This window comes from Temnothorax curvispinosus, unplaced genomic scaffold, assembly GCF_003070985.1.
Source record: "Temnothorax curvispinosus isolate PA1 unplaced genomic scaffold, ASM307098v1 QBEX01013120.1, whole genome shotgun sequence".
NCBI lineage: Eukaryota > Metazoa > Arthropoda > Insecta > Hymenoptera > Formicidae > Temnothorax > Temnothorax curvispinosus.
In genome coordinates this window covers 139561-211649 of record NW_020222900.1, presented here as the reverse complement: position 1 = coordinate 211649, position 72089 = coordinate 139561, and the positions used below count along the sequence as shown (strand labels likewise).

Genomic DNA, 72089 nt, shown 5'->3' with positions numbered 1-72089 from the left:
CACGGCATTGAGCATCTCTGAGTGGAGGAAGTGCCAAGTAAATGCGAACACGACTGTGCAATTGACTAGGTAATTAGTTACCATTATCATGCGCATTAGATTGCGACAACACGTATTCATTTAAGAAAATTATTAAAATAAATACTATTCGCGTTACTATAAGTGACAGAGATTATAATTCTTCTAATTGTATTTTTTTATACAAATAAAAATAATTCTTTTTATATTACTGGATAGTTAATAATTTTCCAACAACTTCTTATTTAGGACATAATTATCACGTAAAAATTTATACTTATTTCTAATAGAACGTATCGTTTTAAGTTACTTTCATTTCTTACTTTAATTATTACATCATTATATTGACATTGTACACTGATCTGTGTTATGATTGCAGGTTTATAATTGCCTAACAATAAGATGATGTTTACTCCTTGGTAAATGGCAAAGAATTAGTTATGAAACCGATGTATATCTTACGTATATAAGTGCTGCGTTTGTCGAGAACAAGTAACGAGCGATCGAGGAAACGATCACCAAGGGTGCTCCAAACTCGGGAGTGGCTCGTCTTTCTGCGATGCGTCTACGTTTTCCCCGACTTCTCTCGCAGCTGCAGGCTATTGTTCTTTCAATAATGGACGAGCCACTTCGAGATGAGGCGAAGATCCAACAATAATGGCTCCGAGGAAAATGCTATCGATGTACGTGTCGCAGAATGGTACACGTGAGACCACGTAGAGATAATGTTTACGCTGCAGGATGCACGCTATATAAATCGACACGCATTCCGGACACATTTTCATTTCCCGCCATATCGCATATCTCGCCTGTATCTTATATATGTCCCATATCTTTAGATTCTATAAATGTGCATTAAACTATTTCTCGTTTTATTTTTGCGGATCAATATGACGTACGATCGATCAAGCATTAAACCGTTAGAAAATACTATAAAGTTTTGTAGAAAATGCGGCATGTGTTGCACTTGGTTAATAATAAAATATTTAAAAAATAACATTTTCTGCATGAAGAAAACACAAAATTGTTCTATTTTTAATATAATTCTTAATATGTAACATAATTTTTTATTCTGTAATATAATTATTTATTTTAATTTATACAGACTAATAATAATTTGTAAAAATCAAATGCGAAATATGATCTCTAAAGAAGACATTTATCAGTATCATGCTCGTCTTTGTGCTACGTCTATACGATCTAATTATTAGCTTTTAAAGTTAAGAAAAAGATAAAAAACGAAAATTATGTGAACAATACAAACGAGACATATTGTTGGAAATATCGCGCCCTTATAGGAAAATGCATATCGTTTACAGCGGCTCATATTACACAATCTGTGCGCGAGTCCGCCTCTATACAGACTATAAACTGTGTGTTTAGCGGACATATCAATATTGGCGCAAAAATCGTTGATGTAGCGCGCGGGACGGCTTCCATTAGAGCCGATCGTGCCCTCGTATCCCGTCAGGCATGCCGTTTTTCGAGCGATCTACTGCGCGAGAGCACAAAGCAGAGAGGGTCGTCTCGTCACTGTTGTTTCGGTCGGCCGGAATTGCGTGTTGGCAGCACAAATGCGTTACGCTCTATCAACTTTTATCCGACGTGCCACCCGCCACCGCCCGTACCCGTAGCCGTGGGGACCGTTGCGCCGAACCGGAGGTGTTTTGGGCTCGTGCCCGGATTTGCATGATATGGTAATTTTTCTCGATACGAGACAGCAGTGTCACACGAGCGTCCACATGACTCCTCTCTCCATTTCTCTCTCTCTTTCTCTCTTTTCCCCGGTCCATGCAACGTATGGCACATACGCGGTACTGTATCACCCTGGACCCCGGAGGCGCATCTAGACGCGACGAATTTTAGATCGAGAGATAGATCTTCGTGTGCGAGCCGCGAATAATCCCGCACGAGGCGAAATTCAGATGAAGGAAAAGTACGCTGCGATTTGTATCGCTGATGTGTTTTGCATCGCAATTTGCAACGTATAGTTTCTCTTTTGACACGTTAACATGCAATCGTCAATCGTTCTGAAATTCCACTTGTACAAGGAAGCAAGAAATGATCTGTAAATGTTGGCAATTGCGTGAATATCGCTCATATATTGGTTTCTCTCGCGATGTTATTGCGAATTGAAATAAAATGTAAACTGTTATTTATACGCGAATTTCGAACGGTTATATTCACTATATTAATGAGATACAGTGTAATATAGTTTAATATTAGATTTATCAATTCGATAAGAAATATAATTGTAACGTAAATAATTTTAATTAAACCACCAATTGTTCTTAATTGTTTTGAAGATATTAGATTAGTACAAAATAATTTTTATTGATTTCATATCTAAAGTCATATTTTATTTTTCAGATATTAGCATTTTAAAAGTTATTAATGATAAGAAAGATAGAATATATAAGATTCGTTTATTTTTTCTAATTCTTTGATGTAACATTTATTGAACAATAATCTTGCTTGATTACTTATACATATATTAACTTGGCAATATAGTAACATAATTTATTGAAAACGCCATACAGAAAATTTTAAAGTAAATTTATTTATTATTAAATTTAATTTAATTCATAACAAAACTTGTCACAAATTTAAAATGTTTGTTAATGATTTAATTATGATTCTATTTGTTTTCACAAAATATTTTTCTGAAGTAGATTGCAAAATATGTTGTTGTGCACAAAACATCTGTAATGTACGTCCTACATTTATGATTTTATACAACAAATATCTGCTTTTTCGCAACATCGTAATTGACGTTACATATAAAAGTCTCCAACTTTTATTGATCTAGAGTGTCGATGTTACATTAACATAATATCCGTGCTAGTCAGAGAGAACATATATCACGGTTGAGAGAAATAGCACACTGCCGCATTGTAAAGTGGAAAGTTTAGCACGCACAGTATTTCATAATACACAGCGACAATTTGGATATTTCCGAAATGTACTAAATGTACGACACAACGCGTGTAATCATGCTTCGAGTCACTTGGTTATTGTACTACTTGTATCAGTCTTGTAACATTCTTTTCCACATGTCGCTGTGTCTTACATTTTGCGTGTAAGATTAATCTGCCTCGATTTATATATGGAGACAGTTGCGAAACGAGGAGTGATTATTCATAGCGTGCATAGAAGCACATCCGAAAGTAAGTGTCGTCGTGCACTCGCGATGTTAAAAATGAATGAAGAGACGCTAAGCTACCGCGACTTCTTTAACTCTCGCACGGACTGACCCGACACGCGCCTCATCCGCGCTTACCACGCGACTACTTTCCCGTCTCGCCTTGGAAGGCTCAATCTTATGTGCACGGTGGTGAACACGTCTCGTTACACTACCATCAGCTCCGTGTACAGCGAACAAACAGACTTCCCTTGCGTGAGACCTCGTTAATCTTGCGACGGGGTAACAAAGCCGTGCAGGCATCCCGATGTCGTGAGGGGAATGAAAGACTTCTCACCGCGAAAGAGGAGAGAAACGCACGACCCGTATTACGACGTAGGCGTGTGTATAATAAAGTGAAGCAGCCACTTTACGCCGAGTGCACGTAAACCTTTGTACTCTAAATGTCTGTCACGTCATTTCGCTTTGCTATTTTACGTTGCCGCCGCGATTTCGATGGGATTTTGCTGGACTCGGTCATTCTTCAATTTACCGAGTACGCGAAAACACTTTTATCTTGCTTGTCAATAGCGTGATAATATACATGCGAACAAACGTTATACGCAATGGCCGAGTTTTTTTGTGTTTTCCTGATATTGTGATGCGTTTTAAATAAATGGAATGCATATTTTATAAAATTGTAGATTAGCAAATTTTTACACGTTAATTACGCTTGAAATATTAATTATGTAGTTAATTTTGTATCAATACGCGTTTATTTATAATGCAGACTTCATTTTTATTATTTAATGTATATAACCGGCATTCTGACGGCCTAATATATTTTAATTTTCACGTCGTTATAAAATTGATCACTAACCAAAAGCTTATGATTGATTTTGCTGTCAGCTCTACGTAATTTAATTTATTAAATGAATGGCTTGGTAGGGATCAATCATCAACCAGGTGCGAGCATCCCATCGAATTGGAGAATATTCCTCCCACTGTAATTTGAAGGCTTGCGAGCCTGTCAGGCGTCTGTATTTGCGGATCAAGTCTACTCGAAGGGAAACAGTTCAACATTGGGGTCCAAATCACATTTAAATCCCACAGATATAGCGAATTTTCCTTGAATAACGGAAATAATCTCTCGACATGAGATGAAATATACAAAAATATATATCCGTTGAAAAAAAATGTGAAGAAGAAAAGCGCCTAATATATTGATTTTATCTTTTTAATATTTGAATTATAATTTCTCTACCCAGTGCTTCCGATAGTATTTTCCTACCCGCACAACTTTTAATAGTATTCTGCCTACCCATTTTTATCTTTAAATCGATTATCCGTAGATCGCTCGAGTACAATCCACATATTATAAACTTTATACTAATGGGAATCTTAAACCACGTAGATTGAAACGGATTTATTTATAGAGGTATTGTTTTTCTATTTTAGTTTGTAATCATGTGCGATCGTATGTATTTATATGAAAGAATATTTGATATCCATATACTATCTTACATATCTTTTATCAATCTTGGTCAACATATTATTGACCTACCTTACATAACCATTGACGTTTTAGGCCAAATTGGACCCATTTTTCGTCAATCTTGGCAATTTATATTCTGACCATATTCAGCAGATTGTAAGAAAGAAATAAACTTCAATTGCCGGCTGATTGTCAATGCCCGATTGTTATATGTATACGCGTGCAAATTATACATATATTACGAAATATGCATGACTAATTGTAAGAAGTTAAACGAAAATGTTAACTCGAACAAATTAATTTAATTGTTCGAAATTAAATCAAATTAATCAATTAATGAAACAATTATTTCTTTGCGATATATTCAATAATAATTCAATATATTTAATAATAGTACTTTCTCAAATGTTAAATTGTATAAAATTTAATATACAAAAATCTAATTCTGATATGATTTAAACTACGATATTATAAATCTTAATCATATTGCGACAGCAGAAACATTGCGAGCGTACAAAATTATGACACATTTCATATATGCGATATATTACAAATAAATCAAGAAATGCAATGAAATGCATCTAATTGCAAGATGGTAAAATGACTTTTCGTGAATAAAACAAAAAAAATTATATAAAATATATACTTTTATATTTTTATATCTTTTATTCTTTATTTAAAGATTAAACCATTTTTAATATGTTTGATACAAATAATAGTTTTATATTACCAAAACGTATTCACGTCATTTAAATTTTATTAGTATTTTTAAAGTTAAATGACCATTGAGCTTTGTTTTCTCTTTCTGTATATGTACCTGTGCGAGTGTAACCTCAAGCACATTAGCACACTAATTTAAGTTAACAAATAATGAAAGATGAGTCCAAGATTAAATATCTAATACAATTGTTCATATAGGTCATCTATTTTAAGGCAAGGTATTTATAAAAAGAGATTTATATTCATTTTTAAGACAATTACAATAATACCAATACATGAGTATATATTTTATATAATTTTCATAGATTTTTTACGTTATTAATAAAGTTTTTTGTTACTCACCAACTGATGCACAACAGTGGAGTCACCAACCACACAGCTATGACGATTCTATAACATATAAAAACATAATATCCTAATTAAATTAGCGTTCAAAATAATCAATGATACAAAAGATAATGTTTACATATATAGAATTCGTTAATCTTCTTTCAATTAAATATATTATTTATTAAAATAATTATGTTTGTTTAAAATTCTTTATAACAATAACTTTTATAAAATTTTGTAATAGTTTCATGTTTTAAATTATTATTTTTAGATCAAAATAAAATGATCCAAATAAACGTGAAGAAATAATTAATTTTACAAATTAGCAATAATGCTTACGTAAAGTTGCTTCACCGACGCCCGATGCCTCTCCTAGGCCTTCTCCTTCGAGAATTGTCAAACCTCCTCCTTCATCTCCTCACAAGTTTTGTTACAATTCTTCAAATTGCATTATAATGCACAGTAGTGAAATTGTAACGGAGTATGATGTTCATACAACACTGATCTGTAACACATACAAATATATCCAAATAAAAATAATATCTGAAATAAATACATTAAAGAATAATTTTTGCATGCAAGTATCATCTTATTTGTAAACTCGACAAATATTTAATAAAAGAATAATGTTATAATAATATTACTTTCTCAAATATTAAATTGTATAGAATGTAATATAAAAAAAATCTAATTCTGATATGATTTAAACTACAATATTATAAATCTTAATCATATTGCGACAGCAGAAACATTGCGAGCGTACGAAATTATGACACATTTCATATACGCGATATATTACAAATAAATCAAGAAATGCAATGAAATGCATCTAATTGCAAGATGGTGAAATGACTTTTCGATCATTCGCGGTAGATCTTCCGGCCGAACAAATCTTCTGAAATACGTTTGAATGAATAATTATCTGTGTACACGCACCGGCAGGAATGGTATCCCGCGGCACATATGTATGTCGACACACGCACACACACGAAGCGCGTATCGTACGTGTGACTTGAAGCGCGGAGTCGAGGGAGCAACGAGAAAAAAAGTAATAGGAGACACTCCGATTTTGCATCTTTAGCGCAAATCGGACGATTATGTATGCGTGTGTCGACATACACACGTATATGCCGCGAGACACTATCCCTGCCGGAGCGTGTACGAGTGCCGAATCTACATTACGCGATAATTAAATATTGTAGCAACTGATATACGCAAGCTTAATATAGGTTTTGCTTACCGAATAAAGGAATCGACACTCGTTCAAAAACTGACCCGTTCCGTGTTCGCTACTGTGCGTTCTGCAATTGAACGCGAACGTCGCGAACGTAATTAAGATGGCGGAAGGGACTTCGTCTCCCGCGCGATCAACTTTTCGGCAGTCTTCGCCGATCGCCGAAAGCCGAAGGCGACGCGGCGACGGCGACGGTGGCGGTGCTGCTGATGCGGCGCTGCGCGCCTTGCCCCTAGTTTCGCGTTCATGCATTTTCTGCCTTTTGAACGATAAACAGTACATATAGATTTGCCTTTCATGACGATCTTTATTTTCCATTACAGTACAAATTAAATATGCTCAACGAAATTATAAACGAATATATCCGAAATCGTTCAGACGATTATTCGCGCGATAGATTTTCGGCCGAATAAGACTTGTGAAATACGCGTTCAAATAGATTTTCAATGCTCGAATGTCATACTGCACGATAGTTAAATACTGCGATAAATGATAACATACTGCAGGTGTAATATAGGTTTCGATTACCATACGATGGAATCGCGACGCCAATCGTTCGGCGGAGCCGATCCGTCATCCGTCCCATATTGTCCGTCGCGTTCTAGAAATAAAAGGGGAATGATAATTAAGATGGCGATGCGGCTTCGTCTCCAGTGCGATCAACTTTACCCGCCGAGAGCGACGCGGCGCGGCTTGGCGGGGCGGCGGCGATGCTGCGGCATTGCACGTCTTGCGCCTTAGATTCGCGTTCATGCATTTATGGGCCTGTTTCTTTTAACTGCATCGATTGGCTGAACTTGGTGCACACTAGTGCAGTAAGGTCCGTATTCATAGGCCTAGTTTACACCGATCTCTTGATACGTATCGAATAATAGTATATTTGAGCTGATCAACCAATAATCAAACTACTCTATTTAATACGCGTATCAAGTAATCGGTGTAAACTAGGTCTATCGGCGGTATTCATAGTCGGATCTTATATCTAAGATCGTCTTAAGTCTGGTCTAAAGCAGTCTTAAGACTCCGTCTAGCCAATCAAATAACCGTATTAGCAACTTAAGACATTACTTAAGACGGTCTTAAAATAAGATCCGACTATGAATACCGCCCTATGACACTTGTCGGATCTTATTTCAAGACTGTCTTAAGTAATGCCTTAAGATGCTAATACAGGGCTCTGTGATTGGTTCATAACATCTTAAGATCGTACTTAAGATGGTCTTAAATATATAAAATTCAACTATGAATACCGGCCTAAGTTAGAGTAAAACATAATATACGTGTCTCACTCTAACTTATTGTAATATTGAGTTATTTGAGAAAAATAATGATTTATTTGTAGAGAAATATTACTTTTTATCAATTTATCATAATATAAACTGCAAGTATTCTTTGAAAATTGTAGAAACTATCAACATTTTGAAAGCGTTTAAAGCCATTGCATATGCACGCAACAAAGTTTTAGTCATAATCGATATAAGGTCGTAAGAAAATAGACCAATCACAATCGATTATTCTCCTTGAGCTTGAAGAATAATCGAATGTGATTGATCTATTTTCTTACGGCCTTACGATTATGACTAAAACTTTGTTACGTGCAATAGCTTTAAGAAACAAAAAAATTAAATTATTTTGTACTATATGTTATTTAAAGTTCTATAAGAAAGAAAAGAAAATTACGAATAAAATAAAAATTCAGGAACTGATCTTATTGAAAATATAAATCTATTATATCTCTTTCTTCTAAACTCTACCATTGTCATTTGCCATTTTTATCTATCAGCGGCGATTCGACTTCACATCGCACTCGCGAAATCGTCGAGGAGAGGAAAGAAGAATAAATTGAAAGTAATAATACGGTGTGGGCCACCTTAATGCGCTGAAACGCCTTCTATATAGCTTTGATAAAGAGACTTTTCCCGTACGATTTCGCCTTTGCATTGTGATCGCGGCAATTCTGCTGCCAAGGCTCGTTACGAACCTCAAATGGTGCCAGTTCCCTCTAAAGAACACGAAAAGTTTCCGTACGTTTAAGCGGGATTTCCATTATTGAAGCATAACACTTATTTAAATTCGCGAATATAATATGCTTTATCCTTTTTCCTGTAATAGAAAGTCCTTCTTTAGGACATGAGCGAGCCAAGAAGTAATAATCAAGGAGTATACCCAGCGAATCTGCTGATTTCTTCCATCGATAAATTATTAATTTATAGCAAATTGTCTAATTTAACAAAATATTTAAGTTAAAAATTTTCTTAATTTTTGATATTTAACATTTTTAATGTAATATGATAAAATAAATAACGTTAATACGCGAAATTGACAAGCTCAATCCATCTTTTAGGCTGGGTCTACAATAAGATCGTAAGTCGTGAGTCGTAAGAAATTGACCAATCACAGATTGATTATTCTCCTCAACTTCGAATGTGATTGGTCAATTTCTTACAATTCACGACATACGACCCCATTGTAGACCCAGCCTTAGGACGGTTCTACAATTAGTCGTATGTTGTCGGATGTCGGAACGCAACCAATGAGAGAATTTCTTTTTCGAAAACGAATTTTCCTCATTGGATCATCGGCTGGCGTTCCGACATCCGACTGATTGTAGAATCGGCCTTAGAACGCGTATTTCGCAAGATTTATTCGGTTAAAATATCGCGCGAACAATCGATAAAACAACAACTATATTTTGGAATATTAAAAGTATTACGAATATCTGTTTACAATTTTTACTTGTATATTTAATTTGCATTATTAAAGTATTGCGAAACGACAACGGCTATGTAAAGCAAGCGTATAACATTTATTGGAAAAATGGAAGAAATATATGTATAATCGTGGAATTAATTAAGGGTCGCGTTTCACATATATTTTACGCGTAACGCGTAACCGCATAATTAATTAGAAGAGAGCGTTGCGCATTTTTGGTTACGCATATTCGCGCTTCTGATTGGTTACGCGGTACGCGAAAAATACGTTTCATGGAACGCCACCCTAAAGGTGCCTTAGGAGTCGTAGCGCTGCTCGTGATGCACGAAGTTTGCCGCGCTCGAACGCGTTCACGTTCATTTGCTGAACGCGACGGACACGGGACAGATCGACTCCAGAGCGAGTGGCGTCGCAATTCGATCAAATGGTAACCGAAAACCTATAATAAACCTATATTTATCGCTTATTTTGTAACATTTAACCATCGCGTAAAATAGATTTGGCGTTCGCATACTATGACGATCTGTTGAAACGCACATTACTTTTCGCAATACTTTTCAACCAAAGATCTATCGCGCGAATAATCGATCATTATATTTTCGGATATTTCATCTCAAAAGGCGATCGTATGTTATATATATGTTTCTCGGAATGAGGTAAATCTAACAATAAGTGCGTGAACGCGATAACGCGAACCGGCGAAACCAAGAACGGCCGGGGTGCGCGCACAACGGCCGCTAGTTCAAGACGCATGTATAAGTGGAGGGGGTAACCGCCGTAGTCCCGCGCACAGTGTACGCGTTTGAATCTGGCGACGCCGCGACGTGGCGTGTGGCGACACTCGCCGCGGTACTCTTGGCGCGTGAAGTTGCCCGCGCGAGAGACAAAGCCCCGCAATAGCCCCATCGCCATCTTAATTACCTGTCCCTTTCATTTCTAGAACGCGGCGGACATCGGCAGCATCAGCTCCGGATCGAGTGGCGTCGCGATTCAATCATATGGTAATCGAAACCTATATTACATCTGTACTTTATCATTTGTCGCAGTATTTAACTATCGTGCAGTATAGATTCGACATTCAAGCATTAAAAATCTATTCGGACGCGAGTCTTATTCGCAAGTCGTATTCGGCCGAAAATCTATCACGCGAATAATCAGAGCGATTTCGGATATTCAATCGTTTATAATTTCGTCTAGCATATTTAATTTGTACTGCAATACAAAATAAAGATTGTTATGAAAGGCAAACCTATACTATTTATTGTTCGAAAGGTAGAAAATGCATGAACGCGAAACTAAGGGGCAAGACGCGCAGTGCCGCAGCACCGCCGCCGCCGTCGCCGACGTCGCGTCGCTTTCGCTTTCGGCTTTCGGCGATCGGCGAAGATTGCCGAAGTTAATTGCACGGAAGACGAAGCCCCTTCCGCCATCTTAATTACGTTCGCGTTCAATTGCAGAACGCACGGTAGCGGACACGGAACGGGTCAGTTTTTGAACGAGTGTCGATTCCTTTATTCGGTAAGCAAAACCTATATTAAGCTTGCGTATATCAGTTGCTACAATATTTAATTATCGCGTACGTAATATAGATTCGGCACTCGTACACGCTCCGACAGGGGTAGTGTCCCGCGACATATATACGTGTATATGTCGACACACGCATACATAATCGTCCGATTTGCGCTAAAGATGCAAAATCGAAGTGTTCCCTATTACTTTCCCTCTCGTTGCTCCCTCGACTCCGCGCTTCAAGTCACACGTACGATACGCGCTTCGTGCGTGTGCGTGTGTCGACATACATATGTGCCGCGGAATACCATTCCTGCCGGTGCGCGGTGCGTGTACACAGATAATTCATTCAAACGTATTTCAGAAGATTTGTTCGGCCGGAAGATCTATCGCGCGATGATATGATCGAAAAATCATTTCACCATCTTGCAATTAGATGCATTTCATTGCATTTCTTGATTTATTTGTAATATATCGCGTATATGAAATGTGTCATAATTTTGTACGCTCGCAATGTTTCTGCTGTCGCAATATGATTAAGATTTATAATATCGTAGTTTAAATCATATCAGAATTAGATTTTTTTTATATTACATTTTATACAATTTAATATTTGAGAAAGTAATATTATTAAAACATTATTCTTTTATTAAATAAGTATTTGTCGAGTTTACAAATAAGATGATACTTGTATGCAAAAATTATTCTTTAATGTATTTATTTCAGGTGTTATTTTTATTTGGATATATTTGTATGTGTTACAGATCAGTGTTGTATGAACATCATACTCCGTTACAATTTCACTACTGTGCATTATAATGCAACCTGAAGAATTGTAACAAAACTTGTGAGGAGATGAAGGAGGAGGTTTGACAATCCTCGAAGGAGAAGGCCTAGGAGAGGCATCGGGCGTCGGTGAAGCAACTTTGCGTAAGCATTATTGCTAATTTGTTAAATTAATTATTTCTTCACGTTTATTTGGATCATTTTATTTTGATCTAAAAATAATAATTTAAAACATGAAACTATTACAAAATTTTATAAAAGTTATTGTTATAAAGAATTTTAAACAAACATAATTATTTTAATAAATAATATATATTCAATTGAAAGAAGATTAACGAATTCTATATATGTAAACATTATCTTTTGTATCATTGATTATTTTGAACGCTAATTTAATTAGGATATTATGTTTTTATATGTTATAGAATCATCATAGCTATACGTGGTTGGTGGTGACTCCACTGTTGTGCATCAGTTGGTGAGTAACAAAAAACTTTATTAATAACGTAACAAATCTATGAAAATTATATAAAATATATACTCATGTATTGGTATTATTGTAATTGTCTTAAAAATGAATATAAATCTCTTTTTATAAATACCTTGCCTTAAAATAGATGACCTATATGAACAATTGTATTAGATATTTAATCTTGGACTCATCTTTCATTATTTGTTAACTTAAATTAGTGTGCTAATGTGCTTAAGGCTACACTAGCACAGATACATATACAGAAAGAGAAAACTAAGCTCAATGGTTATTTAACTTTAAAAATACTAATAAAATTTAAATGACCTGAATACGTTTTGGTAATATAAAACTATTATTTGTATTAAACATATTAAAAATGGTTTAATCTTTAAATAAAGAATAAAAGAATATAAAAATATAAAAGTATATATTTTATATAATTTTTTTTCTTTTTATTTACGCAATAGAAATTGAAAGAAAATATTTATATCTGAAGTTAGATCGTGATAAAAATAAATAGTTTTATACATATTAGTAAAGATTTTTGAAGTAGATTTTTATTAGATTAAAATTTACTAAAATAAATAAAAAAAATAAGAAACAAATAAAGTTGTTTTGCAAATATAACACTGACATTTTAAAAATATGAAGCATTTTTGCAGATTTATTCTTCAAAAAAAGTTAGTACAATAAATTCATATATTGCATATATGAGAAAAAGAATAAAAAGATTATCTTTTGATAGGGAAAAAAGTTATTAAATGAGATACATATTTTTCTTAATTCCTGCCCCAATCATTTGTCCAAGATAAAATATTTTGGAAAATGTATAATTATTTTAATAAGTATCTGATTGAGAAATTTCATACATATAGGAATTATCTTCAGAGAGACATAATTTATATCATATATTTTCTATTAAATTATAAACAGAATATTTCTTTTGTATGCAATAATTATTGTCTGACATAGTTATTTCAAACGTTGTTATTTGGATAATAAATTGTACATGTTACAGATCACGTTTTCTATAAACCTACGCATCGTCACGCACATCAGTCGTCTCCTCAGGTTGTACCCGCGTGACGATGCGTAGGGTTATAGAACGTTGATCTATAATTGACTTGTGATTGACTTTTTTATATTATATCATGTATGAAAGTATTTCTCTTATTTAATTTAATCATTTATTCAAATGTTTCAGAAAGTAACGACTTGGAGAGGGTCGCATCGAGGGAATAATCCTACGCAGCTGACTATCTGGATGGCCAGAGAGGAGGAGGAGACCTTGGATAGGCATCGGGCGCCAGCGGACCAACCTTGCGGTAAATATTTTTTACTCTTGTGTAAAATTAATCATTTCTTTGTGTTTATTTGGATAGTTTGATTTTATTCATTTAAAAATAATAATTAGAGATAAAGAAATAATTTAAAATTTTATAAAATTTTATTCTTGTGAAGATCTCTTTCAGAAAGTATATCATTATTTCAAAAATATTTAATTGAAAGATGAATAAAAAAATTCACTTTTTATAAAAATTATTTTTTAAAAAATTAATTACTTTTAACGTTTTTTAACTTTATTTTAAATCTTATATGTTACAGAATCGACGTAGCTACGTGGCTGACAATTCCGCTGTTGCGCATCGGTCGGTGAGTGACAAAACTTATTTCAATAAAGCGCCAATTTTAATTTAAATATTTTTTTTGCTTATTCATCCATATCTTGTATGACAAATTAATTTTATCTCTTCAGTGAGTTGTAACAGATAGATAGCATTGCTTTTTCGAGAAGACACAAAAAGGCGAATGTTGTTACATTGTCAGTTACATAGATCTGTAAGCTGATATCAAACGGTGAATCCGAATAGTATTACAATAGACACGAAATGAATGTCACGTGATCCTTTTATCAGCATTCCAATTGTTATGAGTTTTGCTCGTTGGACTTAAAAATAGTAATAGAATTCTTATCACATCTCTGGTTGACATATCTTTCCTTCTTCTTGAATTTCTTTTAAACGTTATTTTTGCAAACTCTTATATTATAAAGGGCTATACAAATTACTACAAGAATGCTAAACATTTTAAAATATTTAAAAAGTAATTGTATATTATGTTAAAACGTGCTATATAAAAGATCCTTAAAATCTTAAAATATGACAAAAAATATATAAAGCAGAAATTAATAAAAATTAGATTAGTAGAGCATACAAGTTAAGCATTAAATTATATATTTCTTCATTATACTATAGTGAAGGAGACATTGCGTACAATTATTTTTATATTACTTTTGTAAATATGTATAACAGCATGATAAATATGGTCATGGTGTGAGATCCCATAAATGCTTTTTCGCGGAAAAGTTGATTTTTTTAAATGCTCTTAGGTCTCACCAATTTTTATATCATCAACGTTAAAATAATATACATTTTAAAAAGACAGATAAAGAGACTTTTCTGTTATATAAATTGAATTTTTAATAGTACAAAAATTGATGAAGTGAAGAAACATGTGTATAATTTCACAATATTATAATGCCAACATGTTAAAATTTTTAAAGACATCGTACAAAAAAAATTATATTGATAGTAATATATGGTTGATAATAATTTACTGTGAGGGAAATTTATTATCATTTTTTGTGGATCTCACATCATTTATTCTGAATTTGTCATATATGTTTTTGAAAAAAATTCGTGTAATAACGATATGCGGGCGTTGTGTACGAACTCGTATTCGAGTAATCATGTCAAAGACGGGTTATAGATTTTTTTCGGTTGGCGTGTCGCAATTTTTATTGAGTTCTATACGTTTGTAGTTTTATTTGCACGTTTATATCGAAAATACATCTGGATATTTGAGAGAAATAGTCGAGTTTATTTTTGCTTGAAACTTTTGGTACATAGGTAAACTTTCCTCTCAAGTTTAGATATAATTCGAACATATCGCAAACAAATATGAAATAATTGTTTGACTAATTTGATTTAATTTCGTACAATTAAATTAATTTTTTCGAATTAATATTTTGTTTAATTTCTTAGTCATATTCCGTGGTATAATCTACACGCGTGTATAACAATCGGGTATTGATAATTAGCCGGCAATTAAAGTTCTTTTTTCTTTCTAACAATCTACTGGCCTGAATACGGATAAAATATAAACGGCCAAGATCGACGAAAGGTAGATCCAATTTGATCTGAAAAGTTAATGGTATTATGTAAGGTAGGTTGAACAAGCTTGACAAAAGGTATGACCATATTTATTATGCTGTTACATATTTACAAAAGTAATATAAAAATAATTGTACGCAATATCTCCTTCACTATAGTATAAGGAAGAAATATATAATTTAATGCTTAACTTGTATGCTCTACTAATCTAATTTTTATTAATTTCTGCTGTATATATTTTCTGTCATATTTTAAGATTTTAAGGATCTTTTACATAGCACGTTTTAACATAATATACAATTACTTTTTAAATATTTTAAAATGTTTATCATTCTTGTAGTAATATGTATACTGTATAGCTCTTTATAATATAAGGAGTTTGCAAAAATAACGTTTAAAAGAAATTCAAGAAGAAGAAAAGATATATCAACCAGAGATGTAATAAGAATTATATTACTATTTTTAAGTCCAACGAGCAAAACTCATAACAATTGGAATGCTGATAAAAGGATCACGTGACATTCATTTCGTGTCTATTGCAATATACTATTCGGATTCACCGTTTGATATCAGCTTACAGATCTATGTAACTGACGATGTAACAACATTCGCCTTTTTGTGTCTTCTCGAAAAAGCAATGCTATCTATCTGTTAAAACTCACTGAAGTGATTCACAATACAACACGATGCAATATATGTATTTACGTGCTCATACAATAATATAAGTAAGATATTATAAAAGCTCACGTTTAAGAAGTATAAAAGAAATTTAAAACAGAAAAAAACATTAACTGGAGATTCAAGAAAAAACTGTTAACATTTTCAAATGCAATATAGATAATAGCTCGTAATTGAAATAGCAATTATGTATATTTATATGAGTGATTTAATTGAGTTACTCAATTCTTAAGTCGTTTAATTGTATGAAATTTTTAACTGCTTTGAGAGATGATTTATTTTATTTTATTGTATTTTCTTTTGGATGCTTGATATGTAATCAAGTATATCTTTTAATAACTAAATTCTTCTCTGACATTATTTCAGATACATTATATTTTTTGGAAAACTTTCCAAAAACAGAGTCACATAAAAAATATTAAAATAATTGTTAAAAAGTATTCAAAAATTGGGATAATAGTCTCTGCACAACTGCACAATTATTTGCAATATATTCGGACAATCATTTCCCAGAAACCGTCTAAATATTTCACTTAGATCATAACATTCGTCAGTAGTTCAGGTTTAGTTTAGTTGTTGCCTGTGTCAGTAGTTACCGTTCAACGCAGTTATAGTATTCATGAATAGTTAGCCTTCTATGTTACCTTCACTCTGTCAGACCTTTGCCCTCCATTACCTGCATTTACCTGCATTTAACTACTTCGTGTTCAATTTTGCATTGACATATATAGAGAATACATATACAATTCAAAGGAACCGTAGTTGTATATTACAGGCATATTAATGAATGATAATGCAAAGAAGAGTATTGTCCACCGATTTTATATATCTTCTATATAAAATAAGAAATAAAGCAAATATTTTAGATATTTTACTTTTATGTCAGAGTACATAAAAAGTGTATATGTATATATTTATATATACAAATATAATAGCATTTCTAGAAACGTGTTTTTATTAAAATTTTTAATATATTATTATCTATGAAGTTTTCCAATTTTTAATTGTTTTAAATTAAAACTTTATTAACTTAATATATAACTTAACCAAACAAGCTAAGAAGAGATATTCGATATTTTCGAGACGTGTAAATATAGACTATCAATCTATATAGATCTAATTTTTTATATCATTTTTATACAATTTGCGATTATCTACTGAATCATCATATTACAACATTTCGAGGGTGCTTATCATCATCTTTGATATCAGCAAAGTCAATCGTTCGTTTACACACCCCGCATTCACGTCGCCCTTATTTACGTTTCTTCGTGTGCGAATTTCATCATCATCGTTAATCATAGTCTTGTGGACAACCGGTAGATATATTCGACAGATATCGATTGAATGTACAAAAAACTCTGCTCACGTCATCGTCTCATTAATAGAAGAAGCAATACGAATTCTGCTCATGAAAAAAAGATTTGCTTCAATGTGACAACTTAATTATTTGTTTTAATCTCTATGTGATATAAGAACCAGATAAAACATTTACAGGATATGTTAGCAAATGTTAATAATTTAAGTATTCAAAGAAAAATAATTATTGGAGGAATATTAGTGATAAAACTTACACAAGTGCATAATCGCTGAATAAAATTGTACAAAAGGTGATATATTTAAAGATTTTTGCAGATGGATGAAATAATTGTTTTATATACCATTTTAAAGTGAATTATACCTATTATATGAACCTTAATATATATACGTTTCGGAAGTACCTCAATATATTATTTCACGAGAAAGTTTTAATTTAAGTTTCTTCACGGGGTTCTGATTTCACTGAACAGTACTTTCAACGCGCACGAATTATACTGATGTACGTTCGAGGAAGAGAGAAAATGCTCTCGGCGGAGTTCTACGGGCGATATTACCGCAAGATTAATAACTCCCTTCCTTTCGATTTCGTTTCTTAGGACCGCCAGAAGAAACATATAGCCGGTTGATTGCGATAAGGAAATTTGGGCTTGTAAATCTACGGAAATCCCCGATGCGGCCCTAGCAGGCGCGAGCCGGGGAGAAGTCGACGGGAGGTAGGGGATTGGTGTGGGACTGGCTTCCCCCGGGTATGTTTATCTACCGAGTGTGCCGTCTGAATTTAACCGCGAGCAGGAGGTGAGGGCTTATCTTTTATCGGAGATTCCCGGAGTTCGGAGACTGGGTTTGGCCAACGGCCAAAATGGTAATGCAACCCTCGCGCCAGCAGCCACCGCTGCCGCCGCCACGCTTGAGCTTCATCGAATCACATATTCCGATATTCACTCTTCGCTTCTCTATATGACTCTTTCCTCCTGCCGCAACCGAGGTGACGAAAAGGGTGGACGTGAATTAGATAGAGAAGAGGTGAAATCCGACGCAACATCTGCAAACGGAAGAACTTTCCGCTACGCTTTTTATGACGACGATTTCGGCACGCGTTAATTATGGACTAAAAGAGCTATTTATCAAAACAAATATTAAATGCATTTATGCATCGTGAATACGTATTAAAGGAGTGATAGAACAATTTCACATTTAATGATAAATTTCGAATATTGCGGTGGATCCTTTTAGAACATTAAAATTTCATTAACGCCGTTACATTTTGAAACTCTGTAATGCGATATTATATATCATTTATATATTAAAGGTAGTACAAATTATATTGCATAAAATTACAGATAATAACAAAAGATGTAACATATTAAAACATCGAGCACACATACATACATGGTAAAAAGCAGTTAACAATAAAAATTATTTAGCAGTTTATTAAAGCAAATGTTCAAAGCAATTATTAAAATGTTGTTTTCACAAAAATTTTGGATAATTTTAGATTATACGCGTATTATATGCGTATTATCATCAATTGTGAATTGAAAATAAAGAATGAATTCAAAAAGATATATCAAAATCTAATTGTAAGATGTGAGCCGATTAAAATAATATAATGTCCAAGAAGGAATATCACTTGGCCAGTAACCGAGGGTACATATTTTTTGATGTGCAAAAGAAAGACAAATTCAAAGGCGGATAAAATTTCCATTCACATATGTAAGTATACCGCATACTCGCTGCGTGAATGACGGTTCAATTTAATAGAATGCAGCGTGCCGGCATAAACAGAGATGAAATTTTATGGAAGCACGACTTTACCCGAGTGCAGCTTTACACAATAATGAAATTCTATTTTTCTCTCTCCGCTCTCGCTTTCCCCATACCGCAAACGGCAGGCTGCTTGGCATTCTGATCTTGTGCTTTTTCCCCGATACGAAATAAAAATGCCCGCGGTGCGTTTTGATTGCACCGTCACGACGTTTTTCGATCCAAATACCAATAAAGAAACTTTTCATTAAAATCGCTAGGCTCCCTCGCTTCAAGCGACGCTGCTGTCAACGCCAGCCGAACCGGTACAACGTAATCGATAATCTATTTTTCCAAAAGGCAAGGATGTACAAACCCGTTTATGGTCCGCAGTCTTTTCACGTCTATGACAACAGCTGGTGATTCCCTATCATCTTCGGAGATCATTGAACAGTAATATCGGAAAACAATTCCGTAGGATGTAGATTTACCATCTTGTAGGACGTGTGATAAATGTGAATCTACGAAATCACGAGTTGCCCAACGGCCGTTCCTTCGCGTTCGGGAAAATAAGTGACTGCGCACAATAACGGGAAACTGTGGAATAGCTATACCAAGGCAAAATGGTGGTAAGAAGAATCTCGTGTTCGTGACTTTAACGTACTTGCGTTGACGTCGAAATGTATGTGTAGCAGTTAAGTTGAAATACGATAAAAACGTACTATAAATCTACGTGCCCTCGTCTTCGGTACAAGAAAATCCATCTGATATACGGATAACAGTATTGATTACGCACCAACCGTATCGGAATTGAATGAATTGTTCTTAAAGAATTTCCAGATGCTTTCAATATGTTGAAAAGTTATTTTCTTAATAAAAATTCAGCATTACGGAAATACGATAAACAAATATACAGGATGCAATGTAACGTACGAATATATATGTATATGTATTTTTTTTATTTTAGAAATGCTAAAAGACTTTATATAAGCTGCTAAGAAATACAAAAAGTATAAGAAACTTCATAAATTGCCAAGAAATGCAAAAGGAATAATGGACTAATTTTGCGCGAGACAATATCTTCTTTATTAAGAAGTTAAACTTTTCTCTGAAAATTGAGTATAATCGTTCATCGTGTTCTATAGTGGTAGAACAAGGGAGTATTATGAGAATTTAAATTTTATTCTCGAACAATATCAGAGAAAACGCTCCATACCACAAGTATTATGGTCTCATTGGATAATTGCTTTTTGTACCGAGAGGAATAAGGTATAAGGAAAAGAGGAAAAGAGGGAAACAAAGTGGAAGAAAGACGAAAGGAAAAAGAACGGAAATTAAACGGATGACTCGCTGCGTGTTCATAGTTGTTCTCCACATCGCGATCAAGAAACGACGCGACGCCTAGGTAGATACCTAAGCCATCCTTTGAAAAATCCGAGGGAATCGGTATCACAAGGGCCGCAAAGCGTCAGCATGAAGGAAGGAGGAGGGGAAATTTAATTTCGACGATGTGTATTCGCAAAACGAACGCAACGGTGGTCCCCGTGAATAAAATCGCGTCGTCTTTCACGATATACGTGGCTGTAAAGGAGAAGCGCGCAACACGGCGGAAACGGAACCCGAATAGACCGACAATCGATTCTCTGCCGTGCAAAGTCGCACATTGCATACAAAGAAAAAGAAAAGAAACGGGTATGGAAGAAAGAAACAGTGTACGAGGAAAAGAGAGAGAGAGAGGGGGAGGGGGTAATAGAATAACAACGAGAGGGAGAGGGAAGTGATTGAAGGAAGAAGAGAGACAAAAGGAGATAGAAATAATAAATGCAAGAGACTAAGCGAGAGAAAGAAAGTGAGAGAAATGAAAAAAAGAAGACGTTGAGAAAACAAGTAAGGTAAAAAAACAATGAAGACGAAGAGTGAGTGAAAGAAAGAAAAAGAGTAACAAAGGAAAAGGGAAGGAAGAAAAGAAGGAAGGAAAATGAGAGAATGAGAGAGAGAGAGAGAGAGAGAGAGAGAGAGAGAAAGAGAGAGAGAGAGAGAGCGAGAGAGAGAAAGGAAATTATGAAAGTTTTCTCTATATAGTTATTTTTTAAAATATATACGTGTCCGATAACTATTTTTATTATCTTGTAATCTTTATCTATAAAAAGTCATTCACATTTTTAAGAATAATTTATAAAAATTTTTAATAAAAAGTAATTATTAATTATTAAGCGTGCGTCGAGACAAAATTGATTAAAATTTATTATAGATTTCATTACTATTGTACACTTTCACGTTTTCTGGATCATCCTGTATATGTATGAACATATCTATGAAATGGTGAGTGCTGGCAGATGTATTTTGGCAAAGAACCAAGACTCTAATGTTATCCGGCAACAACGAGAAGCGGTGGATAAGGCATCGCAAAATTATCGTCACTCAAGAATTTACTGTTTGCTACGAAAGCGCCAAACACCTCGGTGATATCGCGCGAGAGAGAACTCTTCCTCACTTTACTTCTTTTCGCTTGTTCCTTTAGCGTTGTCCGCCCCATCCCTTTATACGGTAGCCCGTTTTTCCGTTTCCATTGCGTACTCCGCTTTGCCTCGAATCGCGACTGGCGCACGCGAAAATCCAAGAAATAAAGTCGCTTTTTTCCAGAGACTGGCTTCCGCAAATATATCTATAGTAGAGTCTCAATGCAGTTTCAAAGACAGCTTGCAACTTGTCAAGTCGAAAGGTCATCTTTAATTTGGAACGAAAAAGCTTTGCCCCCCCAGAGTCAGCGTAATCAATTCATGTCGACATAAAGGGTAATAATATGCCTTTGATATATTCTGACCGTTCTTATTTATTTATGTAAGAATCTTAATTGTTCTTAATCCTATTTATAATCTCATTCTTATAATACAATAGTTTAGTAAGATAATGCAATATAAGAGCGAGACACTTAATATATTGCTTTCGGATTTTTAAGAATAAACGCAAAAGCGTGCCTTTCAAAAGATATAAAGTGATTAAAATGTTTCTACAGACAGAAGCTATTTTTACGTTATTATATTAATTGTTTAGAGGTATTTCGGAGAGCTAATAAATTCTTTTTTGAGATTAAAATGAATTATTAACAGAAAGCTCATTAAACACGACGTATTTCATGTTTGCGAGGAACAAATATCATTTTTGCTCAAACTAGGTAACTGGCTGTTTTACGTTTAACGTTTCCGCAATAATTCATCCTCGATTCTTTGTCTGTTACAATCCTTCCGCTGGTTTTTTGTATCGAGTCTCCAAAAGTTTCACTATAATACGGCCGACCGCACGTAATCGAGAGGACCGGCCATTCTTTTCTCAGGAGGAGAGAAAGGGGTTCGTAAAGTAACGTGAGCGATCCTCCGCTTTCGGATAAACGAACCGTGTCGCATCGAAAGGCAAAGGAAGCAGCAGCTTCTTTGTCGCAAAAAACAAAATCCGTCAGAAACTCCGCGAGTCGGCCATGCGTGATGCAGCCCCGAGATGTTACCGCGGAATATTTTCATGGCGCATTTCCGCCCCGGGTACGATGCTTTATCACGGACGCGCCGGAGAACTGCGCAAATTTATGGAAATCTTGGATACGTATTGGATAAAAGTGTTTTATGAGATGAGCGGGGACGGGTTGCGTTGCCAAACATTCGGCGGATTTAATCCGCTCCTCTCGCGCTGGAAGTTGCGAGAACGGTGGAAATGTACTCGCGAGAGTGAATGTACGCCTCGCAATGAGATGGCATCGCCGGGATTTATAAACCTGCTCCCGTTCCCGCGATTTTACTTTTCATTGAAAACGTCGACAGATCCGCGACTGCGATAATTGAAACGTCATTCGAATCCAGGAGTAGTTCCAGTTAAACAAAGAACTGACGTAAATGAGAACAAGTAATTATGATAAGAATCGAATCTTTGGCTGAAATCAGAAAAGCATATAACGTATCATACAATCTGCAAATCGCAAAGAACAAGAAAATCAAAAATATATAAAGATAAGCTCAACATTGCTAGTTTCCTAATTACGTGTGACAATTTAATTTAATTAGCATATTGATATTTAACTATTATTAATAACAAATACACATTTTTAATGTTGCACATTTGGGCAATTTACGCATAAAAATCAGTAAATTACAAGTTATTATAAAAATTGTAATATAATGATATATAATGACATTATCTTTCAAAAGAATTAGTTAATTGGATGTTAATTAAAGAATAGAACTTTCGAAATTTTTTACGTTGATAATTGGATTAGAATTTATGAATCGTGTAGATCGCTTGGAAAACTGGACGACTGATGTTACAAAAGTTAAATGGAAACGAGTTAAGCTGATAATAGGCGATAAGCCAAAGTCTCAATTGGCCTTTGAAGCATGTTGATAATGGCATGCCATTGTGATCGAACCTCCCAAAGAACTAGTCTCATAAAACGTTCTTTCAAGAGAACTTCGTGCTCTCTTGTTCTGAACACACTAAAACTCAAGTGTTTTGCACGTTCATCTTTGGTCATGTATCGTTGCATTATGTAACAAATTCTCAAGTTTCAGTTCCTAAGTGATACTTATTTTACATTAAATAAAATTTTTTTTATTTATTTAAGATCTTTCTTAAATAATGAAAAATTCCTTAATTTTGATTATTTATGACAAGATTATTTATTGGCTTGAAGTGATCTCTCATATGCTTAACGCAAATTGCATGAAAGAAGAATTAACTCCAATCTTTAATTAAAATAATTAAATTTTTCGCTCTATTTGAGAGAGCGCTGGATTTATATTTTGCGATAAAGTTTTTCGAAAAATATCTATTTTATTAAAATAAGATCACGTTTAAACAAAAATGCGCAAAATATAGTTCGATAGAAAATGCATCACGAAGTGATTTTCTTGTCTTTGCATTTTCGCTGACACAGCATCTTACTTTATAAATCCTATAATAAAAGAGAGTCCTGGCGTTACTAACTGATCGTTATCCTTGTCGGGAACTTTACAATGAAGTAGTTCGTAACTTCTGTTCTGATCAGGCTGCATCCTAAGAAAACAAAGTATATCCACGACGGAAGAAAATCGTTACTTCGCCAGCCGCTACTACATGCCGTAAAGCAAAAAGAGTCCTCACTTTATAAACATATTTGCGAAGCTCTCTCTTTTTCTCTCTCTCTCTCTTTCTCTCTTTCAGATTTTGTGTACCGTTTGAAAAGTAGACTCTTTAGATTAATAAATAGGAAGTGCTTTTAAGAACTTCCAACGAGAGTCGAGGATTTCCTCACAATTGATTATTTATATCACGTTGTTGGTTCGTCCATCTACTAGCATACTTGATAATTATTATTGCAATAAATATGTGACATGTAATATTTTAAATTATATTATTATTTTAAATCTAAAAATTATCATCTGCTTATTAACGAACATATTAACATAAAAACCACGAAAAGATATGAAAGTTGAAAAACGTGAAAAAAAAGAAAGAAAAATATAAAAATTGGTTATTCATTGAAACGTGGTATGTTAAATATTATTTGACAGTTAACTGTTAATTTAATTGATCGGTACCATTAAGCGTCGGTTCTAACACTACCAAGATTAAATGCTGACAATCGTAAATCTTCACCGTAAAAGCTAAAGAACTGTGTCTGATTTATAACCCACAGTTAAGTTAACGTATGGCGGTGTCAAAAAAGCCGCGGTAATATATGTCGTAAATTGAAAAGTAACCTCTACCGAGAGAATGCGAGCTGACCTGTTAATTCTTGACGATCGTTTTATCGAGTCTTACTTAATTCAGCGTATCGTCCCCCTTTACTTAGCGCCGCGCGGACGGAGGAGGCTGCCCACGAGATAATTAAACTCCCGGCTCGGCCCGAATGCCCGGCAAGTATTAATGGAATTTATAATGGTCTTTTTGTGAAGGCACTTTAAGCCGACGAACTGTGAAACTCTCCTCCCGAGCGGCAGACTTATAGGGATCGTTTCTGAATGACGATGATTTTGAAACGCGATAACGCCTATTTCCTACATAAATAATAAGTTCAGACCCAGACAGATTGGAACTTGTTAAAGGGGAGATCTGTGCATACAAACGAATAATATGCGATTCTTTATAACTTTGTGATATACAATTTTTAAAAATACTATCTACTATATATATATTTTTCTATTACACAAAATTCTTTCACAAACAAAAATATTTAATAGACGTTATAATTTTCACGTTCACGATTATCATTTTTCTCCAAAATATTTTCTACAAATTTTCTCTATTCTGGTCAATAAAGAAAATTTATCTTGTGATTTTAAGCTTTCCCGAGAAAGCGCTTCCTCGCCGATTGTGCCACGATTTACCGTACACCCTGTATAGATTTATAGCCGTGTGGTGAACTCGCCGGATACCTTTTAACGTCAACGATTTTCGATCGCTGAATTTCTTCGGGGGGTAATTCGATTCGACGCGCGGCGCGGCGGTTTGTTATGCCGTACGAACGTGATGACAACGTCGACGACGTTCTCGGAATACTCTTATTCCTGTCCAGCGTCTCGGGATGAATTGGATTTTTACGGCCACGAAGTTGGCTAAGGAAATAAGGAGCGAAAGGGGGATGGCTGCGGCGGCTGCGAATTCGAGGGAATGAGCGACGCCGGCCGGAATCGAATAACAACGCTTCCTTGAGAGTGCCTCGGCCTCAGTCGGAATAATAAGAAGTCCGTTCCCTCGAGATCGAGAAAATCGATCGCACCCTATCACGTCCATCTCGCATTATTGCCACCGGCTGTTTCCGACAACCCGTCTCCATCCCCCTTACGTGACGACTGAATGTGGCTACGCTTGACGAGGGATGCTATGGTCCTGTGCTCAGGGCCGAATTAAAGATTTTATAAACAAAAGCCACTTTTTTAACGCATTAAACTCCAAAATTCTGAGATTTTCTAAACGTATTTTACGTGTAATGCGATAATTTTAAGTAATTAATATAATACTTTATACTTTCCATATTAAGCTTTGCATCATTGTCTTTGTTTTGCGTGTATTATGTTATAAATGAATTAATTTAATTGCTTCAAACTGAACGATATTATATTTATAGCAGTATTTCAAATAAAATTTAACGAGAAATGGTGATTAAAAATGTTAGATCGCTATCTTAAGAATTCTTGCGCGCGGAGAAATGTAAATTATTTTTTTCCGCGCGTTTTAATTCAGATTATTTATCTTCTTCAAAGATCTTCTTTCAGATCTTCTTCAAAGAACTTTTTCCATCTTTTCCAATCTATTTTTTTATTTTTACAACAACACTTACCATAAAATAAAAGAGATAGATAATATAAACCACAAAACAATATATGTATATAGTCAAAAGAGATTTTAAGTGCTGTGTTTCTAAAATCGTTAGATTTAAACGGTTCTTCGTCCTGAATAATACCTTCGTTTCGCTAATACCCTATTCCTGTCGAATTTGTAGAACTCTATCTAGATAATGCAATCCAGCCCTGTAGATTGCCTAGTGTTCGCAAGACGGCGTCAAGGCGTTCCGAGCAAATCGGAAGGGAAGGAAGAACGGCAGTGACCGAAATAACACACGTCGATGAAATTATCCTTCTCATGGAGTTGGAGAAGTAATTTTGAGATTGTCTTTTTTTTCTGCGACAAAAATGGAGACGCGCAAAATTTCATTTGTCACTTCCAGGAGCAAGGGAAAACCAGAAAACACGCAGCCTTTTCGTAACTGCGGTCCTAAGAGCATGGCAATGAATTGTGTAAAAAAAGAAGGGAAGGGGAGGAAGGAAGAAATAAAAGAGAAAGAAGGAAAAGCAAGAGAGTTTCGATACGGGGAAAGACTGGGCGTATTATCGTTCACGTAAATGGAATCATTGAAACCACGTGCGCGCTGTACGTTTCGCCGTTCATATATCATCTCCCGCAGTTTTCTTCCGCCCCGCGATGATCAATCGTGATTATTCGCGTAATATACGGGGCCCGAGCACGCCGTGCATTCGCGTCCGTGATTTATTCTTTCGAGCTCTGCTTCGCGCAGAATAATCAGTCTAACCGCGTTTTCAAAAGAATTTGTAAACAGGCGTTAACTCAGCCCCGCATTTCAAAGTTATCTTACGCATTTATGCGCTCGATACGAAATACTTGCCTTTGAGAGTCGATGGTGCATGCGGCAGGTTAATTTTCACTCGCATCTCTGATGCGCCCTGAAAAATTAATACGTTGTCTGACGCCAAACAGCTACGCTCCCCCCCGAGCTAGCTCTTTCTCGACATTTAAGTTTCGCTCGTTCTTCGAGAAACAGCGCTCTCTTTCTCGGCACAGTATCTCTTCTGACTCAAAGAGCAGCATCTTAATTTCATCCTTTTAAGCGAAGCTCTAGTGACTAAAATTTCATCTCAGATATGCTTACACCGTGCATAAATATTTATTCCATTAATTACTTAAGGACTCATTATAAGACCGATCTTCAAATTATTTTTGAAAAATTACGTCAATACTTATACAATTAGCTTTTCTTCTTCCGTAAATATTAATGCACTGATCCCATCAACTAAATCTATTAATTAGCTGAGCAAAAGATGTTAAAGATAATTACAGATCACAAAGGAATTCGCTAACCAAGGATTAGCAAATAATCTTTTATCAAAGATTTATCAAACGTATAGATTAAAATGTAATTTTAATTGTTCCTACTCACAAAGTTCTTTCCTTAAATACTCATTAACTTAAAACAATGAGACGTCTCCTCAGACATAAAATCACAGCTAACAGTTACAGAGCTTCTGAATTACTTAAATTGTTCCTTTAACATATACCTTCTAATGCGATAATGGTGATACACACTATTCAATAGCACATATAGCCTCCGCAAGTGCAATTCAATTTCTGCTAGTCTATTCGCGTGATAGCGATCGCGCTGGTCCCAATACGTGACCCAATATGTTCGCCGAAGCTTAGAACACCTCACTCGCTCATTGAGCTAGACCTATATACACGCAATCTGTCCATTTATTTGTTCTACCTACACTTCTGAATCGCCGTTGCTATTTCGTAAGTAATAACGCTTTCGATTACATAAGCGAAGCCGCAATGGCGGTGAAAATCTGATATATATCTAAAATATGATATATACATAATAAAGCCCACTTTGGACGATGTATAATTTGTATTATTTCAGAAAGATTCTATTTGTAACTTTATATGCTATGTATCTTAATATAGGAGCGCATATCTCTCTAAAATGCAACAAGAAAACAAATATAAATTTTTTCTTGGGAAAAAAAAGGCTTTTCATTACATTCATTTAATATTTCAAGAGTTAAAACATAACAGACTTGTTTCTAATTAGGGTCACAGAGTAAAAAAATTAAAGAAAGTTTTAATTACGGTTTATAATTAAAGAATTTTGCGCGACAAGCAGTTTTCTATGTGTCTCGTATTTCTACAATTTTTTTATGTCAAAGTAGACGATGAAAATGAAAACAGAAAATTTGAAAATAGCAAATATTTATTTAACAATTATAACGCAAGGCCAGAAGTGACTTGGGTTAAGCGTTTTACCGTCGTATATCACACTTGGGTTTCTTGATGCCTTCAGTGGTGCCCACCATATGTACCACCATGATGGTTATTACCTCCGGAGTTGTGGACGTGAGCAAAAAATCCTCCGTGCGGATCAGAGTGGTAGGTCACGGTCCTGATATTACCACCCGGTTCCTTGACGGTGTATTCACCGACGATTTTTTTTCCTGCGAACGAAAAACTACTTTTGCAATATACGATGGATGTAGTGACCGCTTGTAAACGTGCATTAATTGCAAAGAATTAAACACATGGATGTGTCATCGATATTACCGTAATGCGCATGCCGCATATTATATATATATTTTACGTCAATATGACTACCGCGATGTTTAATTAAAATGAAGCGCACCGAAGCATACCGCCGTGTAATCTGACCCCGTCATGTATAATCTTTAACCACCGACATAATTTTATACAAAAATAAAAAAAACGTGATTGACGAGAAAAAATAACTGTGTCGATAAGTTAAAATGCGCGGCTCTATGCCCGGCTTATTGCGATTCAGAGTTGCACTTTCGAATTATCTCCCCGTCCCGACGAAGATCCGCCAGACAAACTTTTATCGAAATTTTTCATACACTTTCGGTAACATTTAGACCGCGGCATTTTCCACGCTGTTGCGCGAGTATCGTAAAAAATTCAACAACTCTTTGCATGATTACATAAATTTTAATAAGTTTGATGCTGAATAATTTACGTAGTTCAATATATCGTTAAAAACGACTAAATTGTAAATATAGTTAGTCATATACATTAAACAATAACGTTTACATCACTCTTTATAAAAGGACAAATATAATACAAAAAAATTACAAAATCTACGTAATAATTTTATTACATTAATTAACTGCAATTTCTTTTAGCTTACAAACAATACTGCATTTATAATTATAATTTTTCTTTTTAATGCCATGTTTGCGAACGTTTTGCCAACGGTAATTTTATATAAATTAAAGAGGAAATCCGACTTACCGTCTCTGTGTTCTTTCTGTCCATGGTAATCGCCAGTGTGATGATCCTCAATTCCATACGCGAACTCATACTTGGGATGCGCGACGTAGTCTACATGATGATGACCGTGCTTATCGTAGACAACCACTTCGTGTCCGGGTCCTATGACCGGTCCATGAAAGTGCGCGAAACTGTGAGCGTGCCCTGCCAATCCGCTTTGAATAGTTGCAAGGGCCAATACAGCCAATAACAGGGCAAGCTGCCGACAAATTGTTGCCATTTACATTTACATATACTTCCGCATAAAAAATGGAACAAAGTTTGGGATTTTGCACTTAAAAACATTTCTCCACTGTAAGTGAGAACTTTCTACTTTATGGATTATGAGGAAGCTGTGATAAACAAGTTATTATGATCCAATAAAAAAGCTCATATCAGTTTAGAACTCGATAAAAAAAGTTGCAGCAAAATAAAATACATAAAACATTAGTATTATACATTGAAAGCATACAAAATGTGTAAAAAAGTCGACGATACTTTATTTAAAACAGTTAACAAGAAAATAATTCTTTGTATTTTTAGCGTTGATAGGAATTTATGCAAAAGATTTTATTTTATTATTTATCAAATGTGCAGTAAAATTAAATGAAGCTTGAAATATACATATTATGTTTAGACTGCAATAATGATTAGTTATGAACATATTTATCAAACTTCAACATCAAACTTCACAAACCTTCATAGCCATGCTTTCGATGTTCGCATTGATTCCTATAAAATGCGAATGATATTTTTGTCGATACCGATGAAAGTTTATATAGTGCTCACCAGCGTTCATTTTTGCTGGAAGAATTTCGCCACCGTTAGGTTATTTAGCGGGACGTATAGAACGGTCCCTGTGAATGACAAAAACACGACGTGAACCAATCGCTTTCCTATGCATAAGATTGGGCACTCCTGCGATGAAACGCCGCTATAGCGAACGCCACGCATGTGGATGCCCGTCTCGTTGAAACAACAATCGATTGCGTTACGAAAGAGGTTTTTTTCCAAAAGTCTCGAAATAGTTGGCTTTTATTGGCGATCGTGGCGGAGCATCGAAACTTGATGGCATTATTCGAATAAGATAATGGATCATTTGAGACCTAAAGAAAATTAACTCTTTTATTGTACATCGAATTTCCTTATTTCTTCGAGAAATCTGATTTTTTTATTTATTTCTACATGATGGTGTATTATATATTTTTATATACATGGATAGTTTGAATCAGTTCTTGAAAAATAAACATTCATAATTGAAGATATTGAAAGCAGATGGATTAATTTATTTATTGTTTTAATAAAAGTATTATAGATTTTATAATTTTCAAATTGGAAAACACAGGGAGATTAAATAAAGATAAAATATTTACAATATTAGAGATGATTACACTGCAAATCTAAGTATGTTATTTTTACACGCATAAACATCTAAAAATAACACATCAGATTGAAGCTCTTTTTACATAGTTCTTTATGTGTTAAATTACGTCATTTAACACGTTTAATCATATTAAATTAGAAGTTAATACGTTCAATCAATTAAATGACGTGATTTAAAATGGTAAGAAATGTGATGTAAAAGAGCTTCAGCTAAAATAACACACTTTGCACAACAGATTTGCAGTATAGTTAATACATTTTAAATAAATATTGATTCTTTTTATATAATGAACTTTTATTTAGAAAAAACGTAAGTTATTTTTACGTTTGCTCTCTGCAGATTTTCTTTAATAATAATCTTCATGTCAAAAAAGAAATCATTAGTTACGATTTTTAGATAAATCAGTGATTTTAGAGACGAATTGAATGCATAGCAATTATACTGCCCTCCGACAAAAATGGCAGTAATTGATAATTAAATCATTACGAGCGATTGCCATTAGTTTAATAGCCACTGTCACCTTCCAGATCGCAACGACCAGCTTCATTATTGGAAAATTTCACTCGCGTCGCGCGTAACAATAACCTATTTACGCTACAAATGCGTTACACGTGTAACGCATGCACCGTGATGAAATTCAAGCACGTGATACGCTTGATATCAGAGATTTAACCTTCTCATCCGTAACTCCGTTGCCTCCGCGTCGGTGGAAAGGCAAAGTAAACGCGCATCATGGGCATATCCGATGATCCAAATAAAGTCAAACTCTCCGATATCAGCGGTTTGGATTGTGCGAGATAAAGAGAAACCGTTTCAATAATCTCCATTTTGCATAAAAATCAACATTACTTTGTACGTATTTTGATTAATTTATACATATCTGCGACATGATTCGCAATTTCGCTAATTGCAGTAGCAGCTGCGAAACACAAAGGCTGAAGTGCAGCTTTTCTCATCGAAGATCCCGATGGGGCTGTATTTGCACCGAGAGACTAGATTTAGACTCAGAGATAACTATCTTGCCGCCTCATGCCTGAAAAAGAACAATCTCGTGCAGTCAACTCGTAATCCGTCCATTTGTTTCAGTAATAACCGTATCGATCCGCGCTGGACGCCGCTACGCGCATTTGTATTGAATGAGCATCTATAGCGTCGCATTAATGATATCTGGCTTGCGCTCCCTTCGCACATAACTTAATCCGATTTGTTGCTTTCCCCCGCTGATATTTGTGCTGATCTTGATTGATCTCTCAGAGAGTGACAGTTATCGACAATTATGTTTAATAAAGCGAGAAAGTGAAATAACAGGTATAGGCACACTCGGTTGCTCGATAAATTAATTTTGCATTAATTTTACGTTTTTAATTTTTTTCTGCATTATATTTAAAAAAATACAAATTAGTCCTCTGTTTTCTTCGATCGAACGGCAAGTGATCAAGAGCCTTAACTTACCGTTCCAATTAGCGTATACTAACAAGGATCTTGCAACAAATTAATGATTACATGACAGTAAGAGGCCACAAGCAATATGTTTGGCATTACAACGGCTTTGCACGAGACAGTGAGTTATCGGATACGGAGATATCTATTCGCTGTCAAGGCGTCAAGGTACGGGCGAGAAATGACGGTGCACTCGAGTGAGCGCGCGAGACACACGGATAGAGTTCTAAATTAAATAGATACAATTTTCATATTTTCCTCCATTGCAAAGTCACGCGAACTTGACATTACGCTTATACACGCGTGATAATCTCCGCAATCACGAACAGCATCTTCCGTCGACGCGTCTCCTTACTGCACAACCAGCGTAATCGACATGTAGATACGCGGCATTAATCTGAGCTATCAGTCTCGTACGCAGATTAACATCTCCAAGAGATTACGACGTATCTGATCTTGCCTGCGTGACCTTATCAATCTGTTGAAATGTACTGTCATTTTCCCTTATCTGCACGGTCTCTTCATGGTGGTCCAGTTCCGTTCCCTGTGGAATTTAATACCGGATGAAATGACGTGTTTATAATACTCTATATATATAAAATACATTTTTAATTAATATATCTTATTTATCTTGAATAAACAAAATAATAAAAATTATATTTTCATAGAATCACGCATTTCCCAAAAATTTGGTAATTTTATATGGGTAGATTATATAATTAGTAAATTAATTAATTAATTCTGTCGTCTTGCTTTGTGAGTTTTAAGAGTTAAGAATTTATAAGCATAACGTAGCAACCGCTATTCGGGTAACATGTGGACAAGGATATGTGTGACGGGAGCGTGAACCATGTCATTAACGTACTCCATTCTAGCGAAGGTTCAAAGAGAATACGGAGGCATGTAAAGACCCGTATGGCACTCACGGTTTTCACTCAAACTGCTATGCTTGATGAACAACCGCGACATTCAAGTTAAAATCATATTCCTTGGACGGTGCAGCGAGCACACTAGAGAAACGTCAATTATGCTAATAAGTCTTCCTGATTGTCGCGATCTTCGATGCGGCAATTTCGAGTGAGTCTGGCTCGAAAGATACCATAGCGTGTAAAATTGGATGACGAGTAGTGAGCATGCACACAGGTTATATGTGTAAAATTACATAATCTCGCGTATAAAATCTACATTGAAATCTCTATTCCTTTTAAAAACAGTCTTGCATAAAATATGTTCATGTAGCTGACAAACGTGCGAATACTCATCATTATTTCTGACTGATAAAACATGCTACGAAGTTTTTGTATTTATAAAATTTTCATAAAACTGGAAAGAACGAAAAGGAGATGTTTTTATAACTGTGTTTGTAATACTCATATCTTATTTATATTATTGCATGTTGATGATAGTAATAACAATCCAACCGGTTAGTCGAAACCGAGGGCAAGGATTATAAGCTCGGAAATGTTGCGAAATGTGAAACCCTGGGCTGCTCGCTCCGGGAAATTCAACGTTTCTATCTCAGCGCCGGTCCACGTCTATACACAGCTGTAGTCTCCGCTAAGAGAACTTAATAGAAATTGTCGAAGCGTTTGCGCAATACGATTATCCGCGTTAGAAACCAGCGAGATTGGCAACGAAATTGGCGACGAAATTGGCAACAAAATTGGCAGGGCCTGGGTCAGTAATACAATGGTCGACCGATCTCCTTATAGAACGACCAATCCCGTTCGCCGCGATTGTTCGACGAGAGGGCACGAAATTTCGGCTCGCTCCTTTCACCCTCGTCACGCCACATCGTTTTCCCTACCGCGGTGAATTTTGCGCTTCCTATAACGCTTTTCGACGGCCCCGGATCGCCACCGCCGTCGCGTCGGTCCGTCGCGCGTTGCTGACTCGAGAGGTCGAGGGCGCGCGGGAACGTGATTGGATAAAAACATGTTGCGGCGTGCTGATGAGAGAGATCAGATCGGTCAACTCGTTGCATTCGGTCAGCAGAAACCGAGCAAGCGGCCCTCGGCTCGTTTTGATGAAACGAGATCACGAGATCATTGCGAGAAAACCAGGAATGAATTTCAAAGGAGGGTCCACTTCAGAAATTAACAAGTGGGAGGTTCTGCCATTTTTATATTGATACATCTTGATGTAGAAATTACGTCATAGTATCCTGATAGTCTCATATTTTTCTAATAAATTTGAACTTTGTTTTTTTTTACTGAAAAATTTTGATAACTTATACAGCACTTATTATTAAAAAGTATAAAGGATTGAAATTAAGTTTAAACGAATATTTACGTGTAATAATTAATTAATTATACAGATCATTAAAATAATGTGATAACATCTTTTATTGATACATACAATACGTTTCTATTTGCTATAAGAGGTAAGATATTTAACGATTATATATTTTAACAACACATATAATTCACAAAACGTAAAAACAAGTATTTAACAATAATATATATTGGCTACGATCGAGTTTGTACAGAATGCAGGCTCGCTTACAACGTTATCCTCGTTAGTCACTCTTGGCTTTTTCATTAATCATTTTATTGATAATTATTCATTATGATATCTTGCAACTATCGATGTTTATGACTACCATATGTGCTACCTGAATGATCATTCCCGCCGTAGTTATGAACTTCGGCATAAAACCCGCCGTGAGGATCAGCATGATATTTTACACTCCTGACATTACCACCAGGCTCATGGATGTGATATTCGCCTTCTACATGTTTGCCTATGGTTTACATCATAAACAAGATAATTAATATTTACATATTTGATTAGAATTAATGATGTCTAACGAGACCAGGTCCTATCATCTATTTATGATTACTTGTTTTTATAGAGAATTATAAAAGCATAATATTGTAGACATATTTGAATATTTTAAGGTGTATGAAATCACATAGGAAGAAAAATTAACAAAATTCTTTTAAATTAAAGATGTTTAAATAATTTGTTCGCGGTAGCAAAAAAAAACGAAAATATATCCTCCATAATTTATTATGCTTTTTGTGATGTTTATCGGAGCAATACAGTGTTATTTATACGGAGTGGAAGTAAGAATAGTATTTAGACTGAATGAAGATATAATAGAAACGCGTGTATCTCTCCATACGTTCCAATTAAATTCGCGTTTACGCAGGCTGTTACACGTTTCCGAGATACGCCGTATCGGAACAGCTTCGCCGTAAACTCCGTGCATTTCATTCGCCGGCTTTGCGAGAGAGCTCTTCCCAACGAATGCGTAATAAACTCCTATGCTCTCTTCCTCTCCCTCTCTCTCTCTCTCTCTCTCACTCACTCTCTTTCTCGTATCAGTCACAATTAAATTTAACAGGCGCACGCCGAATATGAAGCGCGAAGAAATTCTCGCATTTTTACGAAAAGCGCGCCAGAAGAGTAACGAATGTATCCACAACGGGCCGCGCAATACATCGGGGTAAGAAACGAACTCGGTCCTTCCTAGGTTCTAATTAAGAGCAGGGCCAGATATCCAATTACTTCGAGATTCTAATTAAGAGCGCGAGATCGAATTGCATTTCACTACCTCTCTGGCTCCGGATCAGTATTGTGCGATACATCTAGGGTTGCTATATCGATACTTTGACAATAAGAGAAATTGATGCTGCACGGACGTGATATTAAATAGAATATCGATTTTCAAATTAACATTCTTAGTGTATAGCAATCTTTGGTAAGTTTAAATACAGAAATATTCAGGAAACACCTTCAATATCAATATTAGAAATATTAGAAGAATGTACGAAGATATCAGCTTTATACGTGGTCAATAATTATTCATAATTATTAACAGCAACAGTAAAAAAAATTATTATTTTACAGTTTTTATTTAAAAAGGAGCTGAGTTATTCTCTCATGCAACGTACCGGGATGACGCGCGATAACGATATTAACGTAATATAAAAATTACAGATTTTAAAGCCTTAGATAGAGAATATCGAGAGTACTCTTACTCACCGTCACGGTGTTCCTTCTGTCCGTGATGGTCTTCAGTATGATGATCGTCCACACCATAGGCATATTTGTACTTAGGATGAGCTTTGTAGTCGTGATGATGGTGCCCATGCTTATCTTTCCAAGATATCTCTTCGTGATGGCCTATCACTGGTCCGAGAAAATGATGATACGAGTACGCGTGATCATGACCGCCATGTCCGTTGCGATCTATATCTGCGGTCCGTTTCTCGTCGTGATCATGACTGCCGTGTTCGTTGCGATCTATGTCTGCGGTCCGTTCCTTGTCGTCCTTGTCTTCCTCTACAATTGATTTTATATAAAACTATTATATTCTCGATTTTCTTAAATAAATGCATAATGCAAATATCTCATTGCAATTTTAGCAAAATTTAAGTCTATAATGTAAAGTTTTTAACAAGTGAGAGTACTAAGATGAATTCGTGCGGATCGACACCTTTTACCGATACGCGTAATTACCTTCTCGAGTGACCGATTCCTTGAATTAAACGAGAGACACTCACCCACCGCATTTTCCTCGTACATCCCGGGGAAGCTCTTAACAACGACAGCGACGAAGACGACGCAGACAATCAATTCCTGCAAAGCGAGGAGGGACATTCGAGCGTCGTGTAAGCGGCCGACAACGCCGCCCGTGAAGTACTGTTCGCTGTTAAAGGTAAATTGGTGGCCGCGAATAATTGGAAAAGTTAATCTCTTAAATCTAATCGAGGAAGAGAGAAAGAAAGAGAAGGACAGAGGAAGCGAGAGAGCGAAAGAGAGAGAGGAAGGAACAGCGCGCAGGAAGCAAAATTCATTTTCATCGCACCGACGCGACGCTGTGGTGTGTGGTGGCGTGTAGTAGAAAATTACCGAAAAAAGTCTCGCCATTATTCTTCCGTTCCGAATATGTGCGCCAGAACGGACTCGCCGAGACGCTTTTACCGCCCACATAAAGACCTCCGAAACACTCCGCGCTCGCTACTTTACGGTCACGACTGCGTGATACTTTGTTCAGCGCGGCCTGGGCTATACGGCGATTCGTTTTATGGAAGCTACGGCAATCCGCCCTACGGGTCGATGAGATCGGCGAAACTTGAAATTGGATCGATCGTCCCGAGTTTGAGGTCGGGACCGCGCGCGTCTTCGCCCGCGGCCAGGTAAAAGTGCTGAGCCCCTCCGTGTTATTCTTCACGTTATACGTTGTAGTTCTTTGCCCGGACGGATCATGAAAGGTTAATATCCGTCCACTTCCCACAAATTGGATATCAAAGAGAGAGAAAAGCGAAGGGGGGGAGGGGGGGGCTTTAGACTCTTTCGCGATAAAATGCGCCGTTCAGGAAATTTCTAGCTGCATTTGAAGTAAATAGTTTTATTAAAATCTTTTGGAGTGGAATATCTTCTTTTTCGAGTTTTTTTTATCTTTATAATATTGCTTTAAATTGTGATATATTTGTTTCCAATTGACCGTATCTCTCACTTTTAACCTGATACGATTAATACTTTTTCCAATACTCAACTCGTAAAATAAAAGGAAAAGAAACATTATATGCTATGCGTAAGCTAGAGCAAAAGATCAATAGGTCTTTGTTACAAGACTTTACAGCGTTTTATAAAGATGGATAGTATTATGCAGCCTTTTCTCACTAAAACAACTATTGTGCAACGATACCTTTTTAAAATCCTGTTAGACGGTATATTTTGACCTCAAAAGAAATTGTTACGTGCCATGCAAAGGCAAGGACACTGGAAACTTTAATTAAGAATATCCTGTTTTCCTAATTGCGGCAAAGTATTTTGTAGCTTGATGTAGCTTTAAGACACTTTTAAAAAACATGAAAAAGAGCTACTTAATTATTTAGAGTTAATAATTGCTCGATTAACATTAACGTTATTATACTGCATACAATTTCAATTAATGCTAATAATTACCACTTGCAAAATTTTAATGTAATTACCATTTAAAAGTTTGAATTTATAATGTAATTATGATTTTAATACACTATAACGTTCGTAGTATAACGGCAAAATATTGTATTTCCGTTTTAATCATTATATAATCGTTATAACGTTGCGAATTACAGGTACGTATGTGTGAACTAAAAATTACTCAGCGCCCGGCAACTCGCTAGCATTGCAACGCTTTCCACGCTAATACTTTCCGGGATGCGCAATTATTCCGACGTCAGCGGCGTAACGCGCTCACAAAAGATGCAACACCTTCCACAATTTTGTTCGCAAGAATACGTAATTATAACCGACGTGTGCATGCCTTCGTCCGACCTATTACAACGCGAATTTCCGTTCCACCAAAGCGCCCCAGTAATGTTCTGCGCTACACTGCCTACGGCCCGCGGCGTATCAACTTACGATATCGAATACCACGCTATCGACTTTAGTTTACCTTTACAAAGGCCATGTTTCTTCCTTTACAAAAATCGCCAATGGACTACCTCCAAGACGAAAGCAACGAGATCGTTTTATAGCAACGGCCACCCTCGGAGCAAGCAAAAACGGGGTCCCTTTTAACCATTAATTCGTTTGTCATACCCCCGCGGTTGGTCCCCGATACCGCACAGTAAGAAGTGTGACCAGCCGGGTCGTAGAAATGATAATAATTCTTTGAAACAACGACCACCGTACGACCCTGCTTTTCGTCACCGCCAGACACGAATTGGCGTCGCAATTTTACGACCGGGAAAGCAATGGCTCGGAAATAATAAATGTACAAATGTAATATGTACTAATTTTTACGTTCTGTTTCTGCTTGATTCATCACCCTTCTAATATGAACACTAAAAAATAAATAGGAGATTTAGATATAAATTTAATGCCACGCACTTTTTAGAATTTTCATTCATGAAACATGAAAGAAGCAGATATGTTTATTCAAAAGAAGCCGGTTCTATTAAAGTTATATGATCTTTAATGATTGAATCTTCAATTGTTATAATGTCGTTTGAATAGGACATAGGACATCAGTACATAATGAGAATTTATTTTCTATCTCTCTTCTTCTCTCTTTCCCTTTGCGTCTGGTGTGCATGTGATGGAATTGTAAACAATGAGATTGTATGTCAAATACCTCCTCTAACGTAATAATTAATAACAATATCTTTTGTCAAAGCGATGAATTTCAAGCATGATTATTCACGAGCTTGTCGATAATTTCTGATTGAAGTGGCTATAATTATGTTTTTCTCTTGCGAATTTGAGGAATAACATCATCCATGACAAAGGGTTTTGAAATGAAAGTAATAATATGAAAGACATGATATTTAGACAGCTATTAAATTTTTTAAGTATTACTGCTAAATGCAAATTAATTAAAATAGAAATGTTTATTTAATTAATGTAACCATAAAATATGTGCACATTAATATTAATTAAAATTTGAGAAAAAATTCTAGAATTTTAAAGGAATTGTATTAAACTTATATTACAATCGCACTTTTTTTTAATTATGTCTATTCTATTAAAGTAATGCATCCAATTTTTAATTAAATATTAGAGAAGAAGATATTCATATCTCCATCGTACATAATTGTGTGCATGCCAGTTACATTTGCTTTAAAAATATACGTATTTATTTTATTTCGGATATAAGTTTTAATCGTAATAATGTTCACGTACACTTTTTGGTATTTTCCGAAATATGCGGCCAGTGGCCTCAATATCTTGTGAAATTATTCGTCACGTGCCAATTGCCGAAATAGTCAATCAACATTTTTCATCCGCGTTGCCGTAAAGATAATGCAATCGCGGCCGCAGCGGACCGGAGATTTTTGCTCGCTCTCTCACTAGGAACACGGAGAAAGCGCGCGCGGATTTTTCGATTACCCGGCTCGTTCTTGCGCCGTGCAATTTTCCTGCGGCATCATTCCGCCCGACCTCGTGGCAAAACTGAGAGGCCAGTAGTCAGATCAGTTAACTCCCAGCGCGATAGTCGCGACAGCAGGAATAACAAGCAATATTACTTACATCCGATGCATATGCATTACGCGCCGCGCGTTAATCTTACTTCGAGATTTTATTATTCGCATTGCGCACTAAGCAACGTACAAATTAATTATTCACGATGAAGCCCGTTACCCAGGAAGCTCGTGATGGGAACTACCGTCACTCGCGCGCGAAAGATAATATGCAATTTGCATTATACTACCAGATGTGTATCGCGAACGGAATAATCACAACCGTGGAGCAGATTATAGAATTGGATGGCAGAATTAAACCTACAAAATATTATGTGGGATGTATTGTGTATAGTGTTTAATGAGAGAGAAGATATTTAAATTTAATGGATTGACATTTTCCGTGCTATAATGCTCAATTAGTTCCGAAATGTTTTCACATAAGGCATATACTCTTGTGCGTAATCAAAAAAATTTAATTGTTTGGAAAAAATTTTTAAATATATAAATGTTCAGGTATTTTCCGCGAAAACTATACGTATCGTTACGCTCGGATTTTGTTGGTACTTTATTTAGAAGTTACAGGCAATTGCCATTTAACGAAGTGAACCTAATTACAAGTTAAGCAACAGCTCTCACGTTTACCGGCTACACAATTTTCTTGTTGAAAGTGGTGGATTTTACGCTAAAAACATACGCTCTTATGCTAAACTAGTTATTTGTATATTAAAAATAAGACAAACGTGATTTACACATTTTGAATGTTTTGACTATTAATGAGACAACAAGTTGAAAATTGAGATACCGCCACAAGAGCCTATTTTATTTCCATATTATTTTATACATTACTTTAACGAACAATACATACAACACTATTATCGATGTTACACGTAATCGTAATAGGATATATTGCAAATTACTTTTTATTTTAACTTAATTCAATTACATTTGTATCTGTTAAAATCTTTTTAAAGAAAAATCTATTATTTTTATCTAAAATATATAGATCATCTAAAATAGATTTATTGACAAAAGCTTCACATTTTAATCATGCTTTATAAATTTCAAATAGCTTTCGTGAAAGGTTGACCTATATACAAATTATATAGAATATTCTATCGAGAACAAGACGACAGAATAACTTTTGTAGATTTGAAGAAAAATTAAACACTATTTTTATAATTTTAATTGTGATGTAGAGACATGTAAGAGAAAATATATTAATCTTTATTATTAAAACTTTATTTAAAAGCAAACTCATTGAAAACTCCGTTTGAAAAAAACTCAAAAAATAATAATCGTAAAGGACAAAGGATTATTCATCATGTTCTCGCTTTTCTCAAACTATGCAAATTACATATTTAAAATTCTTGTTGTATATTTTCAAATGTACGAAAGTTATTCAGGTATTTCATGTATTATAGATCTGATATTTACACATACGCAAATGTAGAAAATTCTTTTAACTTCGCATACACGTCCATCGGAACCTTTCAAGTGAAACATATTTTTCGTTTCAACCTCTTGAAATATACATTTCATGAAGTCACAACACAACCAAATATTTAAATATCGCAATCGAAGATAAATCTACCGGATTCCAATGTCCAATTTTAAAATATATTAATCCCTGTAATAGTTATTTTGGAGACAATTATTTTTACAACGTAAAACTACATTAGAATAATTTTATTTTCGAAGGAAAAAGAGATGAAAATACACTTATTAAGAGTAAGAGTTATCACGAATTTAATCTAGCGGCGATGAAAATTATCGGCTGTTTTATTAAATATCTCCTCGAATTGATACTGGAATTTGACAGCAAACACGATAGGTACAAAAATGAATGGACAATAAAGGTGAGAACTCATTATTGATGCCGCTCGAGACAAGCGCATGAAAAAATGACATCATTCACACGCAGGAAGTGTCGCCTACCGCGAAATCGAGAAAGAAATCCCGCATGCAATGCTTTAGGGCACGCGGGAATGACACGTCAACGCAAATGACACCGCGTGTACCATTATATTCCACGTCCCATTGTTCCCGTATACGTACCTACCGCGCGCGTATCGCATCAACTCGAAGAGTCTCACGATATTATTACGTCTCGCGATCTTTCGGTCCGTTTACGCGACGTGGACGGAATTATCGACAGAAGAGCCTCGGCTTGACGGACATATCGTAAACGCTTAGAGGACACGACGTCGTAATCGCAGGAATCAGAGCGTTCTGTATGGAATGAATCGATAGCGGAGCGGTCCACGTCCCTTCCGAGGCTGTTACACCAGACTCCACGTCGACCCTGCAAATAATTAAGCACTGTTCAATTAAGTCCATCATAAGCCGCCATGCATTGGCACAGAGGAAAGTTACGGATAAATTTTAAAGACTCTAAAATATTGACGCTCTTTCTCTCTCTTTCTCTCTGTTTCTTTCTCCCTAATATGCAGTGACCTAATTTAATCATTTAAATAATTAAATTTAATTCCATGGATAAAATTACATTTTTCTTTGCTCATCAAAATTAGATTAGTAACAGAAAACGATATCTTTTGTCATTCTTCTCATCATCACGCTTCTAAAAGTAAGTGATCGAAAAGCAATGATTCTGAAATACGGAATAATGGCTCAATTTCTAAAATTGGAATTTTGATATCGTTAACGAGAGAATTGTGTACGTGAGAGAGAAAGAAGAGAGGGGAGAGCATATTCTCGGCGAAAGAGAGCGAAACTGTGAAGCAGCTTGCAAAACTTTCGGGCGCGATGCCTGCAGCCGACTTAACATCTTTGTTAGCCCGCGGAAACAAGACATCGTAAACTGATAGTTGGGTAGCGTCTTACGTCTTGAGAACGGGCGATGCATAAAGAACGAAGGGATTTACGGGCGGCGGTTTGAGAAGTACGACGTCGACGCCCGATGAATGTAATTCGCTTTTTAACGCCTCCGCGGCACCTTCCACGGCTCTTCGGGACGCGCTGAACGCCACCAGCCCGGAGCCCGCTTTGCCACCGTAGCTCGTCTCGGAATCGCCCAAAAGAACGATGCGGCCTTAGGAATAGAAACATTTTCAATAAGCCGCTTAAAGAATGAAGATGGTTTTGCTATCGGTGAATAGTCTCCTTGCTACGTCGAGTGCTCTACTTCGATGCTATTGTGCATTGCCGCAGCTTTCAAAGGAGCAATTCACTTCTCCTCGAGAGAAGCGAGCAAATTTCTCATTAACTTACAATTAGACTGACGGAGAAATCTCTGCTCGATTATTTTCGTAGTGAAAGACTTTTCATTTTTATATTGATTGAAGCTGTAATGTTTTTGCCGCCCAAAAAGCAATTACCCTCTTTAAAACGAGATAAAAATAAATGTTAGTCTTTTATATAGCGGCAGACAATATTTACCTTAATCTTAGGATTTCGACAAGTATTCTACAAACCTCTCTTGATGCGCAAAAGTGGGATGAATACTCTGGCTGTTCTCAGTGGAGCAACCAAGTTATGACGCAACATGGACTCCCACATTGAGCTGGTTTGTTTTTCTATAACACCTGGTAAAACCAAGCCGCCCGTGTGCACGACTGCCCAGAGACCTGCAAATAAATAAAGTTCAACGCTTTAACGTACTCGAAGCGATCGTCTTCGCGGGTCGTTGCGCGGAAACGAGACAGATGGAAATTTATTTCGTCGAACTTCGCTCACGTTGATGAGAACGTCGTTATATATATTATATATAACGAGCGGAAGGCAATCGCGAGAAAATACCGCCCAAGATGGCTGCAATTGCGGTCCCCGGTGATATCGAGCATTTGAAATTGCATTTCTCCAATCGGAAGTATGACTTATAAAATGAAAGTGCGCCTTTCCGTTCGCTAGCCGCGCTAACTAAACAAATATATTCGGCGCTTCCATCTCATTTTTCGCGACGAAAAATATTTGTCTGACAGTTCGCGAGGTATAACGAATAGCAAAAATCTGCGAATATGACGTATGCGCTTATTTATTCTACGCGATGAAAGTATGTTATTTCCTCGTGTTTTCCCATTATGCAAACTTCCATTATGTGCGCAAGATATATTGCACGACAAATCTATGCGAATGCAAATACGCGTCTCGTAAAAATCTTATTGGAATCATGAAAAGAAAGTTGAAAGTGCATTAAAGTTTTGAATGATGTATTCGAGTATTTTACTTTTCTGTCTTTTTAAGCACTTTCCGCAAAAATCCTGGTATTTAATTCATGTATCTTCCCCGATCTCGTACACGTAATAGTTCTATTATACCAACATCTGGGTATCCATCCCCGATAAAGTCCCGGGGCACTTTATTGAACCTAACAAGCTGGTTGAATTATTATAGAAAACGGGCATGGATTCTATATCTAAAACATTATTCGTTCAATATCAAATTTTATTAAATTATTACGAGATGAATTACTTTGAGTTCACTGGTGCTTCTCGCGGTGATAACTAATAATATAACTAACGAAACCGTATATAAAAGTGAAATTGAATAAGTAGAAACTTTCAACTTATTTGTAGTTGAATTAAATATTCGAGAACATGCAATAACTGACGCTCGTTACAATTTGTATGAAAAATTATTTTATTTTTCTTGTGTTTGCTCAGTTATCACAATTAGTGCAGTTAATTAAAATTAAATGTGCGTCATGCAACACTGAAGTGAAATAGTAATTATGAGAAGTTTTTAAATGTTTTTAAATTAAAAGAAATACAGATTCAATGTTTTTTAGCGCAATTATGTGACCGATAAAATACATATTCAATTTATATATGGAAATAATGTTGGATTTTCTGATTAGTTATTTTTCGCATTATAATTTGCGATAAATTATAAAGCCAAAAAAGTGACTGTTTTTTTAAATAGCTACATATATATTAGGGTATTAGTAAAATAATATAAATTAGTAATGTGCATTATTAAATTGATGGAATTTCCCGCATTTGTATGTAAATACATTTCCTTTTGCGCAATCAGCAAATTGCAAACAGGGCGAAAAACCTTATAAAAACGAATAAGTTATTTCTTGTTTCAATGCATTGTTCATCTATATCAAGCGAAACTCTATTGAATTTTGCAACTAAGCGTTTTAGATGAAAGAGTAGAAGTTAATATTGAACAATGACTTTAATACTGACGCCAGAATGGCTTTAGCAGGTTAGTGCCGTAACGTCTCAAGGAAGTAATTATAAATTAAATCAAAATACAAAAAGACAGGGAAAGTGTAGCCGTTAAAAGCGTTATTTACGTGCACACTTTATGTACACACTTTATATGTACATACTTTCTACATAAGTTACGTGTGAAGATATCATTTACGTAATATATACGTGGTACAACATTGACCAACTACTTTTTTGCACGAAGATGTAATTAAAGCTTTTTTGAATTAGTAATACTGAAAAGACTTTTGCCTATTCGAAAATTCTCTTCTTATCTACCGCATTTAATGTACTGTAAACACGAATATATTGCCCAGTTTCTTCAGTACCGATAATAATTCATTCCGAGAAATGAAACGCAAATTAAAAATTCGCATACTGGTCTTGAAAGACTTGAATATTATACGACAGCTTCCATTTCCTCTGATCATACATTTTTTATAATGTTACTAAAACGAAAGTATGAAATCCATGCAAAAGGTTATTTCTGTCTCTTTCTCTTTTTCTTACTTTCTATATATATTAAATTGTATTTTTGTAAATAGTTACTAATTTGAGAAAGCTAATTATTTTTATTAATATCTCAATCTTGCGCACCGACGTCCATTTAATTTTCAGTTAAATTTTCTCTCAGGTTAGTTACTTCTAACTTTCTATTTACTTTACATTCGGTATTGCGGTCATCTCTCGGCCGGCTCGATTCAACGGTTAACCAAAGAAACCGGGCTAAATGAATAAAACATCTTGCCATCCTCGCCGGCCGGAAGTTTAGCCCGGACAGCGTCCAAACAAGCACGCAAACTGTCCTCCCTTGTCGGGTCCAATTCCAATGGCACAATTTGACCGCGGGCACGTGCGGCTTCCGGTTGCTGCGGACCACCATCGCTCGTACCATCGGGCTCGTCCTCTTTCTGCCGCTCCAGCTCGATCGCCTTCAAGATTTTGACCGACGGCGCGCCACCCGTTGGGTCCAGCAAACCCGCGAACACCTGTCGCGGAGGGAACATGACACGTTATACATTATGTTTTGAAAGACCACCGCTGCCGCAACCCCACATTCCACGTGTCACTCCGTTACACACCATATTGGCACCGCTTAATACCACGCGATACGCTTTGACGTTGATAGGTCATGTTAAATGACACATAGGCTCAATTGTGACTAATGAACCTCAAATAAGAGACAAAAAACTTGAAATTCTTCCTTCAGGCGCTACCTCTAATTACAGAAGAGATTTTGTAAGGGTTGGTTAAAATTTCAATTGTTAAATACCATTTTAATCGATTAAATTCAATCGTATTCTATTATATGTGAACGTAAATGTCATTTTTAGCTCTTGAATTATTATTTTGTTAGCAATATTAATATCGAAATCAGTCCTTAAAATTAATTTTCTTATTTTGTATATCTCCAAAAAACTTTGGCTTTTAATTAATCTTGTGTTTTAAGTTCTAAATTTTAAAATACCTTTCCATATAATCAGTATAATTTTGCTTTGAATTATTAAATGCTAAGGTCAATTAAAGCGGTTGAAGGTATTCATGTAAATCGATTGCGGTCCTTTGATGCATGCAGCTCTTGATGTACGAAAGGTAATAGGTAATCCAAAGCTTGAATATCAGAACGCACGGTACAATCGAACCGCAATTGGAATCCAAAGTACGCAAATGACCTATATCAATTTTGCCTTTGTACTACATGAAAATTCCGTTTAGTTCAATTAAAGTAGGGACATGCGAGTGACGTAAACTGATTGACTGCGAATTGCTAATTAACGAAACCGAACGAGATTTCGACGTTAAATACCAACCTAAATGTTAAAAGTTGAAAGGCGCAGCCATTAAGCGACAAAACTAACTTCAATGAATTTTAGAGAACCGATTACGTTAAATTATTGTATTAAACGACTTTTTCGAGTATATATTACGCACGGATCACGAGAGGGATGAAATTATTGCCCTGTTGGTTAAGAGGATCTTCTGAGAAGTAATAAATATAATATTGCTATTCGATTCGAACCCCTTTGGCGAAGACGTTCTCGCAAGATTAGCGTCCGAAGGACGCTTCTCCTGCAATCTGCAAGTTATTACCCAGATAAAATTTGACTTCGCCGAGTATTTATCTTTTTCGGTGGTAATCTTTGGCGGGGGCGACTCTTGAGTGGTGACACGATATACTCAACGGGACCGGCGGATACGTGAATACCTGTCGAGGAACTGTCGGCAGAACTGATTTAAGGGCTCACCGATGTTCCGCTCCCTTGACATGAGGAAACTAATTTGGAGCCCGGGCTCCGACAATCTGAAATATGTTGCACGCTCGAAGGGATAATGGGGGATTCTGACGTAAGGCCGCGGGGATATTGCGTTTCAACGGTTGTCGTCGCGTTGCACGGCACACCGGCTCAACTTTAGTCGTTTAGATTCGCGAAACCGCGGAAAGAGTGGACGTGCAAAGGATCCGACGTCTATCCGGTTTAAGCCGGCGTGCCCGAAACTAGCTGACAGCCACTCTCGCGAAGCTACTCCATCTCGCGTGTATAATAAAAGAAAAAGTAAAGATGACAAATATGAATGTTCTTCTCGGAATACAGCACGGCTTCCCGCTACAAATTCGAGATTTATGCAATTACAGAGCTGACTAGGAGACAGTCCGAATAATCGCTTTGACCCAATTCCGGCGCATAATCATGGATCGCAAGAAAGGGAGAAACGAGTCATATTTGATACGCCGCGGCCGTGCGGTAACGCAAGACTTTGTCGGCGTTTGTTTATGCGCGTTTCCGATAATCATCGGCTTGCAAAAAGTTCAGCGCAGTTCCCACGTAATAAATCCGGCGAGCCGTTACTTCGCGTAGCCGGCGCAGCCTTCGGGGCATTCGCATAAGCGCGGTTCTCAATTTTGAATATTCACCGAGCCGCGGAGGGAATATCGGCGACTGGCAGCGTAACGGAGGCGAATGTACGGTGAAGTTTATGCCGCCGTTAATTTATGGCGGTACACGCGGCCGTTATTACCTTGTAGCCGGCTTCGTAGAGTGCAAGGGCGATCTGCAAGCCTACGCATGTATCACAGCTGGTAACGAGTACATGACGTCTGTTACGCGACTCGTATTCGTCGGCTGCATTCCTGGACTGTCGCATCAAGTAAGCCAGTAGGGCTGCGACTATCGAACACAGAGCCAATATCTGCAGGGCCAGAATGGCCCCGGTTTCGACATCCATTGTGACAGATTGGCGCGACGGAACTCTGCAAAAATGAAAGAGATAGTCGTTAATATCGTAGAATAACGAATTTATTTTTTATCTAGTCTCAGAACATCAACAAGAAATGTTTAGTGAGCAGGCTATTGCACTTAACATTTTTCTTTAATAAGTCTAAAAATCGCGAAGACGATTATTGTATGTATTTTTAATGGTATTATATATATTTCATAAATTCAATTTTATCGAAATTTAATAACTTAAATTATCAAAATATGATATTTTAACAATTTGAATTACCAGGATACGATTATGGTTACCCAGAGAATTAATAAATGTTCTCTAATAAGTTGAAAATTTTTCATTTACGTTTATAAAATAAAAGATAGGAAAATATTATTATATATAATTTTAAACATCAAACTGAAATAAAATTAAAATAAAAAAATCAGTACTTCCAGTTATTTTTTGTTAAAAATGACGGTCTGAATTTCAGAATTGTTGCATCTAAAATCCGTTAGAAATTCCGCAAGAGTTTAAATATAGAAACGCTCGAAACAACTCATGAAAAATTGAGTTTTTGTTTTAACAAGTAAAGGCTCTCTCGGCAGACAGAAGAGTCGAGGAGAGTCCGAGAAGTGCAGCCGAAGGAATTGGTTCCTTCGGTGAAAAGTGAACGGCGGGGCGGGGTTCGGTTTTGCTGGGGAGAATCACTTGCCTTTCTAAACCGTATCTAGGCTCGACCGTACGTACAAGTCGACTGCCGATTTTCCGCGATCGTCGCGGAATCGCATACCACAGGGATCGAGGGACGGGGAGAACTCCTTCGCAGCCGCGTTAGACGTACGCGACAGAATTTCGACGATCGCTGAAAATCGCGCGAGCGCGTTTCGTTCTCCTCGCTCGGCTGACTTGATAGCGGCGGAACCGTGTACCGCTAATGTGCCGAATCGATTAAACCCACCCAGACTCGTATTTCACCAGTCGTACGGAGGGACATTTCTCCGACGGTGCGAAATGTTTCTTCGCGAGGCGTATATACGCTTTCTCGCCGGTCGATATCTATACGGCGCAATGGCACATCGAGCATCGCGGTGACTCGCACCGTGAATCGAAGGATTAATGCGGGCGAATAATATAACGTCGGTGAAACGTGCGCATCGATCGTGTAACTCGAGAGACGCCTGCGATGCGTAGTCCGTGTACGAATTTCTCTCTCGGAGAGCGAGATATTTCCTTTCTCTTTCTCTTCTCCTTCTCCTCTCCCTCTCTCGCGGTATGTAAATGTCAGCTCGTACACGCGGAATGGTAGATGCATTCCTCGAAGAGCATTGTCCGATGCATATCAGACATAAATATATGTATACGCTAAAAGAGATACGCCGCGCCGCGCCGGGACGTGAAACCGATGTTTGCCTCGCATATTGCACGGTAGCATCCTCAAGGAGCTTTCTCGCAAGCGTTTCCGCATTTCTGATATTTCCAAAGTCCCCTCCGGCGAAATGAAACGAAACGTTGTTATTTATGTTTCATTTGTTCGCGTTTTAACGTTGTTTGACGAAAGGTAACGCGAGGAAAGCAGAGGATATTTTATGATGTTTCTATACAAGTCCTTTGCTCACGAGGCAACATTTTCATTGATAACGAGTGCTTTGAATTAACGTATGCATCGTTTGTAAAAGAATATCTTTTATGATGACTGGGGGAAACTCGTGCCCCTCGCAGAAATTGAAGATTACGTATAACGCAGGTGTCTTTATGCTGTCATTCTCAAATGTCATCCGCACAAACAGGATAACGGAGATTCGCGAAGAACGAATGCGCACAATAGAAAGCGTCGTAACTTTACATTACAAGAACGTCAGCTTGGCACTTGGAAGACGTGCGCGCGCGCAAGAACCATCCGGTTTCTTGCGATACTTTCTTCCGATCGCGCGAGTCGACCGACGCGCGCAATTTTCTCTGTATCCGTCACGCGTCGAGAGCCCCGACGCGATTCGTAACTCGGTGAAAAATAGTCGGAAGTGACAGCACACTCGCCGCGCGGCCACGTGAATCAGTGCCGCTCCGCTGTCTCTCGATAACGGATCTCGATCGCGGGGCGAGATTTTCATCGGTCATAACGAATCACCTGGCGAAGGACTGCGCGTGATGAATTAGCGCTTGTCACACGGTGGGCGACGAACGGAGAGCGGCAACGCTAAAATTAATACGTTTTAGCAGCGGACACGCGGAATCTGTGACATTTACGATCGCACGAACACACGTGCATCTGCGGCCACGTGCACGTTTAATCAATGTGTACGTCTGCAATATGTATACCTACGTGTTACACGGCACATTTCTCTCTCCCTCTTGGGTCTTGGTTATCACGGTCAACTTTCTCTGTATTCAAGCGACAGATAAGCGACGATAAAGAACGTCGCACTTGCGACGGTAAATCGGGCTTATTATCTTTCATCGAAAATATGTGTATGACTAACTCTGACTCAACTTCGCTGTTTCATGACTCTAGTTCTTGCATTTATGACTCGCACGCGAGATGCTTTATTTGTTGATGATTATCACAATCGTCAAGAATTTATTACTTCGCTATTTAATAGAAACTTTATATCTTTTTGTATCTCGTTATATCAGTTTTGGAAAAAAGAAGAACACAGTTATGTTATGAATATATGTTTGCGGGTTAGTTTTTTCAAGGCTGAATTAGAAAAGAGTATTATAGATAAGTGTTAAGTAATAGCCTTGTATCCATTCGCGTGAGACATTCTCACGTAATTATTTCGTTAATCATTTCTCGTCTTGGAACTGGATATATGGCATGTCTGAATATAGGTGTGACATTTGTCCCTCTATTCCCTAGACGGGAATTACGTTGATTATTCTAATTGCAAGGTACAGGAGTAATTCAATAAGGAGCCGTTATGGCATAATGGTCATCAAATTAAACTTTATATTAAGGAGAACACATACATTTCTCGAATATACATAAGAAGATAAGCATTTTGTCTAACAGTATTAACGAATAATTACATTTTGCGTATTGACCTTTGAATATTAACATAATACAAAATTACATAGATATTCGCATTTTTAATTTAGTAGCGCAATATGTGCGTGATATTTCTTCTAGAATAAATTTCACAGTAATCAGTATCTTGCCGTATTAAATGTGAAGAACTTTTCTATCGTTTTAACTTATATAATTCAAACTTCTTCATCCAGAAACAGCAATTTTTTATCGTGTCTTAATTGCAATACTTTTCTAACTCTTCTTCATAAGGATATCAGAAAGAAGAGAAAAAAATATATCGTTATTCACTTGGAAAAAAAATTAATGAATAATGTTTAAATGTTTAAATAAAAAAAAATATCATAAAACTTTCGTATTACTTATTTAGCTTTCGCATTCGCAGAATTTACATTCCTGTCGAGGCTATTGCCTGCGCCGAATGAAACAACTGTACCTATGTTTAATTATATAAAATAATCGATAATTGTTTGAATTTAACAATGAAATACTTTTTGCGAAATTGGCCTTTATTCTCTCGAAAATGCAGACAAGGAAATAATATTTTGATAGTAATAGATAGTAAATTGACGACAAGACGATATTAGCTTATTGTTATTTTATTGCTGTTTATCTCGAAATTTGGATTTGCAATTATAGACGCGAAAGGAGGATATTGACTTGTGCCACGCGGATAGAGGCAACTGCATATTGCAACGCCATGCTAATAAGCGGCTATGTCATCTCAATTAATCGCCCAACGCCTTGCCCGCCGTGGAGACGTGTGCCGGTTGGAATGTTGGAAGTTACAACGGGTATACGCGAGGTGGGATGGGTCTGGGAGGATAGGAGGATACAAGGCTTCCCACGGGGACAGTATATGCGCAACTACCCGCAGTTAGAAACCTGCAGTTAGAAACCCGCAGTTAGAACGATCGAGGTCTCTTCGTATATCGCTAACACGCGTGTGTTACACACGAACTATAGAACGACCGAGCTAGGACACGATGCCGCACGTTTATCGCACAGCTGCCGCGGCACGTTCGCTCGATAAAAATAAGTGGCCGCGCGCATTCATCAAGCGGATTATTACGCGGAGATAATCACCGCATTCCTTCGGCAGTGCCGACTTTCTTCTCGCATACAGACGAACGTTGCGCGACATGCAACGGTGCGAGTTCTCGATTTTGTTGAAGCAAATTAAAGCTTCTCGAAGCGCGCGTTCAACGCTTCGGAACAGCTTTGAACGCGCAATTAACGCACGTTAATTATGTAACCCTTCTAAACGCCGGAATTTCCTCCTGAAGATTTGTTCGAGTTAAATTAATCAACAGATCGAGCTAAGGAGAACTTTAAGCGATAAGCTTAAATTGGAAAATAGCCTATCTAAAATCTCATTTTGAATGACTTATAAGATTTTAGTCAAATTTTAGAATAAAATTTATTTTATCTTTTTATATGCTATGCATATGTGTTCTATTAATATATATTTTATATATTTATGCATTCTTTAAGTGTGTTTTGTATTATAAAATTATAAATAAAATTCTCTAGGGTAAACTCGGGTAAGATAGAGAAAAAATGGCCAACCCATGTTTATTCGATGTTTCATGGCGAGCTAGATTGAAAGAACATAAGTTAGTCGTCTTTTCTCTTGGCCATCTTACCTAATTTTACCCTATCACAAATTGTGAATTCCTACACGAATTCGATCGTTTTAAATGGACTGAAGAATACGGCAATCAATTTCGCGGTAAACAAACTCTAGCGAATTTATTTTAAAAGTTTAACGAAATGTCAAACGGTACTAAGTTTGCATTTACAGATTTTTTCCAGACTGCGAGTTGATAACTCTAGAAATCTCCTTATTTGTATGTTTGGTACTTCAATTTCTCTAGAAAGTCATTACTCTAAGACACTCGTACCGGGGCACGTATCGGGAAATCAAAGCGATATTACGTTCGAGTACGTTCTGTACTGTTGCATCAGTGATTACCGTTCGGTAATTAATGCGACTTGATACCTAATTACTCTCGATCGCATCGTCAATCATCGACTCGCTCGGCTGTGCATCTCTGCGCGGTGCAGTTAACGATCGGTAGGAGGAGTTAAATCGCGATTTTGCCTGTGGGTAACGAAGCATTTTAGGAAGTGCAATCTTCGGCCAAGCTCTCTGTGACTAATGTATGCCAAATAATTATCCACGCCGGCGTGTTCGTCCTGCCACGGAGTTAACAGACTTTTTCTTCGAATTCCGCGTGTTGAAATAACGGCGGGAAAACACCATCCTGAAATGCTCCTAGATTATAGATCCCTTTCTGAAAAAGCTTCAAAACGAAGCAAAAAAAAGTTGAAAAAATGATTTTTTTTCACTGTGTAGCCTATATTTCGAAAAAAATCTCTTCCCCGCAAATGTGACATCTGTTATAGTTCACAAATAAAATGGAAAATATAAAGGAATTTAGCTTTAGAATAAAGAGAGAAAGTAATTACTGAAATCAAATTCTTTAATCAAGTCTAAATAGATTTGCAGAATTATAATTTAAAGCGCATGTATTATACAGAAATACAATATATATATTAAAAATTTAAATGTCGATTGATTATTTTCTTGTTTTCCGATATTTTCCGAAAATTTAGTCTCTAAATTGATTAAAAAAAAAAAAAAGGATTGTGGTTACAACAATAGTTCTGTGATTTTCCGATAAATTGGACATATAACAAAGTTTCACATTGTATCTATGTATGTTGCTAATTCCACAACCGCATAAAAAGCTGAATAATTATATTTATCAAGTTAGTGAGATTAAGACTACATTATGCAGAATTTTTTATTATTTGTACAATACATCATTAATGGTCTACACCGTTAATGTGCACTAGCATCGAACATGCAAAAAACGAGACCGAAACTTAACGGGACATGAGCGACTAACCGTAATGTTGCGAACAAACGTTTTATAATATCAGATCGGATGAGGATTTTTTATCACTGTTTGACTTTTTTACTTTTCACAGAAAAATAAGTCACTATTTAAAGTTCTTGTACCTTTAATTAAATTATTGACAGAGTTATCTGCTGTCGTATTCATGAAAATTTGTCGGGAGCGAACCGTTCGTATGCGAATATCTACGTGGTTTTCCGCGTTGAGGACGCTTCGGTTAACGGCTCCGGGCGCTTGACCGCTCTTCTCCTTTCTCCGTAATCGTCAGAATGATTTCCTCGAGGCTTCTGTTTACAGGTGCGCGGGCGTACAGCGTGTAATCCGTGGTTTACGTGTTGGCTGTGCGCCTGTGTACGTGTTATGCACGGCTGTGTGCGTATATCATTCCTGGATAACGAAGCAACGGTACTTGCAGTTGACCGCGGGCGGCCAACACGACTGTGTGTAAAAGGCAAATATAGTGTTGGCCCATGTGTGCGCGGTCCAATATTTGCATGACAATTTGGACGTAACGCGCGACGCTCATCTTACACACCTACTTCTGATAGAAGGCGAGTCACATGGGCACCACAATGAATTAATCCCAGCGCGCGTTTTAAATCTTCAATCTATCAAAATTAATCCTTGACGAGAAAACAATTAGTATTTTATTGAGGAATTCACGAACTCGTGTCCTGACGCGTGTTCGCAATAACGCGTTTTCATATTCCGTATTTTTTTAACCATATTTTTGACATTGGTTTGTCCTGTTGCGTACATGCGGTGAGGATTTTATTTCTATTCGTACGCCGACAATCACATTAATGAATACGATATAATTCTATTATGCGTTTCGAAAGCGCGTGCGTGTCCGATTTTACCGGACTTTTACATTTCGCAGCTGCTAGAAAATCCGTAATACACATCACATATCGTAGCGATAACGTAGAATTGAAATAAAATAATTTTAAAATAAGCAAGCAGGGATCCCATGTATTTATGGTTCAGTGCTAATTAAAAAAATGGTATAAATGCTATCGCATCGGCGTAAAATGTTAGTTGCAAATCATCCTTCCTCGTTTCAATGTACGCAATGTGCCAAACTAGCTCTTGAAATATGAAGGAAAGGAATGTAAAGTGTAATCGTTACTCAAATTGCTAATTAATAAGTACTTATACTTGTGAGTAATTAATATGTCCATTAAAAAATCTCACATAATTTTTACAACGTGAATATTTTTACCATTGTTTACTTCTGACAAATGTATCGTAATAAAATATATCCATGTGTAATGATGGTAAATATTACATACGGAAGTATAATATAATGATTCCGTATAAGCTGGCTGAGGTATCTGCTTAAGGTATCTGAGTTGCGTGAAGCTACCTGAGCTGCGCGAAGCTACCTGAGCGATTTACTTGTGAAAGTATCGGCGCGTTCGTTTTGCTGCATTCTTATTACACTCTACCGCATTCATGACTTCCTGCAGCACAAACGGCAATCCGCATAATAGCACCATCGGTCTCGCATATCTCATTTTACATCCCAAGAAATTATAGCACGCTAGCGATCTAACGTATAATATAGAATATGACTGACGTATCCGATGATGATCCTCACAATTGTGATGGTGCAAGTAATAAGGCTCGTACTTTCTAAAAAAGGTGGATCCGTAAATAACATTAAAAATAAACAAAATTGTTTGGTTCGAGAGAGTACTTGGTAACTTTAGAAACTTAAGTTTTGTATTAATATTATAGATGTATGATGTCGATAAGATTATGATGATGAATATTTAACAAAATAAGAAATATTAACAAATTATACTTAAATTTAGAAAAAAGTATATTAAAATTTAAAAATATTGAACAAAAATATGATAAATTTTACAAATTGTCTTGTTTGGAGTTCTGAATAATTTTTTTATTTTAATTTGAGATCGTGCATTAAGTATTTTTATCGAAATGGAACGCGACGAATCTCAGATAATATATTATGTAGGATTTTAGACACAAGTAAAACCTAATGAGCGGAAAGGGAAAACTATGTGCGAGCGACTTCGGCTTCTGCGGGTGCAAAAATTTCCACGGACGTAATTAAACGACTCGGGTGGGCAGAGAGCGGGCGTGCGTGGAGTACTAATTGCATTCGTTAGAGCAGCCGACTGCGATCGCATAAATAAGTCTCGGGTGCGGTTTTATCGGGATTGCGCGATGACAGACTTGGTTTTATGGTTTTCGTTATTACGTTGTAGGAACCACATAACTATGTCTCTGTTTTTCTGTGCCCGGCCGAATATGAGCCGCGACGTGGCACGACGTGAAACGCTTAGAAAGTTTAAGCTAAGCACTTTTCCCGCCGCGTGAGCTGAAAGGCTGAGAACGTTGCGCTCGTCCAGGAATGCGTATCGACGAGGCCTACCGCGCGCCGTTGCGGCCGTTGTTCGCGCGGTCGCCGACATTGCGATTCGCCGGACCCGATATTCCGCGCGCTTACTTTCGCGACTGTTGACGAGGAAGTGCGCTCATCCGGATAATATCGGCGCGCTTGCGGACCGCGAGGAAATCAGAGTTTTCCTCTTTGATCCGCTTCTCGAAATTAGACGGCGACTCACTCGCTGAATTATAAGACGAAGAAAAAAGAACTATTTGTTTGCAATGAGCACTGATGAAGTTGATCAGGCTTTATGAAGTAAGAACAAATTTTGAATTGAATCTCTTTGACGATGCTTTTCATCATCTTTACTTAGCGAAAATACGGAAAATTTGAATGAAAAACGATGCCGACAGGGAAAATTTGAATGGGAAACGACGTTGTCGGCGAAAATCCGAATGAAAAGGGGCGTTGTCCTTTCGGAATTAGTTCGTCTACCGCGAAGGTTCAATTATAGGGATGCTGTTGAACGTGAAACATTATGCAGACTAATGTAGCGCGATAAATCACTTAATTGAAATCACAATACTACTAGTGGTTAATTTATGGTTCGAGAGAACCAAGTGCGCTCTCTCTCTCTCTCTCTCTCTCTCTCTCTCTCTAATGGCTGACTTTCTTAAGTTACACCGGTTTACCGGCGAGATATTTAGTCGACATGGCAATTATTTCTGTCGACCTGATTTCGAAGTTTGTAGTGGGTGCTAGATAGCTATCAATTTCACTGTAATAAGATATAATTTCCGTGCAAAGCGGAGCTTTACATCAATGTGTCCTACTACAACGTTACGATTTTGTTTTTGTTTTCACTGTTACATGAATATGCCAGTTAATTACACACAATTCTGAAATCTGATCCACGCATCGATGCACAGCACCTTGTAATATAAGCGACCTGCCCACGTCGCGTCGTAAATAGAATATGACGAAGTGGCATCTGCCTAAAAAAAAAGTTAAAGGCCGCTTTTCGCTCATAAGCAATTCTTAATTATCATTGCCACAAAGGGATTTCACTTTAACGCAATGCGAATCAAATTACGAATAGTTTTAATCAAAACAATCTGGTCCGCCTCGAGAAAATGTATATTTTATTTTCATAGACATGTAGGTTCTTCTTTGAGCTTGAATAAAATATTTGTGAGTTGAATGTAAAGTGACAATTTAATGATATTTGCAAATTGATACTCGCGCATACAATTATTCTGCAGAGATATGAAAATATCCTATTTAATTATTTTGAGGTCGATTAAGATATCTTCAATGAAAAGCGCTGTCCGACTGGCGTAAATGCCACTCCCACGATCTCTCGAGACGAGGAGAGAAACCGATCCTGTCTCGTTTCGCAGCATTTAGAAATCTCGTCGTTATCGGCCACTTCTAGCAAAACGAGTGTCCGGGAGATCGGAGAGATTATAGGCCGCCCACAATATGACAACGATACTGACGACGACGGCGCGTCGCACGTTCGCGGACAGTGAAGATGATCAGAGAGAGCAGTTTAATTACTCGGCCGCGGCGTTAACGATCGTAATAGTGGCGCGAGTGAAAATTAAATCGCTAGTTAAGTAGAGCACAGAGCGAAGCCGAATGCTTGGCAAAATTGCACGCGGCGCAATCCCGGAATTAGGCGTGGATGTTGCGCCGCGAGATCCGCCATTCGCCCCCGCAATCCTTTCGACTTAATTAAGACTTGATTGCGCCGTAAGGACCGTCTAAGCGACGATTAGAATTTATTGTTCGACGATTTCACGTCGGTACTCTCCGCGAGCGCGGCCTTCGTTCCTACAAACGCAACACGACGCAGAAGCATTATTCGTGACGCGGATAATCGATCGAAGATCCCGGAAATGGTGTCGTTCGCGATGACACGGTCCGCTAGTGGCGATAATCGAAGCTTCTAAAGCGGAAACAGCGAGCCTCGCCCTGCCCGAAGAATCCAGACAAAGGAATCGCTCATGCAAATGGCTTCAGCCCTGACATTTCGTTCGTGAGGTTTTCCTCACTTCTCGAGAGCTGAGAAACTCGCGAAACGCATTTCGCAAATAAAAACTCGCGGTGAATTTCTAAACATAGCGAGACCAAATGACTTCGTCGATTTCAGGAATGTCAAAAATCAATTTGAACGGTAAATTTTAAACGATGGATATCGGTTATCGGCTCTAAAATAAACTTCTACGTGTCTCACTGGCTGTTAACGTAATTTATTCTCAGTGATTGAAACTCGATAATTATATAAATTCTATATCTGACAGTAAATTGCTAAAAATAGCTAAATATAGCAATTCCGATGGTTTTAAATTTATCAAAAAACAGTTTGAAAATAAAACTCAAAATGACATATATATTATATATATATATATATATATTTCAGCGCAATAACACTAAAATAATCTTCCGCTCCTTACTAAATTTTAATGTTTTTTAAAAACAATTTTTTCTAAATTGTTTAAACTTTAAATTGCAATTTGTTCCAATTTTTCGAATGTTGATGGTCATTTAAGCAATTTCTCTGTGACTACTTCTTGGCACATAAATCACGAAATTAGAGCATTCGTAATCCGTTTAATGGCTATTTTCTACGATGACGAGGAGCTGGCATCACGCAGAAACGAGTGATCTCGATTCTAAACTTAATATGAATGTGAAGGCAATTTAAATAATTGAAGTTTGAATAGATTATAGATAATAATGTTCGTGAATTGATTTCTTAAAATTTATTAATAATTCTATTACAATAATATCAAATCAATAAGGATATTGCGATAGAATATATTATTAGATATTTTTAATTGTTGAATTTAATGTCATAATAAGATTATCATGATGAAATTGAATTAATTTAATTAATGTTAAATATTATTATTAAAAATTATTAGATATTATTTAAATATTAGTAGACGTCAATTTGTTTTTACCTGCACACACATGAATAATTTAATCCATACCAAATAATGGAAATAGAGAATACTTAAAAATTTTTGATAAATATATTTTATTTAATTTATTTATTTTATATAATAACATTATTTAATTAAAATACTTTTTAAAACAATAAAAAACATGTCTTCTCTGTCACAGCATGTTATTGCAAACAGCACGTAAATGCGAAAAGTTTCGCTGTAATGCCATTGACATGTTTACCAATATATATTTTCAATACGTTTTGCCGCAAACATAACGTCGGAACTGAGCGCTCTTCCGCAAAAAAAAAAAATAACATGTCTAAACTGTAAATTTCAGTTAGAGAACCGACGCCTCGACGTTTGAAATATTGAACAGCCGAGCGAGGTCCTATTCAACGGTTAAGGATGGATCTCCGACAGAAGTGACCGTCGATTTCGCAGGTAGACGGACAGGTAGAAATGCGCGCATAACTCACCAGAATTTTATGTACGGTTCGCCGGTGGGGCCTCCGGGCCGGGGCTCTGCGACTCTACGATAGTCCACGATAGGCAAAACGATCGTGTCCGTTTTCGTGGCGAAATTCTGTGTTACTGAAAGCGACCGGGACGGTGCTGCGAAACGTCGGCTTTACGACCGGTCGAAAGTATCGGCGAGCGGCGGGCAAGCCGCACCACGGTTTCTACAACACAACTGGCTTTCGAGAATTCCCGCTTGGAATGCCTACGAGGAGGAACGGTATATGCGATACTCGGCCGTGCCTACCTCGACGGAATGGAAAAGGCACGGCGAGGAGGCATCTTCGTGCCTCCACCGCCGCTCCTACGGTCACGTGCGCGCCTCTCATGTATCGCACCGTAATAATTGAGAGGCATGGGCATCGATTGTCATGGGCACATACTTGAAATTGGACATGGGCACATACTTGACAGTTATTACATGACGATTCTTTAGAACTATCCTGAAATAAAATCGATAGAAAACGTTAAGCAGAGTCAAAATTTATAACAATTTATATAATTTGAACAGTTGGGTGCGTCACGTTAAATAACAAGTATGTGAAAATTATTGTACATTACCTGTGGTTTATACGGTGTAATAGAATTCCCGTCGTAGTGAATACTTTACAGTTTGACGCTTTAAATAAACACGCGCTGCGTCGCACGAGGAGAGGATCGTACAAAGAAATGTAAGGTGTTCGATTCTTTTTTTTTTAGGAAAGGAAAAAGTAAAAGACAATTAGAATTATTTATTTACTGCAATTTATATTTTTAATTGTTAAGAAAAATAAGTTTGTCAAACATTAATTCAGTGTTTTATACAAAAACGCTGAATTAATACACACAGATGGTCAACGCACAAATTAACTCTTGAGTGCGCGGCTTTGCATATATGCAAAGCGACTTTTCGATGCTCCGTGTACTCTTATGCAGTTCGTGTACTCTCCCTTATGAACTAAAAACGCTCGACTTTGCACATCTGTAAAGGGCTTCTCTGGCCCTTTTCTTTCCCATCTGTAAACGGTTCAAATTAGTAAAGAAAAATTTTTTAAATATTTTTTTAGGATTCCTTAAGCAGTCATTATTTATTTAACAAATACTTAGGATGCTATAAGAAATTACGTATTGAAGGGTTAAAAGCTTGCAGCAGAATATTGCAAAATCATTAAATACAGCGGTATCGCCTCTGGCATTCGTGATGGTTTTGTAACTTCGCATTGAACAGTTATGTAAAGTAAGCGATTGAGCTCCGAAGAGTAAATAGGTGTGGAATATGTTCTTCCATACTACGCACTTTTAAGTGGATTCTTCGAACGTTAGTCATTACGTACCATTTATTATTCGCACGCTGTGAAGGCCGTAAAAAAAATTTATATTCGTCATATTATTTACATTCAGAAGTCGATATTCTTATATTTAAGTAAAATATATTATATCAATAATTATAATATTGTATAACAACTATTATTAATTATTATTTATATTTTGCTGGTTAAATAAATTTCATGATCGAGTAGCGTTAAGCAATTTAAAGAACAGATGAATGTCTATGTAATCTCTTATTACGCTAAAATATAATAATATAAAGTATATAATATATAAAGTATAAAAATAAATACTTAAAACATGTAATATGTATTACATTCTTATAAAAGAATATAATTCTTAAATTTAAATATAAAGAAATGCATAAATCGATGCCTACGAACCGATAAAGTTTATTACATCAGAAATACGATCTTAGACACGTAATACGATCTAATCTATTCATAGCGCGCTTCACTTGACTGTGAGAAGTAATTATCATTTCGCAGACGATGTGTAACACAGTTACATAAATGGTGGGAAACGTGCCCACGGAATTGCACAGACGTAAACAATTGCACAGATTCTTTTCATGAAGAAGCTATCATTAAGTTTGCTGGCATGCAGCGATGACATAATACAAATCCAAATATACATTATTTGTTCTGAAGACTTTAAAATATATATGTTATAGTTATATGATATATATATATATATAGAGTGTTCTTCTCACGTATTATTAACGAGATTCTTTAATTAATTTAAAGAGATGACTTTTCTTTAACAAAAATATCGAAACATCAGTAATTTCGAATTATAGCGATTGAAGTAGATGATCTTCTCGCAAATTAAACAGAGCCAAATAAATTGTAAGATTACATTTATCAACTGATTTAGATAGTTTATTTTAATAAAATTCCAATTTGGATCTTAATTGCAAAGATATACATATAATGCTACAGATTGAAAATAAATGTTGATCTCCTTTGTTACTCTTTTTCGCTAAGGAAAAATAAATTCCGAACTAACCAAAGATTCTACTGTTAAAAAATGGAACCTAAGGATAACAAAAAATATTTTTTTATTATTTTTGAAAGATTTTTTCATTCTTTTCGCTATAGGCATATAAAGGTAACTGTCCATTTCCCTTTGTCCGATGAGCCGACAAGAATTCACGAGTAACAACGATTGCTAATCTTTGCAATTCATTCCGCGGAAAAATTTCAAAGAAGATTCACGACAGCATTAATGGAAACGTTAGTATGGATTATTTAAAACTGCGTAAATCGCGCACCGAGCCCGTTGAAGCGTAGTAACGCGCATTGGTAACGGGAGAAATTTGGATAATCTCTTGATCGCTCTCGTGAGAGCCAGAGTTCGTTCAATCTCGCGAAAGCTTTCTCTCTCTTTCTCTCTTTCTCTGCTCCCAGAATGAGAATTATTTTTATGATTATGCACCCCGCGCTGTTGCTCGTTAACCGCACAGGGTATTTCTGGGATGATGGGTGATGCGAAAGTACGCTTTAGGGGGCTATGACGCTCAGCTAATTAGCGAAATAAATTTTCGAGTAATAACATCAAAATAAAATCACGTAGCATACGTTAGCGAATGTAATGCAAATCCGATATATTTACAACACTGTCGACTTTATATCTATATATTCAATGGCTCTGCAATACGAATTATTTATGTGATTTGATCTTCTGCCCATCACACGTTCGATATAAAATACCGTTATTAATTCATAATCATTCAAAGATATATGATATTAATTCTTGAAAATGCTATAAAAATATTTAATTTTAATTTTTAATCTTCAATGTTATATAAAACTTGAATTATTGCGTATATATCGCTGCACACACATAATATGTGAAATATTAATCGCTATAAAACTTATAACAGTATTTGATTCAATCATTTAAACAACTTTTATTATTATTATTATTATTATTATTATTATACAATTTTATACTTAATTAGCTCACTGCAAATTAAAAAAATAATTTTTTAATTTTCGGAAAATTTATATATGTATTTCCTTAACATTTCAATTTCACAAGTTTGAACATATGATTTTGCTATTTCAGTAAATTTTAATTTTTCTTATGTAAACAATAATTGTAAATAATTGTAAAGAATATAAATAATCTAACTTGAATCTTTTTTACAAATGTTATTTTTAAATGCCAGAGACTAAAATTTTCTATTTATTTTATTATTTTTTTCTATTTATTGTATAAAATATAATATAAACAATTAAACATTTTTAATATTGCAAGATTCTCGAAAATACCAACATATATTTTTAATTTACGAAAAAGATTGTAAATTGATAGTTATTGATTCGCTACAGAAAATTTATTTGTTAATCACGTTGCTATATCTAAAACAAAACGATTGACCTAAAAGCTTAATATACTAATCTAAGATGATTGATATTGTATGTTCGAGTAATAAAATAATTGGTGATGAGGAAAGCAATAAACTATGTAGAGAAAGTCAAAATAAATCATGCGGTCAGTTTAATCTGGTTGCGGTCTGCCATATACCATTCAGCGTATAGAAGTGCAATTTTAATTGCGACATTTTTTAACGGTCAGAGCAAGGTATATACGATTATAAAGCGGCTGTGAAGGATGGCCGCATTGAAAACTGCGGAATGACGTTACTACACGAGGCATTAATGACTGCGAATTGTGAAACGTGTTTCTCATTCCATTCAGGTAATCTATGGTTGTTACATCTCTCGCGAAGCTCTCTACAAAATTGTGGTCTGCAATGACCTACATACTACTCAATCGATTCATTTTCTTTCGACCGCGCTCAGTTTGCACATTATGGGCTCCTCGTGAAACGCAAAATGCGTTGAATAATATGGAAAATACACACGTGCCGCGTAAAATGGAGGTGATCAATTGAAACGTTATGTACGCAACCTCGTAGGACGATTTTGGATGTTTCATTAATATTTATAACGATATGTAATACTTGCGTTATCATAAATGCTCTTTGTTCTCATCGCCGGTGAGCGATACGCAATTTACTTGACTGAATTTTAGTCACGTTCAGCCCCCTTTAATAGTGTGTCATTGTGTGCCAATGCTGTACGGTGGCATAAAATATTTGTCCCCTATGGGTTCTGCATGTTAATGAAACAAAAACGTGTTTGCACGTGGAATTCATACCGCGCGCAGAGAGAAGCCTATTTCATTTTTTATCAATCAGTATGTCGTATGTCAATACATCACATGAATTTATTAATCTATCCCAGATTAAATTTTATAAAAAAAGTTATGATGTGCGTTATTGATATGAAAGTTATTATTATAAGACATAAGGAAAATCGTATATTTTTTAATATTTTTTATTAAATATTCATAGTTATAAATTTTTATGTAGCCTAAAACTAAAAAAAAATAAAATAAATAGCTATATCAAAGTTTGATCAATATCTAATAATAAATATATGTTGTTAAATGATAAAAATTAATTAATAATTTGTTTTATAAATAATTAAAATTTATTTTGTTATTATATTTTTATGTTATTTTATTAAAGAAGATACATATGTATATTTATATCTGCAGAAAAGTTTAAAAAAGAGGAATATTTAAATATTTATACTAATATTACAAGGAAATTTTTAAAACATTTGATATAAAATTTTATGTAATTTCTGAGTGTTTTTTATTCTAATATTGCATTCAATTAACAGGTAAGCAGATTGCTAATTTATATTACGAAAATAGAAAATCGCTATTTATAATTAAATTTCCTAATTTAAGTTAATTAATTATTTGTTTATTTAATTTTACAAGTATTAAAAAATATCGATTTGTAATTTGGAATAAAATATCAAGTACAATTATTCTATGTTTTATATATTATCAAGATGGTTTTCTTCAGATTATGTATTCTGACTATTCGAACTTTACCGCCAAATGTCAATGGTAGTCACGTGGGATTTACGCATGCGATGTTGTTACCTATCGTGGCAACGTTGCATGCAACGTTGCCGTTTCATCTAAAAATCACCGCGTGGCATAACCGCCGGGCGCCGGAGGTCGGAGCCGCCCGTTTCTCGTCCATTTTCTCCCGGGATCTCGACGAGTGAGGTTGCACGCACTTACGGTAAGCCCTTCTTTTCCTTTGTACATTAAGATATCGCGTAAATTTCTTTTGAAATGATGAATTTCGCGTTGCAAAATTAATTGATCGGCTCGGTAATATAATCAGGAGAAGAAATATGAGCGAATCTGTCGAAAATGCTATGTCGAACGACTCGAACGTGGGACACGTGGCGAAGCGTCTCACGCCGGAGGAAATCGATAGAATGCGGGCGCAGGATTCTCGCTTGGTCTCCGAATTTCGCGCGAATCAACTCGAGAGGGACGCGAAAAAGCATTGGGATTTATTCTACAAGCGAAACGATATCAGATTCTTCAAAGATAGACACTGGACCACGCGGGAATTTGATGAATTGCTGGGTTTGGGCGGCAACGAGAATCAAAATGTCCTCCTCGAGGTGGGCTGCGGGGTCGGCAATTTCATTTTCCCCTTGATAGAGGACGGATTGAAATTCCGAAAAATATTCGCGTGCGATTTATCCACGAGGGCGATAGAGCTGCTTAAGGTACATTCGCTGGATTATAATTGCAAATTAGCCCACGTTGCGTGCCGGTGCGTTAATAGAGGTTTCCTTGTAGAGTCACACGTTATTCCATCCGGAAACAATGCGAGCTTTTCAAACGGACGTTACGTTAGAGAATTGTTTCGCTGAAATTGATTGTCCGGTTGATGTTACGACTCTGATTTTTGCATTATCGGCTATTCATCCCGATAAATTTCACAAGTATGTTAAATGCTGATGCTACTGATTTTAATATTGTTAAAACTATAGTTCTAACATTTTTTGAAGGTTTTGATATGTCGAATTTACTAATTATCTCGTTTATTTAATAGAGTTGCCCAAAATATATACAACGTTCTTGGTAGTGGAGGAATCTTATTGTTTAGAGATTACGGATTGTACGATATGGCACAATTCCGTTTTAAACCTGGGCACAAGATTAGCGAGAATCTCTATATGCGGCAAGATGGAACCAGGTGATTTTATATTTTTCTTTCTGTTTTCTACAATCTATTTAAACAAATAAAAAGATATGATGTTTTCATAGTTCAATTGATTTATAATTAAAATGAAATAAATTTTTTTGTAATCTGATTTTGCCAGATAACGCAATTCTATCCTATCCTATCTGCTTAGAACATAGTAATGACAATATGTTATTTGGATCTTTCAGGAGTTATTATTTCTCTGTAGAACAAATAGCGTGCCTATTTGAATCTGTTGGTTTCGAAACATTGGACTGTGGCTACATACAGAGACGTACGATAAATTTAAAGGAAAACATTGATGTTCCGAGAATCTTTGTTCAGGCAAAATTCAAAAAATCTTGAATATGTAATAATGATAGTGGTAAGTCGTTTTGATTAAAATTAATGTTTGTACTTGTGATAATTTGTTCTAAAACACAAATAATTTTGATGGTTAATTATTCCATTTAGAATTTGAATTTTTGAATAAGAAATCTTTCTAATTTTTATATTTTAGAATGTATACGTGTGATTATTATATTTCAAAAGTCTGATAATTTATGAGTTTTATTTATTTACTGATATTTTAATGATGATTTTGTGACTTATCGGATTTAATGACGAATGTCCTGCAGTGCTGATTTTTTTGCTAATAAAGTTATTTTATTTTGATTTTTTAATTAATTTAGTAACAAATTTTAATTTTTTATTTGCAGATACTGTAGTTCAGTAACACTTATGGCAAACTGTATGGAAAATTTTAATTCTTAAATATGATCTAATGATATACAAAAGAAATGCATAAAATAACGCAGTCGACATCCAAGGTTTGTACTTGAGTTTTTATATAATTGAATGTGCAATTTCGAAAAAGGCACATCTCTGAAAAGTAAAATTTTTCAGGAATTTGCATAAAGATGTGTGGACGTAATTAGAGTATCTTAGTGAAAAAACTTATAGGCTAAAAAATGCGAGATGTGCCTTTTTTGAAATTACACATTCAATTGTATTTATATATTCATTTTTGTTAATAATGCGTGCGCATTGTACAATTACCATGATGATTTCATAGTTCAACTGAAATTACTTTGACGATAATTTAATATTATAGTCTTTCGCTCCTATCTGATATTAGTTATGTATTTATATGTTTTGAATGTCTCGAGTTTCAAATAGATCTAAAGACAACGTTATTTTGTATTTTAGACATCTCGGACGAAAACTCGAGAAAAAGGGCTTGTGTACTTTTTAAATATATGGTAAGTTTAAATTAATTTTTAATTTTATTAAATATTCTTAATGTATTTTAGTGATGTATATCTTTGTATATGTGAAAGATTAACCGTGATATATTTATACATATAATTCGTCACTACCGCTGAGAGAAAACTAGAAATTAATGTGTATATTCAAGTTAAATAGCTATAGCAAATAATTGTATTTTGTATATATTACAGAAGACATTACGATGGCTCCGTGTACAACCGATTGACTCACAATCAATCAGATCTCAAGTTTGATTCCGCTTTATCCGATGTACGTCTTGGTTTATGAAAGATTGATTAAAGAGTTAAAAGGAATAAAAGACTGAGGATTTTGTGGAACCCCTTTGGGAACAATAAATTAATATATATTGCAGAAGAAATTACGATTCTAAATATGAATAATGTTAGCCCATACAAATGTATATGGTAAGACTAATTATTTGTATCGCATACTTATATATATATTTTTCACTTAAATATACGCCATGATGATTTAATCATCTTCACCATCTTTCGCATGAATCGTTGTGATTATTTGATATTAGCTCTATCTGACATACAATTTTACTACTAATGTATTATATTTAAAGATATTACAACTTGATGAACCATGAATTATTTTATTTTTGCAGATCTGTTAATGTGCAATATGGTGTGAATATTGTGGCAGTACCAAACACAAATTTGTATTATGTTTTTGTTTTAATTTTATAAATAAATTTTTATTATGTATTATTGAATCTATATTCTTTCTCAACACCTTTAGCACAGTCTAATTCTTTATATCTATTCCTGTTATTCGAGTTTAAACAATTACAATATTGCTTCTAAAATTTGAACTTAGTACACTTCACTTCATGTTTTTAATTCATTAATACAACAGAAATGGAAGGCAAGTTAATTCTTAAGAGTATTATAGCGATTTTTCGCAAAGCAATCTTTTTGAAATAAAATTATAATAACTGTAGCTCGGTCAAAGTAAAAAGAACGCTACGTGAATGTGTTGGTGGGAAAATCTATATAAAATATTCTTTAATTTTATGATATATAAAAATAGATTCAAGTATATTAAAAAATAAAATAATTTTAAATAAAAGATGCGCGCACTTTCTTTTACACGGATGTGAACACGAGCGCAGAAAGTGGTTTTTCACGTAAAAGTGTACGAGCGTAACATTAACCTAAAAAAAGTCTTTTATAAATATATTATTTAAATCTGCTCCATCTACAAATATAGTGATATCGAGAAGTTACGCGCCAGCTAAAGATAATTTATATACTCTAAAGTTCAATTCTTTATTACTACAATTTAAAATTGAAAATTTTATTTAATAAAGTACTTTGTTAAAAAATAAATACACAAGATCAGTTCTACTACATTACAGTACTGGTTAATAATATTGCATCGAAACAGGGAAGTCATTATTTTAATAAGGAACATGTATGTGCATAAATCAAATTTTATTTTAATACTGTTATTTTATGCTGTGAGAAAAATAAAAAAACTTAATGATTAATTTTTGGACATATAAATACTGTTCTATTTATTTATATAATTTATTAAATGTAAAACTTCAAACGACTATATTATTGTTATTACATTAACGTAGATACGATGAATTACGTAGTATGAAACAGTAGGCACTGATCGCGCTGCTAGTAATCCAGTCTCAATAAAGCGCTTCTAGCATCAGAGCGTACAGCGATAAAGCTGTGCGTACAGAGATAGAGTTCTTTATCCAGTTCAGCCATGACGAAAGAGTTAAGGATTTTAAAACTTCACTATATAAGCATAAATTATCCTAAAATTAATAAAAACAAATGTATTGAAAAAGTCTAATGATGAACAATTTAAATAAGATTAAGATTAGCTTGTTGTTTTAAGAAACTTATCTTTGATTATATATTTTACATTAAAGTAACAGTATAAATTTAGAAGATGTGTTTGCATTATATGTTGCCAGAAATAATCATAGTGATTACTTAATTGTTAGCGGTTTATAACCAAAACTTGCATATGTAATAATTCAAAGAATTAAATGCACTTTTAACACTTGTATAATATTTATTATTTGTTTAATTTTCTCTCTCTCTTATCGGCACTATAGGTAATTTGTTAAATGCAGTTAATTGTATTTGACACACAATTGTATGTGGTTATATTACTGCTTATTAAGTACCGTTAATAAAATGTTATGAAAGCTGATTATATCGAAATTATATCGATAATCGTAACCTGGTGCTTTTCCCAGTAAACACCCCAATAAACATATGTTATTTTGCATGTATATTATTGAGTGAGAAATTATAACATAATGAAACTGATGCTCGGTGTTTATTGGGTTGAGAATTCAAAATAATATACAAAAATATTAATAGTAACCCAGTTTCTAAATAACAGCAATCTCATATCATACATATACGAATTACTTTATAACGTTTTTTCGCATTAGAACATAACAATGCGTGCACCATTTTATTATGATTTGTAGTTTTAATATTTAATATTTTAATATTTGAACAATGATTATATTATTTAAATTTATTTAAACATATTATTATGTATTATATGTTATATTATATTATTAAAAGCTAGTGTTTAAAATTTTTTATTGGATTATATGTTACTTACAGTAGACATTATATAAGTTTTTAGAGTATACGTGTATAAATCAAAATCTATTTTTAACTCGCTCTCCATCAGTATTTCTTATTCTTATCGCATTTCTGAAATCTTTTTATATTTATTTAATTTTAGTGTTTTTTTAGTTTTAAAATTATAATAAGTTTTAAAAAAATCATATAAATTTACGAAATTTTGGCAAATGTAAAATTTAATTTTTAACATATATTAACACATAATCTAAACGAGTTCGTTGCAGCAATTTCCTTTTTTTCCTTCGAAAGTAGTAATATAAAAAATTTACCTTGAGATACAAATGTGAAGAATAAATTATTGAAATTTTTTACGAAATCGGTAATAAAAATTGCACATTCTATGAATGCTAATTATCGATACAACTGGATGAGCTCATTTTGTGTCATCATTTATCGACCTATAATTTAATATCTTTCTCACGATTATGAACGGGTGATGCTTTAATCACTTTGGTGCTTAAACATATAATGCTATGCGTATTACTGAAAGTGTGTTTGTAAGTACAACGTTCGAGACATTTCTAAACTGTCCAGATATTCCATGCTTTGAACTTATTAATTAAATAAATTGATACCATATTCAAATTAATTTTACTTCGACAGACTTTGCAATGACACGGGAAATATAATTTATGATTTGATATAATTTATTAATAAATTTGCTTTATATTTACTTTATATATTTTGCTAATACGTATATCTAATTGAGAAATTAATTAACAGCAAAAACGTTGAAATTGATCGAAAATTTTTAAATAATAGTAATTCTTTCTTTATAATTGATTATTTCCTAATTAATACGAGGTTACATCTTGTGTAAAATATGAATCAGTTAAGGAAAATCAGAGGGAGAAATTAGTTGTGTAATATCCTGCATTGCATAATAATGATATGAACGTTGTGCAAATCGTATATGATGTCGTTTATCTTAGTGACATTCTTTTGCCTCATATAAATATTTTATTTTGCAAGACGCCACAATAAAGACGCGAATAAAACTAC

At 35.5% G+C, this 72089-nt stretch overlaps 4 protein-coding genes, 1 long non-coding RNA gene and 1 other non-coding gene across 7 annotated transcripts in view; 3 read left to right on the top strand and 3 right to left on the bottom strand.

Annotated features, from left to right (window-relative positions):
* Positions 1-901, top strand: part of LOC112463187 — a 19767-nt gene extending 18866 nt beyond the window's left edge. For both annotated transcript variants that reach the window (XR_003041754.1, XR_003041755.1), the window contains exons 2-3: positions 1-69; positions 398-901. The exon at positions 1-69 is cut by the window's left edge and continues 141 nt beyond it. This is a non-coding gene — a long non-coding RNA (uncharacterized LOC112463187). The remainder of the gene's footprint in view (positions 70-397) is intronic.
* Positions 902-28853: 27952 nt separating this feature from the next.
* Positions 28854-30150, bottom strand: LOC112463167 (cuticle protein 19-like). The gene is made up of 2 exons (XM_025029364.1): positions 29872-30150; positions 28854-29063 (listed from the first exon to the last, which is right to left on the bottom strand). Exons 1-2 carry the CDS (start codon positions 30128-30130, stop codon positions 28909-28911), a joined length of 414 nt encoding a protein of 137 aa, XP_024885132.1. The 5' UTR covers positions 30131-30150; the 3' UTR covers positions 28854-28908.
* A 5065-nt stretch (positions 30151-35215) lies between these two features.
* LOC112463190 (uncharacterized histidine-rich protein DDB_G0274557-like) lies at positions 35216-37342 on the bottom strand. Its single transcript, XM_025029390.1, has 3 exons — positions 37225-37342; positions 36704-37003; positions 35216-35456 (listed from the first exon to the last, which is right to left on the bottom strand). Exons 1-3 carry the CDS (start codon positions 37319-37321, stop codon positions 35296-35298), a joined length of 558 nt encoding a protein of 185 aa, XP_024885158.1. The 5' UTR covers positions 37322-37342; the 3' UTR covers positions 35216-35295.
* A 4058-nt stretch (positions 37343-41400) lies between these two features.
* LOC112463184 (D-beta-hydroxybutyrate dehydrogenase, mitochondrial) lies at positions 41401-61033 on the bottom strand. Its single transcript, XM_025029385.1, has 6 exons — positions 60737-61033; positions 48807-49038; positions 46537-46777; positions 44046-44198; positions 43456-43663; positions 41401-42916 (listed from the first exon to the last, which is right to left on the bottom strand). The coding sequence occupies exons 2-6, from the start codon at positions 49011-49013 to the stop codon at positions 42760-42762; spliced, it is 966 nt and encodes a 321-aa protein (XP_024885153.1). The 5' UTR covers positions 49014-49038; positions 60737-61033; the 3' UTR covers positions 41401-42759.
* A 5078-nt stretch (positions 61034-66111) lies between these two features.
* Positions 66112-69164, top strand: LOC112463182 (methyltransferase-like protein 6). Its single transcript, XM_025029381.1, has 9 exons — positions 66112-66198; positions 66304-66700; positions 66774-66919; positions 67030-67173; positions 67371-67546; positions 67881-67991; positions 68371-68423; positions 68622-68855; positions 69062-69164. The coding sequence occupies exons 2-5, from the start codon at positions 66314-66316 to the stop codon at positions 67525-67527; spliced, it is 834 nt and encodes a 277-aa protein (XP_024885149.1). The 5' UTR covers positions 66112-66198; positions 66304-66313; the 3' UTR covers positions 67528-67546; positions 67881-67991; positions 68371-68423; positions 68622-68855; positions 69062-69164.
* LOC112463191 lies at positions 68211-68301 on the top strand. Its single transcript, XR_003041756.1, has one exon. It is a non-coding gene; the product is annotated as a small nucleolar RNA snR60/Z15/Z230/Z193/J17 (small nucleolar RNA).
* Positions 69165-72089: the final 2925 nt, after the last annotated feature.

What these genes read in the sequence shown, in the direction of transcription:
- LOC112463167 (XM_025029364.1), bottom strand. Translation starts at nt 30,130, where the DNA reads ATGGCAACAATTTGTCGGCAGCTTGCCCTGTTATTGGCTGTATTGGCC. An exon ending in ACAGAAAGAACACAGAGACG is followed by an intron (nt 29,064 to 29,871) that starts GTAAGTCGGATT and finishes TTTCGTTCGCAG; the next exon opens with GAAAAAAAATCGTCGGTGAA.
- LOC112463190 (XM_025029390.1), bottom strand. Translation starts at nt 37,321, where the DNA reads ATGTCCCTCCTCGCTTTGCAGGAATTGATTGTCTGCGTCGTCTTCGTC. An exon ending in GTACGAGGAAAATGCGGTGG is followed by an intron (nt 37,004 to 37,224) that starts GTGAGTGTCTCT and finishes AATCAATTGTAG; the next exon opens with AGGAAGACAAGGACGACAAG. An exon ending in ACAGAAGGAACACCGTGACG is followed by an intron (nt 35,457 to 36,703) that starts GTGAGTAAGAGT and finishes TGTAAACCATAG; the next exon opens with GCAAACATGTAGAAGGCGAA.
- LOC112463184 (XM_025029385.1), bottom strand. Translation starts at nt 49,013, where the DNA reads ATGGATGTCGAAACCGGGGCCATTCTGGCCCTGCAGATATTGGCTCTG. An exon ending in ACTTTTGCGCATCAAGAGAG is followed by an intron (nt 43,664 to 44,045) that starts GTTTGTAGAATA and finishes TCTATTCCTAAG; the next exon opens with GCCGCATCGTTCTTTTGGGC. An exon ending in GCATCGCCCGTTCTCAAGAC is followed by an intron (nt 42,917 to 43,455) that starts GTAAGACGCTAC and finishes AATTATTTGCAG; the next exon opens with GGTCGACGTGGAGTCTGGTG.
- LOC112463182 (XM_025029381.1), top strand. Translation starts at nt 66,314, where the DNA reads ATGAGCGAATCTGTCGAAAATGCTATGTCGAACGACTCGAACGTGGGA. An exon ending in GGGCGATAGAGCTGCTTAAG is followed by an intron (nt 66,701 to 66,773) that starts GTACATTCGCTG and finishes GTTTCCTTGTAG; the next exon opens with AGTCACACGTTATTCCATCC. An exon ending in CATCCCGATAAATTTCACAA is followed by an intron (nt 66,920 to 67,029) that starts GTATGTTAAATG and finishes TTTATTTAATAG; the next exon opens with AGTTGCCCAAAATATATACA.